At 31.7% G+C, this 72,089-nt stretch overlaps 2 protein-coding genes and 1 long non-coding RNA gene across 3 annotated transcripts in view; 2 read left to right on the plus strand and 1 right to left on the minus strand.

The window, feature by feature from the left end:
• The window catches only part of LOC132741639 (spindle assembly abnormal protein 6 homolog), a 17,642-nt gene extending 15,922 nt beyond the window's left edge, over positions 1-1,720 (plus strand). Inside the window, exon 17 of the mRNA XM_060729859.1 lies at positions 460-1,720. Coding sequence (XP_060585842.1) covers positions 460-682 — 223 coding nt within the window. The 3' untranslated portion in view covers positions 683-1,720. The remainder of the gene's footprint in view (positions 1-459) is intronic.
• A 9,469-nt stretch (positions 1,721-11,189) lies between these two features.
• On the minus strand, positions 11,190-12,490 carry LOC132741621 (uncharacterized). Its single transcript, XR_009627307.1, has 2 exons — positions 12,300-12,490; positions 11,190-12,135 (listed from the first exon to the last, which is right to left on the minus strand). It is a non-coding gene; the product is annotated as an uncharacterized LOC132741621 (long non-coding RNA).
• Positions 12,491-17,486: 4,996 nt separating this feature from the next.
• LOC132741640 (fatty acyl-CoA hydrolase precursor, medium chain-like) lies at positions 17,487-50,284 on the plus strand. Its single transcript, XM_060729860.1, has 11 exons — positions 17,487-18,095; positions 37,689-37,853; positions 38,269-38,416; positions 39,373-39,558; positions 40,669-40,871; positions 41,202-41,346; positions 44,562-44,669; positions 45,775-45,851; positions 46,980-47,100; positions 47,846-47,981; positions 48,532-50,284. Exons 1-11 carry the CDS (start codon positions 17,883-17,885, stop codon positions 48,920-48,922), a joined length of 1,893 nt encoding a protein of 630 aa, XP_060585843.1. The 5' UTR covers positions 17,487-17,882; the 3' UTR covers positions 48,923-50,284.
• The last annotated feature ends 21,805 nt before the right edge of the window (positions 50,285-72,089 follow it).

The raw sequence follows: 72,089 nt of genomic DNA on the forward strand, positions 1-72,089 counted from the left end.
TGTTTAAAACGGTACTTGAAAATGTTATTAAGATTTAACATGTAATTGTTGTCACCAAGTTTTTAGTTTAATCAAATGAATCTACACAGAAGATGCAGTTTATAATATTTTGTAAATTAATGCAAATTTGAAATAATCTAGCAGTCTCTATTGATAGTATAGAAACTACCTGAGACTGGAGATTTAGGATGAAGTGACAACCACGTCCTGTTGAATTTAGAGAGAATTGATGCAGTTGAATCGCATCACATTGCACTAACACGTAAAGTAAAACTAAGGGATGCAGAACGGGGATTTTATTTTTATGTTGTAATGATATTAACAATATTTAACAGGTATATATGTCACATTAGGATGTACAGCACTATTTACCAGATATTTACAATATATTATTGTACAATTTATGTCATTTCTACAACGATTGTTTCAATACTATATCTTTTATTTAATTTATTTCAGTGATCCACCTCTAGATCCAAAATATTTGACAAAACGGGAAGATGCAATACCATTAAGGGGCGTGTCATCGACAAGAAGTGCCTCCCCTCCTGTAATACACTCGGGGCTAGGTACGCACATAAACTCTCGACTCAGCCAGCAACAAGTGGTCGTACCAAAAGCAATGCATTCTCAGCCGCCACCACTTGCCTCCGCATATTTTCCTGGACAGAAAGGATCCTGATGGGCTTACAAAATGATTTAGCAAAAAAGTCTGTTTTATTTTATACAATTCAAGGCAATACCTGATGATGGAAGTTGCACCGTGTCAGTCTCATGATAAAGTTAGGTGAGGCAGCATGTCATGTCGAGTTAAAGCTTAAAGGTTCAGTACTCAGCAACTTTGTTAGATATAGAGTTATTGTTTCTGCTGATGTCAGCATTATTTATAAGAGAAACTTGCTTGAACGATATTTTTGTGCTGTGAAAGTGTCAAAAACATAAGCAATATTGTTAATGATTTGTTGACTGAGTAATTGACAATGTGCCGTCCTATTTAAGTGCAGTATACAGGTGTTCTGACATTTTAAATTTTTTTATCAAAATTAGTTGCAATCTCCTTATATATTAGTTATTATTCTATTTGAATTTTCATCTAATTGTTTATATGAGACACAGGTTAAAACAGCAGTGTCTCCTTTCTTCTGTAAGGTTTTATAGACAAAGTTTTTCAATCCAGCTTAATCTTGATGTGATGGTAATGTAATCTTAAAAAGAAATAGAGCACAACACACATCTTCTCCCCCACTACCTAGCACAAACACCATGATAAGTACCTTAAGTAGATCGACACCACAAAGATTGCTGAAGGTCTGTGGTTCTACCCAGATATGCAATGAAGAAGAAGAACTTTTATTTGTAGAAAAAATTCGGAAAATCACTTATATTCTTTGCAGTGTGCACTTCATAATTTCCTAAAGAGAAACCTAACTTACTTGATCTTCCTCAGGGAAATGGCTGTTACAGTGTTTGATACTGTTGTGTGTGACTTAACAAAATTATAAATATCAAATATTGCACGTAATCAGGTCAGCAGTTCTAGCTATGTCTCAATTTTACTACAGTTTTACTACAGAGATAACAATTATTAGATGCATTTGCGAATTTACGTGCCACTTAACTCATTTTTTATTTATTTAGACATAATTATGACCAATTTAACATTGTCTATTTCAGAGACTATTCTTGTTAATGGCTATTTAAACTGAATTGTTTTAAGAGATTAAATAAAGTAGATTCAATTAATATCAAATGTGGGATATTTTATAAGAAGTGAGTTTCCTTTTTCTATAAATGAGCAGTGAAATGGTCCTGTATTTATGTATTTAAATCAATATGTTAACATTATTGTTTTGTTGTCATTATGTTTTGTTGCCAATTATATCATGTGAAATGAAATTCTATATAAAAATTGATGTTAATATATAAAAGTTTTGGTTTTATTTTTCCTCTTTTTTGCTTTACTATTTTTAGAATATTTATGTTGGCATAATTCTATGTAAGGCCTATTAAACCCCTGCATGCTATCTTTTTATTTCTCAAAAACTTTTTGTTTTTGGTATCTTGTTACAGTTTCCAAAAAACGTTACTTCATTGGCCATTCAGATGAAATATTTTTCATATCAACTCCCATATATTAAGTAATAATATGACAAGACTCCTGACTTTAGCATCAATATTTCTTTAAAAATAGAAGTTTTTTGTTCAGTAACTTTTCAAAAATATGTTTATTGTCGAGACCTTTATCATATGTGATGATATTTATAAATAACTCTAGCTCCTGTTTTGACAGAATTATCTTATCATCTGTCTCATCAGTTTCCTTCAAATTTGACAGGGACACATCATAGGGAGATTTTTGACAGAGTTATGTCCCTTTTAACTTTCAAAAAAATATAATTTTCAGTTTCTGTTCATTATCTTCCCAACAGTTGTACACATTCAACTCAAATTTAATATATCGATTTGTCATAGGAATACGCAGGTCAAGTTCGAATTTAGTCATGGTTTCGATGAGTTTTGACGAGTTATCCATATAGGAGGCCTTGCCAAGTGATAATTCTGGTGGCAGCGTTAATGGGAGCATACACAAGTTCTAATAGGCTACACGTACAGAACTATTATCGCATCAACTTACCGCACTATGCTACTGTACAGGGGAAGTTATGGTAATTGCATTGAATTACTTTGAAAAAAAGAAGAAGAAATTTTCAGTTTCCGTTCATTATATCCCCCAACAGTTGTACTTATTCAACTGAAATATGACATATAGATACATCATAGGAATGCTCAGGTCAAGTTTGAATTTGGTCATGGTTCGATGATTTTGGACAGAGTTATTCCCCTTGAACGTTGGAAAAAAATTGAAATTTTCAGTTTCCGTGTTATTTTGTAGAAATGTATGTATAAGGTTGAAATCGCATTTGCAGGTATTCAACCAGAAAATACAAGTCGAGTTCGAATAAGGTTTTGGTCCGATGATTTTTGACAAAGTTATCCTTCTTTAACTTAGAAAAAAAAGAACTCCAACTTTTGTAGGAATGTTTGTCCGAGGTTGACATAGCATGTGCTGGTATTTTACCAGATAATACAAGTTAAGTTCTAATTTTGTCATGGCCAGATGATTTTTGACAGTTATTCCCCTGGAACTTGGAAAAGATTTAAAAATTCACAATGAGATGCCGCCGTTGGAATAATATAATAACCGAGACTGAACCAAGACATGTTACATCCTGATTTATGTCTATATAAACATATTGCACTGCCAAGACAATGCTGGTGGCAGCGTTAATCGCAGCATACACAAATGCAAGTAGTTCTAATAGGCCTACATTTACAGAACTATTTCCCCAGCATCAACTTACCGCGTTGTGCTACTGTACTGTACAGGGGAAGTAATGGGTTGCCGGGAGTTTGCTTAACTAGTGGACATTTGATAGGCTGGCTATTGCATTGTATTAATTTTGGAGTGTCATTATTTGTCACATTCTACGTCTCAGTCTTTTCAAAACATGGATATACCTTCCACGCAAATTGTTGAACTAAATTCTAGGTAAAAATGTATTTTGATCAAAGACATACTTACGTTAAATAATGTGTTGAAAATCACATAAAGTAACAGATAGCAAGCCCATCTGTACTGTCCATTTTGATATCTTCAACCTGTCCGTGTACATTGTATGAAGTTTGAACATGTCGCAAGTGCCTTGTATAGTTATTTAAGTTTCGTTTTAAAAAGTCATTTCTGGTGGCATGTTCTTGATTTGTACTGAATGTCTGAAAGTTTCTGGTGAAATGTTCTTGATGTGTACACAACAGTGTCTGAACGTTTGTAGTGACATGTTCTTGGTTTGCACTCAATAGTGCCATAACGTTTCTGGTGACATGTTATTGGTTTGCACTCAATAGTGCCATAACGTTTCTGGTGACATGTTATTGGTTTGCACTCAATAGTGCCAAAACGTTTCTGGTGACATGTTATTGGTTTGCACTCAATAGTGCCATAACGTTTCTGGTGACATGTTATTGGTTTGCACTCAATAGTGCCATTAACGTTTCTGGTGACATGTTATTGGTTTGCACTCATAGTGCCATAACGTTTCTGGTGACATGTTCTTGGTTTGCACTCAATAGTGCCATAACGTTTCTGGTGACATGTTATTGGTTTGCACTCAATAGTGCCATAACGTTTCTGGTGACATGTTATTGGTTTGCACTCAATAGTGCCATAACGTTTCTGGTGACATGTTCTTGGTTTGCACTCAATAGTGCCATAACGTTTCTGGTGACGTGTTCTTGGTTTGCACTCAATAGTGTCATAGTTTCTGGTGACATGTTCTTGGTTTGCATTCAGTAGTGTCATAAAGTTTCTGGTGACATGTTCTTGGTTTGCACTCAATAGTGTCATAGTTTCTGGTGACATGTTCTTGGTTTGCACTCAGTAGTGTCATAAAGTTTCTGGTGACATGTTCTTGGTTTGCACTCAGTAGTGTCATAAAGTTTCTAGTGACGTGTTCTTGGTTTATACTGAATACTGTCATAAAGTTTCTGGTGACGTGTTCTTGGTTTGCACTCAATAGTGTCATAAAGTTTCTGGTGACATGTTCTTGGTTTGCACTCAATAGTGCCATAAAGTTTCTGGTGACATGTTATTGGTTTGCACTCAATAGTGTCATAAAGTTTCTGGTGACGTGTTCTTGGTTTGCACTCAATAGTGCCATAAAGTTTCTGGTGACGTGTTCTTGGTTTGCACTCAATAGTGTCATAAAGTTTCTGGTGACATGTTCTTGGTTTGCACTCAATAGTGCCATAAAGTTTCTGGTGACGTGTTCTTGGTTTGCACTCAATAGTGTCATAAAGTTTCTGGTGACGTGTTCTTGGTTTGCACTCAATAGTGCCATAAAGTTTCTGGTGACATGTCTTGGTTTGTACTGAATAGTGTCTAAACGTTTCTGGTGACATGTTCTTGGTTTGCACTCAGTAGTGTCATAAAGTTTCTGGTGACATGTCTTGGTTTGTACTGAATAGTGTCTAAACGTTTCTGGTGACATGTTCTTGGTTTGCACTCAGTAGTGTCATAAAGTTTCTGGTGACATGTCTTGGTTTGTACTGAATACTGTCACAAAGTTTCTGGTGACATGTTTTTGGTTTGCACTCAGTAGTGTCATAAAGTTTCTGGTGACGTGTTCTTGGTTTGTACTGAATAGTGTCTAAACGTTTCTGGTGACATGTTTTTGGTTTGCACTCAGTAGTGTCATAAAGTTTCTGGTGACGTGTTCTTGGTTTATACTGAATAGTGTCTAAACGTTTCTGGTGACATGTTCTTGGTTTGCACTCAGTAGTGTCATAAAGTTTCTGGTGACATGTCTTGGTTTGTACTGAATAGTGTCTAAACGTTTCTGGTGACATGTTCTTGGTTTGCACTCAGTAGTGTCATAAAGTTTCTGGTGACGTGTTCTTGGTTTGTACTGAATAGTGTCTAAACGTTTCTGGTGACATGTTCTTGGTTTGCACTCAGTATTGTCATAAAGTTTCTGGTGACATGTCTTGGTTTGTACTGAATAGTGTCTAAACGTTTCTGGTGACATGTGTTACGTAGTGAGTAAATAAAGTACTAGCGTTGTGTTTTTAAACAGTTTATTTAAGTTTTAGTTCACTCTAGATTTCTAAGCCTTCTCTCCGCTAATGACCGTTCTGTCATGAGAGTATATATAGAGAGGTTAATTGACAAGTAGAAAAACCACATATCTCAGTAATTTCATACACCTGCATTTTGTTTATGCCATACGTTATTAATGATACAAATAAAATATTGAAATTTACAGTTATTGGTTATTTGTTGTGATATATTCGTGATGAAATATTCGAATCACTACAACATTTCAAGTGTTGAATGTAATATCAAATAAATTACAATGTAAGCCAACTTATACATGAACATTAAATACCAATCAAGTACAATAAACATCATACGATGCTTAGATAGACAATTCAAATGTCAAAATCTACTTGTTTCAGTTCCAATATAAACGACATATACCTTATCTGTATATACATGTATAACAACTCTTAAAATAGATAGTATATGTATGTATCTATAGAAGTTAAAATAATTGTAGCACATATGATTAAAAGTATCAACTAACTGATTAAAATAATTAATTAATTAATATACATGTAAAAGTGTGGTCTCCTAGTTGACTATGTGATTTGTACTCAAAAGTGTCTGAACGTTTCTGGTGAGGTGTTCTTGGTTTGTACTCAATAGTGTCTGAACGTTTCTGGTGACATGTTCTTGGTTTGTACTCAATAGTGTCTGAACGTTTCTGGTGACATGTTCTTGGTTTGTACTCAATAGTGTCAGAACGTTTCTGTTGACATGTTCTTGGTTTGTACTCAATAGTGTCAGAACGTTTCTGTTGACATGTTCTTGGTTTGTACTGAATATTGTCTGAACGTTTCTGGTGACATGTTCTTCGTTTGTACTAAATGATGTCTGAAAGTTTTAGTGACATTTTCTTTGTTTGTATGCAGTAGTGTCTGAAGGTCTTTAGTGACATGTTCTTGGTTTGTTCTCAATAATGTCTGAATGTTTCTGCTGACATGTTCTTGGTTTGTACTCAATAATGTCTGAATGTTTCTGCTGACATGTTCTTGGTTTGTTCTTAATAATGTCTGAATGTTTCTGCTGACATGTTCTTGGTTTGTACTAAATGTTGTCTGAAATTTCTGGTGACATGTTTTTGGTTTGTACTTAATAGTACCTAAAGGTTCTAGTGATACGTTCTTGGTTTGCACTCAGTAGTGTCAGAACGTTTCTGGTGACATGTTGTTGGTTTGCACTCAATGGTGTCAGAAAGTTGTGGATGACACGTTCTTTTTTTGCACTCAAAAGTGTCTGAAAGTTTCTGGTGACACATTCTTGGTTTGTCCTAAGAAAGTTTATGGTAACACAAGTTTCTTACGCTATTTAGTACGTACCAAGAACATGTCAACCAAGAAAGGGTGAATGTACACTTGGGTATAGAGGTTCATTAAACTATTTATAGCCATAACTTATTGTTTATTGACAAAAATGTGCTGTATTTGCGAAACACATTAAAGCAAAACATACAAAATAGTTCAAAATAAATAATTTGGCAAATTTCTTGGTAAAAAGAATATCAAAGTGAAAAAAAAACATAATCATGTGAAATCCTTTCTCAAATAAATGTATATGAAAGACACATTAATATTTAACATCAAATGAAAATGACCGCCAAACAAGTTTCAATTATAAAGAACGTGGCTGCATTTGATACATATATAGAAACAAATTGAACAAATTACCCAGAATTCATTTCACCGCAGTCGTTAAATGATGATATTTCTAACTTCATCGGTCATTTTCAAGAAAATTCTCGGGATCGCTAACCTAACACGTGTAACATAGTGTGGACACAATTAGTTAAATGGATCTGAGGTTTATAAAAGTTCATGCTTTAAAAGAAGGCATTATTTATCCTTCACCGCCTGTCCATAAAATGTACATGAAGAAATTACAAATGCATATCAAATAAGAAAAAAAGAGTTGCAACATGTATAATCATTCAGGGACATGGATCAAGTTACATGCCTTTCCCTCCTTAACATAAGAAAAAAATCATCATAACATAATATGACCTATGTGTATTTATAAAACAATTCTTCCACAATATTTCATTTTTCCCATATCCATTCATTTCACTTCGTGACTTTTATCTTGCTAACCTAATCGGTCCAACTTGATATTGCTATGTCCGTGATATGGCAAACAATCGCGTAACAAAAATCACTATTAACGTGTTTATTTTAACACCCACGTACCATTGACATTTCCCCTATCATGTAATATATCAATTTTCATTGATGACCTTTAATTAATCACATGGCTATCGGAAGCTATCTCTTTCCCATTGTATTTTCATACTTTGCTTAAAAGCCTGTAATGATATGATACATTCATTATTAAAACCGCAATATAAAATAATAATCTTCACTTTCATTTTAAATGTCACGTGAGAAGATGTGACTTTGTTGTTCAGTAATTTAAATGCATATAAAGTTCATTATCCGGAGGGAGGAAAAATGTATTTTTTTATTTTATTTATGAAGATAATATATCCATTATAAGCTGGTTAAACAATCGGCTTATTCCGACACTTTCCGTGAATGATAAATTTATGGTAAGTCTTATCAACTCACAGTTTTCCGAATCATACGGAAAGTGACGGAGTTCGCCGACTTCATACGTGCTATTGGTGTATATGTACCAAATAAGATAAGGTTACATGCGAAAAAAGTCATTCCTACTTAGACATGATATTTCAACAAATAGATATAATTTCTGTATTCAGACCCCGAAACTGTATCTCTTAGTAATATAAGAAATATCATACATTACTTTTTAACCTTTAAATCGAGAGACTTTTCAATTATGCTACATTAAGGCAAGACACCGTGAGGAAAGTACCAACGGCACGTTTAAGACAGGTGTTATTACAACTTACAGGCAAAGTACCAACCACAGGATTTAGGTAATTACCGTTTTCCACGTTACAGCACGTTTTATGCAGTTATATTCACTACGTGGGTACGACAGAAAGTACCAACAATCAACACCGTTCCTGTTGCAACACGTGAATGGCAAAATAATTGTCTGAGTTTTGAAAAGTTCGCACGGAACATATTTATAAGCACGCCCTATAATCAACCGTTCCGTCTCCTTGAAGGCTTCCGAGAAAGAGCAGTCGCGCAGGTATTGGCACTAAAGTGTAGGTTTATATTGTCGAGATATTCAAAACTTTTGTAACTCACATGGCGCGAGATTGAATTTGATTTACACTTTATGAGATAATGATATCCATCAGACCTAAATTTTGCTTACAAATTTTTGTAGAAAGGTGTCACCTTGTATTCTAAAACAAGTTGAAATATTTCGATTCCATTGAAAAAGGATAATCCCGTACAGAACCAAATTATAAACGGTATTTCATGATATTTTCACCTGTGCCAAGCATTTAATCGTCTTTTTATGGCTATTTATAGAGACTCTATTTGAGCCGTGTCATGACAAAACCAACATAATGGGTTTGCGACCAGCATGGATCCAGACCAGCCTGCGCATCCGCGCAGTCTGATCAGGATCCATGCTGTTCGCTTACCAAACCTATTACAAGTAGAGAAACTAATAGCGAACAGCATGGATCCTGGTCAGACTGCGCGGTCGCAAACCCATTATGTTGGTTTTGTCGTGACGCGGCTCATTTATTGATATAAGCCCATGTATGTTATCTACGTTTATTAGGGTCAGTCCGCCGTTTAGGCACAAACATAACTTTTACTATTGCGTACGGATGCCGGAAATGTCACTAGTCATGCCCTTAAAAGTTAATTATGAAGCATAATATGATGTTATTTCCAAAGAAATGAATTTTGAGCCGAAAGTAGGGCACTGTACAGCGGTCCATTAGCACCTTAACGTACAGAAACCTTGAAACAATAATGATAAGGTGAGGAAGACTTTATGAGGGTTGTCGTTGCCAAGCAAAAGGCCGTCAAGCCATCACTTCGTACTATAGACTCACGCACCTTCACCCTTCTTTGTCGTCCCTGCTCACTCCTCTCGGCACCATTCAGGACATCGATAGCTGGCCGCAACATACAAGTTTCGGTGTCCTAAAATTCTTCAAACTTTCTGCGGTTTTCCTGTGCCTCTCAACCACGTACACGTACTGAAGAAAAAAGGAAAAGGCATATAAAATAGAGAAAATAATAATCCCTAAAGAAAGTCCAAAACGGCAAAATTTAAAATGTTGCAGGCTCGGTTTGATTGAGTCTGTCAATGGACGGTACTGTCAAGTGCAAACTACCGTTCACGTCCCCTATCATCGGCTTAAGCAGAATTCAACATTTAAATATGGAATAGCAAAATTTTGAATTTAGAAACATCCGTAGATGTGTTCATACGGCGTTTATCATTGAACCTTCAATGTGACACTTCGTGCCATTCCATAAAAAACGGCCCACAGTATGGACCCCAGGTAATAGAAAGCGTGTACCCTAAACGAGAAAACAATGGGCAGAACTAAACAAAATGGAATTTTGAAAGTGGTTCAGAGGTTATCACAGAGAAGACGTCAAAAGACAAAGTTTAAAAGCAGGCAACATAGCCTACTATGAACATATGCACTTACTCTATTTATAAACTGACTATTTATAATTATATTAGTGCTGACTATTTTAAGATATACTAACACTGACACTTTTTATGTACCTCTAGAACTGATACATTATAATGTTTTAGAGTCATTAAATTTTTTTTTTCATAAAACTTATTTTTGTCAAAACTTATGATGTTTGGATGATGTTTTAAGGGTTTTGGCTTGTAGAGGGGGAACGGGGGTATAGTGTAAGTCATGGCAACGCGACGTTCACATTTGGTAAAAATTTCAAACTTGGCAGATCTATATAATTCAACATATTTATATAAATGTCACTATCCCACAGACACAAATGTATCAACACTTGTTTTTTTCACACTTTATTTATAAAAAAAATGCAGACCTTTTTACGGCTTTTTGCAACCTTTCAAACGACAATTGCATTTTTGTCAGTGTTGAAATCAGTATCCACCAGGTTTTGAAAAAAAATCTGTTCCGAAAAAAAACAAAACAAAAACAAACAAAATGTCAATGTTCTGATATAACTAAACTAATAAAAACAAGGAATATTATTTCGTACATTAACCAAAGTTAGACTAAGCAGAAATATGAAATATTTTGCAATATAATTGGACAAAAAATAATGTTGATCATTAATTATGCTTATTAAGACACACTGTATTGACAACACTGATAATCAGGTATATTCGCGTATATATATTCACGATATGTACGTATGAAAAGCACATTTTTAGAATAAAGCCAGATCTTTCGAAATCATTTAGATCTCTGTTCTCAAGCAAGGTTATAAAACTTTTATTATTACGTCCGCTCCAGAACTAGACAGTACGGTTATCGTACGAGGAAATGTGGTCGATTACTCACTATGTGATGAAAGACGGAAACGTTAAGCATCATTTTAAGAATTTCCTTATAGCAATGTCTAGAAGGATGTTGTGGTGTTTTCATCATCATCCTCATCATCAGCAGCAGCAGCAACAGCAACAACAACAACAACTAATAACAAGAGCACCGCTAGGCGGAGCATTATATGCCCGAAAGTGTTTTTTTTTTTAGTAAAGATGAAGCATTTGTAAGACATGGGACTAAAATAAAGTTTTACCTCCTTCAAATAACAATCCTCCTTTGAAGTTTCAATATTGTGGTCCAAATGGAACTTTAAGTTATGTCCCAGAAACTGTTTTCAATTCTAAGGTAAAAGTGACCTTGACCTTTGACCTTGTGACCCCAAAATCATTAGGGGTCTTTTACCCAATATGGACAATCATACTATGAAGTTTAAACACAGTAGGCCAAATGATACTTAAGTTATATTCCGAAAACTGTTTTCAGTTTTAAGGTAATAGTGACCTTGACCTTGTGACCCCAAAATCAATAGGGGTCTTCTACCCAATATGGACAATCATCCTATGAAGTTTGAATATTGTGGGCTAAATGAAACTAAAGTTATTCTCAAGAAACTGTTTTCAATTTCTAAGTAATAGTGACCTTGACCTTTGACCTTGTGACCCCAAAATCAATAGGGGTCTTCTACCCAATATGGACAATCATCCTATGAAGTTTGAACACTGTGGGCCAAATAGAACTTAAGTAATGCTCCGGAAACTGTTTTCAGTTCTAAGGTAATAATGACCTTGACCTTTGACCTTGTGACCCCAAAATCAATAGGGGTCTTCTACCCAATATCGTCAATCATCCTATGAAGTTTGAACACTGTGTGCCAAATGGAACTTAAGTTATGCTCCGGAAACTGTTTTTCAGTTTTAAGGTCATAGTGACCTTGACCTTTGACCTGTGACCCCAAAATCTAAAGGGGTCTTCTACCAAATATGGACAATCATCCTATGAAGTTTGAACACTGTAGGACAAATGGAACTTAAGTTATGCTCCGGAAACTGTTTTCAGTTTTAAGGTCATAGTGACCTTGACCTTTGACCTTATGACCCCAAAATCAATAGGGGTCTTCTACCCAATATGGACAATCATCCTATGAAGTTTGAATATTGTGGGCTAAATGGAACTTAAGTTATGCTCCGGAAACCAAATTGCTAACGTTTTCAGTTTTAAGGTCATAGTGACCTTGACCTTTGACATTATGACCCCAAAATCAATAGGGGTCTTCTACCCAATATGGACAACCATCCTATGAAGTTTGAATATTGTGGGCCAAATGGAACTTAAGTTATGCTCCGGAAACCAAATTGCTAACGGACGGACGGACGGACGGACGGACGGACGGACGCCAGGGGGTATAACATAATATGTCCGAAATTCTTTCGGGCATATAAAAAGGGTATGTAAGACAAGATCAGATGTTTCGTTAATGTCCTTGCGCTCTTGATAATCAATCAAAGACTACTTATACATTGCCACTACCTACACTACTTGTCACATTGAAGGTTCCATGATAACCGCCGTATGAACATGTCTGTGGATGTTTCTAAATTCAAAATGTTGCCATTTTGTGTTTAAATGTTGAATTCTGCTTAAGCCGGTGCCAGGGGGCGTGAACGGTAGTTTGCACTTGACAGTACCGTCCATGAACAGGTTTAATTAAACCGAGCCTGCAATATTTTGAATTTAGCCGTTTTGGACTTTCTTAAGGGATTCTTATTTTCTCTATTTGACAGTGCAGTTCTTCTCAAACAGAAATAAAGAGAACCAAATTTAGCCTGACTATTTGAAGTATGTAGAGAACTATCATCCTCGTCGCCTCCGAATTGCATAAGGGTTTTTTGTTTTGTTTATTTGGTTGATTTGTTGGTTGGTTTGGTTTAACCACAATTTAGGTCACATGGCTCCAAAACAGGAAAGATGATTCTGGCTAACCTCTGGTGTTACAAAATCCCATGTATAAATTGTATAAATTTAGTTTGCATTTTTATACCATTCATTTCTTACGATATTTTCTTGTTATTTTTTATGACAACCGGTGACTTGTAGTACTAACAATTTTGTTCAAATGGATCTGTTTTATTAAATATCAGTACCACAGAAGTTAAAAAGTGAAATAGATTTAAAAACGAAAGTGAAAAAAAGAAAATAAATAGATAAATAAATAAATAACAGCAAAACCTTCTTTTCCCAAACTACAAGGTCAAAAACTTAAAACATTTGGTACGTAGCTTTGTCTAGCAGACCTCATCCATGTTCGCGGGAATTATAAACAGGGATTTAAACTTGCCTTTGCTCGGGAGTCACTTGATTTCTTTTAAACCATCTTTTCCAAAACTGCAATGCCTATAGCTTATCTATTTGGTATGTAACACTGCATAGTAACTTCTATCAAGTTTAAAGGTCAAAATTGCCCTCGTTGTCTAGGGGACTTAATTTTACAATGTATTATAGAAAAAAACGTTATAAAACCTTATCGACAAAATTAATTCGGTATGAACTTACTTAATTTATAAACGTATAAACGAAAACGCATTTTTATAAACGTATAAACGAAAATGCATTTGAATCTACTTGTGTAAAATGTGATAAACAAGATCAACAAGGAAAGGCGACGTTCAATGAACGCAACCCCCAAACGACCTAGCAACAAGAACCAGCGACAAGGAGCCCTGGAGGATCCTAAACAAAAAAGAACAGGGCGCAAGGCAGAGCACACACAAATGATACTTAAAAAGAAAAACTGCATGGCTAAAGGGTTGACATGTTGCATACATCTATAGAAGTTATACAGGCCATGTACATGAGGTCCAAACCGAAATTGTGACGCACTGGTGTAATCTTTGTCATAATAACTTGCTTAATTTAAACACCCTCTCCTCAGAAACATCAGTATTGAGCAATCTAGGGCCATCATGTCTATCTCTTGATGGGTACTAAAAGTGGAATTAATATGTATCTAAAAATTCAAAATTCGTATGTCTATTTAATGATATCTGATAATTGATATGAACCTTTTCCCGTACATCGGAATGATTGAAACACAAATATAAATGTTACGCTACCAATTTTGACATTTGATATTGTAATCACGTGGCCGTCCATGCCAGATATACTGATTATGTATATAAAGCACGTGAAAATTGACATTCAAATAACATCGGATAATAGTACAACAGAAAATGAATTTACAAAAAAAAATGTTTTCTCGGACATGCAGCTTTAAGTAAAATAATTTCACCCATTATACATTAATATCAAACCAAATTTGATTGGTTAAGTTACGGTCCAAACGTCTGAAACCATGATGATAATTGGCTGAGCTGAAGTCTGTTAGAATGTTTTTGATTGGCTGAAGAACGATAAAAAGTAAGGACCAGCAATAGCGATTGGTTTACATTGATTTACATTGATTGGCGTCCGCGCCGAAGCGCGGCGCCTATTGGAATGAAATGAGATTTTGTGAAAGGGCGACAGCAACTTCTCGAGCCTTTTATAGTTGCCAATAATAAAAGCCGATCATTCCGATCGGTATGAGGGTGCTTGATTGTTAATTAGTCGCGATATGTACAATGAATGGCGAACTGGAGAATTTCGCAATGCAAACATTTTCAAATGAAATAACCTTTTCCGTCAATAAATCGCGCTCTTCGGGGTATTTTTGCTTATCATTTTGTAGTACACAGTGGGTTATTATGGTATGTTATTCCGAAAGCTGTTAATAGAATGATGAGTTGATGACCTTAATATTCCGAAAATCTATTTATAGAGGGATGTACTCCTAGGTAATTCCCGGTCTCTCCCGGAATTTACTAATTGACCGGCGAATAGTACCACACGTTTATTGTCCGGTCTCTCCCGGTTTTTTGGAGTAGATATCGTTACAGAACAGAACAAATATTTTACAGATAAATAAGCTTTTTTTCAAAATGAATGTTTGTCACTTAGTTTGGTTACAATAATTAATAAACACAGATCAACTCTCGAATTGATTGATTATTATTATACATAAACATACAATTCGAAAAAAAAAACCAACAACACAAATCGCATGTTATATTTTATCTATATGAGATAAAAACAATAAATATGTACAATAATATTGAGAAAAAATGTACATTTTGATGGCATTAATATGACACTATCAACTTTAAAACATTTTATATAATTTGTTATTCGTGTTTAGTAAAGATTCCGAGGAATTATTCAAAGTTACCAATCAGATTTTATGAATTATTCAATTGATTGATAATTTAAAAAATGATAAAGAAAAATACAAATGTACATGTATATGGTTTAAGAATAAACAATATTATAAATTGAAAGATTAACCATGATTTACTGACTTTTTCCAGTTAAGTTTTGACTTATAATCGTCGATCATTATGACAATTGAATTCTTAAAATAGTAGTAAACGTAAAAACTCAGTATTAAAATAGCGCATAAAACACACACAAAAAAAGAAAAAAAACAATATTCATAAAATCTGTATTTTTGTTTTATTAAAATAGAAATTACATTTATTGTATAATAAACAATTATGCTCAACATGATCAACATGGTAATATAACAAGTGTCATATTGTTACTTAGTGTGAACAGATACCTTAAGAGGGGGTCCTCGTTAATAGCAATAACATAATAAGGGACAATTACACAAGTATGGTGTTGAATCATGCGTTACACATATGGATTATAAATGATTGTATACATGTATATCCGTTGCTATTAATAACCACGATCATAAAGAAATAACAAGTAATATTCTAATTTCTAGCATGCCGATCAAAGTTATAAATAATGAACAATGTCTTTCGTCCGTTCATTCAAAAGTGATATACAATTCTGGTAAAAACCAATGAACCATTGAAAAGTTTATAAGAATATCTTGTCATCATATATCTACTAGTTCATCTGCACCTACTGTTTGGACGCCCTTTGATGCTTTGCATCAATGCTTTTCTTGTTAATTATTGTGGTATATATAGAATATATACGAAATTAAATATGGTGTGACAATATAACAACCCGAACTCCCTTCTCTTTCTTTTCGGAAATCGTTTCAGGTACACTCATGAAATAGAAATATTGTTTTTAAACTCATTTTCACAAATCTTTTATACTTCAGTTTAAAATAAACTATTTCGTTGCATAACGGTCATTTTCTTCTTCCTTTTACATTCAAATACATGTATTTGTTATTTAAAACAAGTATTTCATTCATGTCGTAACTTAAGACTTTGTATAAAAACTTTAATTCCGTAATCATCGTGCTACAATCATATCAGTGTTGTTGTAGTGAGTCTCCGTTAAGCCAACTTTTATCTCCTATCAAATGTAACATAGAGCAAACTTTGATAAACTTAAGCCAAACTTGGCCTTTATTACAACGTAAATTTTAAACTGTTTAAAAAGAATGTAAACCGATACAAATTTGAGACCGATAAAATTTTCAACATCAAAGATATGAAAAATTTTGGTTTGAAATTATTTCTGACCTAAATGCCGATAAAAATGTAATTTTGTTAACGTATATTTGAGGACTGGAAACATTTGTTGAGATTTATGTTTCAGGTCTGGGCTACTAACCTTTATGCAAATTTTCAGATCATCCGTTTGTTCTAGAATTCCAGAAAATTTATTTTCATTGTGCCCCAAAAATGAAAAACTCAAACGAGCTAAGAATCGCACAAAGACCTTAGCAATAAGCGAATTTTCAATATTATTCCGAGTATGTTTATTTATTTTTTTTTCTTTTGCACATCTTTCCATGATCTATACAAAAAATTGAAATTTTATGTTTATGTCAACTCTGACGAATAAGCCACATAAGAAAATGGCCAACAGTTAGAAAGGTCCTATCCGTAACAATCATGCCATACCACACGTTTACATCTCTTGTACATGCTGAGAGATAATACAATAAAGAACTACATAACATAAAATATTTTAGATATTAGATATCAAAATATATCTCGTAAATTGGCCATATTGCTTGTTAGCGTAAATTGCAATTTTCACGTATTCTTCAATAAAATCTTTTATATGAATAATTTTATTTATTATTTTTTCCCCAAATAATTATTTATTTACCCTTTTATTTAATCAAATAACATTGATCTATACAAATAAAAACAGCACAAAATAGATTACATTATTATCGTCGTACAACGACAGAATGTCAAAACATACAAGTACTACATTTTACCGATGAAAATTATTACAATTTAACACCAATGTATCAAAGCGAACGCCTTAACCGTTTAAAGATAATTTTGATTTAGAAAAATATCGAAAACTTTATTCCCAATATCTTAAACCAAAGAAAATTGTATCAATTTTACAGCAATTTACTCCTCCCAAAGCGTTTTAGTATTATTGAGGAATTCCTACAGTTCAGCACATTCCTAATGAATAGAGAAGACAGAACCTTTCGATGCTACTTCGTGATTGGAAACTAGTAAAGTTGATGAGGGAAATGTAACGTAACTCTCTACAGCATCTGCTGAAAACATCTCTATTGTAAAAGCCGGGGGTGAGCTCAGGTCTCAACTTCTCAATATAATAGCGATAACCGGTTAATACACGTGGAAGTATATATATATATTACATATATATATTTAAACAGCTTAGTCTTGTTTGAGCGTTTATTCCTTCCGTATATCTATACGGTTCTCAACTATAGTTAACTGTTAGAGTGTATACGAGTTACTGAAGTGTCAAATAATTCAAATAGTAAAAGGTGACGAAAATAATTGTGAGAGAATAGGAAATATTAATAATATAATAATGAAATTTAAGACGAGTTTAGTTTGTACCTTTGAGTATATTATATATTTTTGTTATGTGATAAAATTTGTCAACAGTGTGGAATACTCGGTTAGAGTTACGGACTATGGTAAAGTTAAAGGAGTCGTTGAATATGTGCATGGTCAAAAAATTGTGGAAAAATTCTTCGGGATTCCTTATGCGAGTCCCCCAATCGGCAATCTTCGACTAGAGGTATGTTTCATTTTCATAGTTTAATATCCCGGTGCATGAGATAGCTGCTAGGTTTTTTGTTCAATTTTTTATGCGTGATTCGCATAGTATTCCTTCGGTTTTACAACTTGTGTGATTTTATCTGTATCTAAGTGCAGATGTTTTGTTACATTTTCAATGAAGTGTTTTACATTTTATTATGATTTTTATGATATTTTAGACGATAGTTTGATATCAAATCTGTTACGGATGCAGATGTCACTTGGCCATGAGAATGAAAATTTTAATATTCGAAAGTTTTTTTCATAAGCCTATTTAAGTAATATAATCACTATGTTTTACTATAACATTACAAAGCGTAATTAAGAAAGAGCGTAAGTTTACATGTATGTGAATTTGCTTTTCTTTTTCTTAAATCATTTTTATATTTTTAACTAATTAACTTTTGATTTTTGCACCAACTATTAGATAGTGATATAGTACTTTAAAGTCTTCTTTTTCTAAATATGCTAGCCAATACTATTGTGTGCTATAAGTAAAACGTAACCCTGTTTTAATCACTTAAAAAACACCAACTTTCTGCTGCCCTTTTCATATTCAAGGTAAAAAACAAAACATTACTCTTAAAGTTCTTGAAAAAATAAAAAAAAGTTGGAATTGTTTGTATTAAAACCCCTTCAAATTGTCTTGAGATAAAGGTGTTTTTATATAAACACATTAAAATGTTTCTTTTACACAGTGATTTTATAATCATGATCTGAAAAAGGCATTATCGAAATGCGTGCATTAAGTCATTTGTTTAGATTAATTTAAAAATTGAGCCTCATCACGACAAAACCAATGCGCAGGCTGGTCTGGATCCATGCTGGTCGCAAACCCATTATGTTGGTTTTGTCGTGACGCGGCTCAATTGTTTAAATGTTTCGCTAATGGATTCGAATAAGATAGTAATAGAATGATCACTGTTACATAATCTATCATATTGTACCGTCTTTTTATTTATACAGGTGATTTCTTAACGTATTAATTCAAACCATACCCTGTTAGATTTGTCTAGCTGCCTTTTCTTTTATTTGTCTGTCATATTATTGAGGGATCTAAATATGACAATAAAGAAGTTGGCCAGCCAACAAGATAGAGACCGTTCAGACAAAGCGGATATACAGGTTGACCGGGCTCTATGCTAGTGACAAAGACTGATCACTTTCAATTGCAGCAGCTTTAATGGTTACCATTACCTTAATTGTTATCACGAAACAAATATATTGTTTATTTAGATTTATTTTGTCCGATTTAAATGAATAAATAATTTCCACCACTTACCGTTATAAGCAGCATCTCAATATGTATTCAAGAATATCTTACAACATGTAGCAAAAAAATGACTGAAGTATAGACCCGTGAATTAATATCATTTCCAAATTCTCTTAAAAAGAATCTGAAATAAAAACATATAACGAAATCTCTTCGAATCTACTACGGGATTCAAACACTTAAACAACCGTTAAATTTAATTACTGAAATAAAACTGCAAACTGTCTGCAAGCAGATCAGCATTTTTTCACATGACTTAGGAAGCACACCTTATGTAACAGGAGGGAGATGTGCATTGTAAAACTATTCAAAAGATTAACTCTTGCATTGGATGTTTCCATGCACAAGCTCACTTCATTTCCACATAAACCGGTATTAAATGCCTGTTTACTGTGGATCTTGTAACACAGAAATCCGTTTTTTATGTATCAGATTACAAATAGATGAAAAAAACAACACATTTCTTGTTTATCATAACTCATATGAAATCAATGTTCCGATGATAGTTTTTAACTTATTTGTAGTGGGCGATTCAAACATAATTTCTTAATACCTTCTGAATGTCTTTTAATAAATTATTTATTGGTGATTTTAATGCATTTTTAATAATTGAAATAAATGACCGTTGAAATGATGTTCATTTTCCCTATTAAGTTTACTCATTTTAAAAGAATGTTTATTACAGAATTTGATTTTTCATACTTAATTGTGAACAACTGCAGTTTATCAGTTTCAATTATTTTTTTAATTTCCAGCAAAGAAAAATAAACGTAATACGATGATTTTAAAAACAACTAAGATTGTTCTAAATATGTTTATTCTATACTTATTAAAATATTTCATAATTTTATATCTCTTTTTTAAGCATGAAACCTTTTAAATAACAGTACAACTGCTCAACTGTTTATCAAATCGTAGGGTGACCCAAAAGACACAGCCAAAGTTTCAAGTATTTTAACAAAATATTTTTGTTTTTCGATTTCTATGTTCTAAGGACTTGGTGTAAAAACCTAATGTACCAATTTAAAGAAATGATAAAGAAGCGGTTTGCACTAAGCCATTAAATATTTTAGGCAGCTTATATAAATAATTGGTGTATTAATTTACAAATAAACTGCGGTTCAATTTTTGATCTGCCAAATTGACTTCATCCACTTTAAAACCAGCTACACCAGTGTCTCTTTGTTTAGATACGTCTATCAAATTTGAACAAGAAAATACTTAACAAAAGGCCTGACTAGACTATTTTCACATTCATTTTCTTCTTTTGTAGTTAGGTTTCAAGTTAATTGAATCTAAACTTGTTCATATGTATTTTATTACACTGAATTCCACAGACGCGTACTTATTACATGTGTAATTGAGATTAAAAAACAATCAACTAATTAAGATGAGATTTAGCCGTGCTCACGACATCACGTGATTTACATAAGATCACGGTCTTTCAGTCTCGGTAATGATCTGAAAGAAATGAGTAATTGGCCATTTTTGTTACTTAGAAGAATGAGCTAAATGATCTGACACATGTTGTTGTAATATTACTGTCTCGAATATTTAATCCACCAAACCAGTAATTCACATTTTTAATGATAATGTTAGGTTAAAGGTTTTTAATTTTTCAGTATATCATAACTTTATCACAAGTTAAGATGATAAAATAATAAATGATTGCTCGGTTATGGGATTCAACATTAGAGACCTGTTCACATTTTGATTTTAAATTGTTTCATAAGCGCTTAAACAGTCAGACTTTATACAGATAACAATTCTTTTTTTAGCTTTGATTTCTTTGAAAATTTATTTAAAATGTTTTTCCCCGGAAGATTACATTAGTGAAGCAACATATAGTGACGTGTAAAAATGTTTATATCATTGTTAAACATGCAAATATATATATAGTAATGGTTTCTAAAATAGCTTATATTGAACAATTGAATTAGAAATCATGATGTGTAATAAACGTAGCTGGTCCATTACTAATAAAAAAAGCGCGGGAAAATCTCGTCTGCAGCATGATCACGTTTCCGTAATTACTTCCTCATGACTTGCATGATGCCGTTTGTGTTGGCAGTTATTTCAAAGGTTATTGTTATGCTATTTATTGGGACCAGGCCAACCTCAATTAGATCAGATGCTATGTCTAGTCTTTTTTTAAAGATATTTATGTCCTCAGCGCTCTGTGTCATTAAAAAGACCGTTGGAATAGGCTGAAATCGTGTGGTCTTCATCATTTGAGTGTCCGTTCTAAAAATGATTTGTCATTAGATTTATAAACAAACATTTGTAACATTATACCTTAATCATAATACGAAAAAATACGACTTTAATCTTATTAAATTTACGAACAATTTATCTTTGTTTATTTCATAATCATACCGAAATACATGAATATTTCACGGACAGCACTTAAATTGAATAAAGTTTCCACGACCGTATAATTATGCGATTGAAAATGTTATAGCCGATGTGGTGTGAATTCACGACTTCGTCATATCTTGACGTTATAATATTTATTTTGAGAATTATCTCCATTTGGAGACAAATTGCGTAAGTAAGTGCGACGACAGTGAAATAACCATTTTGATAATTTTATTGACAAGTTATTTACAGTAGGTTATTACTGGGAAGTATACTATAAATATGATATAATTTGATAGTTCCGCATTTAACTAAGATTGAAATAAACTTCAAATGCTAATGTCTTCACAACTTACACAACTTTTTACACTCAGTTGTAAATGCGTTACAATAGTATTATATATGTAATAAATGATAAGTAGCGGTAATTTGATAATAAAGTAGCGATTGCGCACCGGTCGAACGTTTAACTAGTACCGTTCAAATTTTTAGTAACAGGAAGTGTAGCTACTAAGGGAGCGGTCACTTGTCCCTGCAAGGGGTGTCAGCAAACCATGTCAAACAGCAGCGAACTATTTTTCTGCAGAGTAAAAATAAATATATACACAATATTATTGACTACAATGTATTTTAGTGGATTAAAGCTGTATATGTCCTTTTGCATGATACTGTGACTTTGTTCAAACAGAAGTTCTTTACTCTTGTTCCTGACTTATGTTTGATACTTTCTCTTGAACTAGTCAAAATTGTGCAATCATAAAAAATGCAACAATTTTTACAAATGTGTTTTGTTCTCAAAGTTATAACTGTTTAAAGAATGATATATATACATATACATTGTATATACAACAGGTATAAGTAAACCAGACTGAAAACATTGTAAATGAAATTGACAAAATAACACATGGCACTGAAGCCATTACAAAGATACTAAATGTGTTCTAATGGCGGGAAAATATGACTCCTCGAGCACGTGTTTTGATAGCGTCTGATACGACAATTTGGTAGCAGACGACAATCAGAAAAAACGCGGTAATATATCAGACAGCACTAATTGGTACTGATTACTACTGTTTCCGTTCTTGTACAAGAATAGATAATATCAGATGTATTTTCGATCATATATATATCGTGTTTTGATATAGTTTATTACATAAAGCCGACAGACTTTGAATAATTGTGTTCTATATGAGGATACTTTTTTCGTATAATGATATTTGCTTGATATTTTTAGAGAGAAGTAATGAGTTAAGGATACTTTTATGACGTGGCTTTTATACTAATGAAACTTTTATGTACCATTAACTTCTTTTTTGTTGTCAGCTTTGAATTTTTTGAAAACTTTTAACAGTACAACTAATAGATGGTTATGTTCCCATCTCTATTTTATGATAAATGACAAGACTTTTGTGAAGTCTTTGATAATATCTGAAGTACAATAGTATTTTCCAGTTCAATATTGCATAAACAAAAAAAATTGAACATCATTTGCAATAGGAAAAAACAATGATGAAAATGAATGAAAGAAAGTTGAATAAACGTGTCCAATAACTAGCTCATTGATATTAAACAATTTTTTTTTGATATATGTAAATTTGGCCAATTGTCTGTCATTATCTTCAAAATATATTTTAATCGCTTCTTGTTTAATACAAACTTTTAAACCTCTGAAATATCGAAAAAGCAAAAGGAGCAAAAGTGAAATAGATAAAATGAAACAAATAAACAAATGAAACATTACAAAAGAAAGACAGAAAAAAGCCATAGACACGGCAGCACTTGCAGAGAGATAAGGTGCACACCTCTGACAATTATGGTTCAATTCTAACCTGATATTCGTCTGCTGCAAAGCCACACGTCTACATTCTTTGATAACACTTAAAAGAAGTATCGATACGGTTCACGATTATCGTTGTTATGCAACGATAATACCAAACTGATCATACTGCCAATAGGTCATTGTTTGTCCCGCCTCTTATTCTTTCCCCCTTTTTGTTTTCTGTACAGAGCATTTTTTTTCTTCACATAAAAACTTCAATCTGACTTAATCTATGTTAGTCTATCTTCAAACAAGGCGGCTATCTGGTATTAAAATGCCGCAAAGTTCCCGATGTTGTGTTGAGCCGGATTTAACCTTTATCTCTTTTCTTGCGTATGTTAAGGTTGTTGTAATGCCATCTGCAATGTTTTGTGGTTTTTCTATTATCAAAACCATTGTTTTGACTGAGGAAAACTTGAGAAGCCTAGGAAATCATTTTGAACCTGATATACGCATATTTCCAATGGTATGAATAATTGCAGTGGGATAAATATCTGGAGGGTACCTTTTTACCAGTTGTATTTAGTATTTTATGAAAGCAATTTTGTGCACTACTCTTTAAGTTCCCTTTTGCTTGTTCTCATACCACATATGTTTTTTCTTGTCAATTAAGACTGTGATATTTTTTGTCGATTTCATATGGGGAAAAACAATCGTATATGATGATTCAATATGCGGATCATTGCCACCTTATGACTGATGCGATATGTTTTTTTAAATTAGTAAAGATGTAGAAAAACATCTTTTAATTCCTAGATCTGCACAATGTATCATTATGATAATACCCAATATACACACAGACCTTCCACTTGGAATGTCATACGTCGACAATGTATAATACTGACGTCATTGCTTATAATTTATTACTTTTTTAAAATTCTTTTTTACATTGTTTTACTGAATCCGTTTTCTTACGGACATTAAATGGTATTAAGTAAAAACATTTTATCGTTCAAGTTTCAACATTTTATCGTCCAAGTTTCACCATTTTATCGTCCAAGTTTCACAAGCTTCTTTAACGACTTTACAGCTTCATCAGGCTACTATTATCCAACTATCAATCTTCTATTGGTAATTATGACTATCCACATTATTACGTCACACATTGCCCTCTCAAGTAATTATTATTACTCAGGAAAAAGATTTACTATTTCAAGATAAAAAAAAAATCTTAAGGTCTCATGCCTAACACCTCTTCCAATGTACAAATCATAAACTGGACTGTTGCTCCAACATACACAGAAAATTATTATAAAGAGGAACTATTTATTGTACAAGATATGTTTATATGAGAAAAACAATTTGTGTAGTATGCTATAACTTTATAACATATTCAATGCTAAAATACTTTTATTTTATGCAATTGTCATTTTAACAAATTAAACGTTTTTGGTGTTTGTGTTCTTTATATTTCCCTGGTGCTATTGAATCCTATATTTTCTAATCTTAAAGTGAGGACAAAGACAGGTGCTAGAGTATATGGTTGATCGTGCTGATGATTTGGTTGTATCATGTGTGCTATTTCGTCTGCCATCGAACACTGCATAGTGCATTCTAAACATACGTTTCTTTCTTCGTTTATTTTCTGTCCAGAGACACAGTCATGCCATATTTTTCATACCAGTACCTTGTTACACCGATGTTCTGAATGTAATAGTTTTAATGAAACATCGCCTTTGTTGCCACCCTGATACTTAACGAATGATAAATGTGTATTGTTTAATTGCCACGAGCAATCTTGTAACCCGAGCCCTCTTAAACCATATGAAATTGCTTCTTCCGTGTCTCCAGTTAGTAATGATTCATTTGTTAAATCCATTATATTCACAAATAGGTATATTAATTATATGACTAAGTAAATCACCAATCAATGTTTACGAAATATCCCTATAATGTGGTTATTATATTCTACATCAATTACATGTTTTGTCGGCGCGTCTGTCGTTAAATAAGGGTGGCAGCCGGTTTAGCATGTTTGATATTAAAACCAACTTGAAAAGAAAATTACTTTGCAGTTCGACATGTTATACTGTTGAAGATGTGAAGAAGATGAAATAATAAGGGTAAATGCATAACCTTTAATGAAAAACAAATAATATGTAGATACGCTGTCAAAACGGATACCGTACAGCAGTTGGTACGGGCGTATTTTCATATGCATATCGTGTCGCAAATGCAATTTGTTAAAACAACATTTCTTTATTATTCTCAGAGATAATTTGAAACGGGATAACATTCGATTATTTCAACATTCTATTTTGTTTTGACAAGTATTTATTTTTATAGTATTTTCTCAATATCATGTTTCTTTTGTGTGGTGATATTTAAACTATAATCAGTGTTATTTCAAACGAATCCTACCGAAATGTGAGACGTCTCAGAAAAAAGGCTTACTTCAGTCGCAAGTCATTTTAGTAGATACATATTCAATGCTATAGAAAATTGTTAAAACTATCGTTTAAATGCGGACATGCTGTAACGGCCACACTTAATCTGCTTTCCGTACCAAATTATTTTGCCAAAGAATTCTAACTTATCTTTAATCAAAGAAATGTGTGGATTTCAACTAAATGAATGTAACACTTTCAAATATAATACAAAAGGTCAGTAGTATATTAACTTTAATCACAACTTGAGCAATCATGTGTCATGGACTTAGATTATTTCTGTTCAATAAGCAAAATAAAAAGTAAAACAAGTATTGACTACAAGTATACCGGAGAAAAAATAATCAGAGTATTATTTAAGCATCTTTAACAAATTGATGTAACGTTTTTAAAATAGCTGTAAAATATTTGGCTGTGCAGTTTTGAAGCGTTGTATAAACATTTCCTCATGATAAATGATTTGATATTATATTTGTTCAATGATTTTCTTAAACTTGAGTTTACATAACCGCAACAAATTACAAATCAGAATTAATGTAAATGCAACGGCGAACAGGAGAACGTGGTTGAAGGATATCTATGCACCCCTTGGTTAATCTTTGACCATGAATAATCGGAATTTCATATAAAACACGCTTCTGAAATTGTATCTTTATTGAAAAGTGTTTGAAACTTACATTTTGATATTCATAATTTGTCGCTTGATTAAATTTATGCTCTTCATCCCAGTGAATATGTTCGCTTGATTGTACACCGTGCGTTATTCGATTAGCCACCAACAATTGCTGACATTCCTTAGTGTACTTAAGCGGGTGATGCATGGTTAGGAGGACATATGGGCGTTACAGCTGACCTCAGTGACCCACAGTGTCCATCCGCCCATCGAAACATGACACGAAATGAAATTCGAGCACAACGCTCGCGTGACAGGCCAGCATTTACAAACATGTTCAGAAGTATAAAGACTTTATAATAAGCTTCCGTTCACTTCCAATATAGAATGCGATTGTTCTTTTAATTGAATTTTGCATAGATAGCGATTTTGCGGCTGAGCTATCTTTAAAATTAATTGAACACTAATTTCTAGCTTTTACCCCATGTCACGCCTTTATTTAAGAATTCCGGCGCTTGTTTGTGATTTTCAAAAAGGAGTTTATTCTTCATTGAAACCATTAATTATTTCATTTAGAAAGGACATGAATAAAAAGTCATTGAAATGGTGAATTGGTGAAGGGTTAAATCGGAAGACATGTTTTATATATATTAACCGTGGTAAAATATTGACAGTGATTCAATAGTTGATGAAATAGTATCGTATTCTCATTGAATATACCTTGTGATATTTAATGTCAATGTAATGTAAAATCGTGTTATTATAAATTATATCTTGTTTTATTTTATTCTACTGTCCTTACACCGGCTGCCGGTACACACCGGAATATCTAGCTTCAGGGTAATTGTTTCTGCTAACGAGGCTCTGTCGAGTCATAGTCAAACAGATACCCGAAAGCTAGATAGTCCCGTATGTGACCAAAGCCAGTGTTTGATTCTTTTTCTTGCACATAACATACAAATAGTATTTCGAAGAGAAATTACGAAAAGTAGATTAATATTAATGTTTAGCTTTTTTATAGTATCAAATGAATTTACAACTTGATTCATTACCGTAAAATGACGTCATCCTAAGCACGCAATTCATACAAAAAATGCGTCGAAATGACGTGATCATAAAGCAAGCGACTTGCCGGTGCTAGGGGGCGTGAGAGATGTTGCACTTTTGAATTATCTCTCATGAACAGACTCAATGTACATGAGTCTGCAATTCTTATATGCTATTGTTGCTTCCATTACTTCCGAGGTTTTTTTTACCTCACAACAGCAGGTGTCTGTGGCAGCTATATAAAGTTACACCGTTTTTACGTCAGTGTTGTTGTATTTTTCTGGTCTTTCTGGATTAATGATTCCAGCAAGTTAGTGTTAGAGATTGAATACCCATTGCCGGTGCTGGGGGCATATGAGATGTCACATTTTACAAAATCATTCTACAACACACCAAATCAAGCGGTGTTTTAATTGCTTTCGAGGGATCTCCTCTTTTTGTTTTACACGTGATGTAAGATGATTTTTCTAGCACTGTGTATACAGCCGAAAATCCTGTTTGATATGCAATAAAATACAAATAAAATATTTCATATATCATTTCATTTCACTGTTCTATAATTTTGTATCATTATTAATAAAGACTTGTATCATTTCATATATATAACATTGTACCATCATTAATGGAAAGGTTTTTGGTGCCCCTCAGCTCATATCTGAAGTAATGCATGGAGGGTCATCTGAGGCCCTTCTTTGCCAATAAAGCTGAAAGGTCACCAAATGACCTTTACAATGTCTGTGTAACGTTTAAGTTTAACCCGTTAAAACAAATAATAAGACAGAAAAAAAACATTACATTTCAGTATCTTATGATGTTTTATTACCAAGATTTGATTTACCTACAGCATATCTAACTACATATGATTTGCCTTTCATAGCACTTCTCTTAAGTTTATAATAATATTTCATTTCTCTGTCACATCTTTGACAAGACACACAACTCAGCAATGCATATTTTCCCGCCGCTAACATAGTTGGAGGAAATGCCATTTTAAGAATTGGATATTTTCAAAATAACTTTGTTTCCATGCTCCCATCAGGCTTAACCTGGCTTGCACCAGAGAGTGCGCCCCATGACGCCGTGGCGTTTTCCTGCTGAAAAATTCAAATTCGTGTGTTTGCATTGCATCGTTCGAGTATCACTCGTTGAGAATTGTTAAAAAAGAATGCATTGGTAGGCCTATGTCAAAACAGATCATCAATATTCTTAATTTTATATCTTTATCTTGACAACGTTATCGTTTAAAAGTATTCAACGACCGTGTTAAAACTTTGAGATGGATTTTATACAATCCAATTTCTACAAATTACAATTCGTTTTAAAATAATTAATGTACCCGAAAAGAACGGAACATGAATTTTATGTCGGCGCAGTTGTTATAAATTTATTTCAATAAATTAGTGCCAGATACATCGATATGTTGCAGGTCGAATTCATATATCAACCATCATAGATGAATTCGAATACCTTTAAATACGAACCATTCTTTTAGTTTGCTATGTCATCGTGATTATCTAATTTATTTTTTAATAAATGCTTAATAAATGTATTAACCGTTAACTCTTCTCAAAATAATTGTTAATATCAAGATAGAAGGTTAAGAGGGTAAAAGGAACATGCTCATTTCATAACGCTTATAACGACTTTAGGAATAACGGTTATACTTGGATATCAAATGCAATGTTTTAAAAAAGAAAATAACACTGAAACTATTTCAATTTACCCCTGTCTGTGTCTTATTAGAAGGTTTTGGGAAATGCGCTATTTTCCCTCTGGTATCACATACTCTTGCAAAGCAAATGTTTAGATATATTGTAAGTGTAGATATTTTACAATTGCTTTTTGATAACATAAAATACGCACACGATTGTTGCATGTGATCGTCTATAGTTGCAAACTAAACTAAAGGTGTGTTCCCCACCTGAAGTGCCACTCTTAGTTTGTCAGCCACCTACTTCATTAGTGTAGCATCAAATTGTACATCTCCTTACAGATACCTTTATAATTGTCATTTTTGCAGAAATAAAATATACGAACAAAATTTTCGCACCAAAGTATGTACATGTATTTATTTATAAGATAGGTTCATAGTGAGGATCCCACCCGATAGACGCATCATATCTGTCAGAGAGCCACTTCACTGTCAAGCTATAACTGTAAAATACAAGTAAGGTACTTGACTCGTTTTTAATTTTCTTTCACATTGGGCGGCCTAATCAAACAAAACACAACAAATAAATTACGTGCTCTCTAGAACTTCTTATCAATTACAAAAAAAAAAATGCTGCACGAACCTAGCAGTGCGATATGTTAACATTTACAAGTCGAACGTGAAAGTATTCCGAAACGTTTTTATCATCTATGTGCTTTTTATCATTCTATAATACTTACTACAATGTACTGAACATGGAGAAGGTATAACAACCTTTGTAAGTGAAAATTTATGTTTATTAAGATTGTTGGCCTAACCAGGTACTAATTACTTTGGAGGCATAACACTCAAGACCCAAACGAAATTAATCTATTTATTTTATTAACAGTGAGCAAAGCAGAAAAATATAATGAAAAATTGTATTTACTTTCTGAATTCGATGTAAGGCATTTCATTTCAGTCGACAACAGTGCAAAATTCACATAGTTATAGTCTCACAACTGGAGTATTGTAAAAAGGGAGATCATTCATATTGCTTTTCCCAAATAACTTTATTTGGTATTTGGTTACATTTTGTAAAATATCATCCAATTTAGGTAGCATTTACTTGATACTTTTTTCAATGCGCAAAATAATCAGTATTGATAATTGATAGAAATCTTTTAACAGGTAAGAAATACTTATATATTAACTTTATTGAGAGAAGTTTCATGAGGCCGTGGTACTAAGAGGTCACGTGGGCTGACCACACTTTTTAACCAGTAGACATATTATGAGAAATAAATTTGATATTAAAAGGTACGGAAAGCTATAAAGTCAATAGAAATCCTACATATCAAGATGGGGCGTAAGAAGTTATGTTTAGTATATTTTTATTTCGCTCATTATTAAAGATAACTCTGAACCCTGTACTACAATAAACCTTTGACGAAAACCCTACTTTTAATATGTAACAGTTCAACATGTGAAGCTGTGTCAAGTATTTAGTAAGCTCGAAAGCACGAACAGTGTCTTTGTTGCTTTCTGTTTTTATTCTTTACAAAATCATATCAGGAAATATTTATCTGATGCAAAGTGATTTATAGTTTTCTTCTCCGTAAGAACACTTCATAAAACCACACTGAATGTGTAATGAAAGTTATCACTATAATCTAAAAGTATTACGTGTGCATCATTAAACACCAATTAAAACCCTTCAAATATGAATCCGAAATAAAACCCGTCATAAATTTGAGAATATCTGAGAACGATATAAAAACAGCCACTGTTTTTAAAATGTGTACGACACGTGAATATCAAAATAGAGAAAAACGGAATCCCGAAAGAACGTCCAAAACGACAAAATTGAAAATGTTGCAGGCTCGGTTTGATTTAGCCTGTTCATGGACGGTACTGGGAAGTGCATGTTAGCGTCTACTCCCCCTTGCACCGGCTTAAGCAGAATTCAACAATTCATCATGGTGATGGTGAAATTTTGAATTTAGAAACATCCGCAGATGTGTTTATACGGCGGTTATCATGGAACCTTCAATGTGACACGTTAGTGCCATTCCATGAACAGCGACCTATTTTGCCAAACATTAAAAAATTTGTATCTGAACATTGAGCGGAACTAAATAAAATGGGATTTTGAAAGGGGATCTGAGGTTATGAAGACGCTTTATCAAGACGCTTCTTGGTGATTCCTCGTTTTTCAGAATTATACATTGAAATAAATACTTTGAAACACTTAATATTTTCCATTGTTGATTATTTATTTATTGGATATGTTGAAGGATAGAAAAAATTATATAAAGATAGGAAAACAGAATGTTTAAGCTGAATGTAGCCGACCAAATTTCTTTCTCATAACATATATTGTTTCTTTCTGATAGTATTGCGTGCTTCAAGAAACATAATCAATTTTTGTTAAGATGTACCTGTTTGGTTAAAAGTGTTTTTGTTTTTTAAGTGGAACACTTTTTTGCCAACATCCAACAGAAATGGCGGAAATTAGTATGAATGACAGCATGAAATCAAAGTAGTACAATCAGAAACATAGAGAAATGACATGTTTTGTTAACATTATGTTGATATGATTTTTGTGTTATTAAATCATTATCCATTTAAAACCTAGAGTTCTCTTTACAATGGAGATAATTGAGTAAAGAAAAACGTTGGGTTTCCTGACTTCAGAGAAACCAATTTCCATGCAGCAGTTTTCTATGAAATCGTCCGTTATTGATAAAGTTTTTGATTTTTCATGCCTTTCCTATTTCTTATTTTGTTTCTATCATTTAAAAAAACGCGGGAAAATCATGAACGGTTAGATAGTTCTTATTTTCGTATCAGTGAAGGTTGTATTAAATCTACTTCTCCTGTCAAACTTATTGGCACTGATAGCCTTTTAGCTTCTTTTTCAAAAAAGTTTTCACTTCCTGTTTTCTCGTATTGCACTGCCGCTTTTTTCTTAAGGTTAGATTTATGTAAAGAAATTATGCAATGATCTTGTAGAATAGTATTGTTGCAAGATTTCAAGAAGTTCTTTATTGATATTCGATTTTAGAAATATAACCACTCTAATTAGAGATAAGCCTTTTCCTGGTGGAAATAGAGAGATGGTTCAAACACTGCATCTCTTGTCTAATTAAGTGTATTGGTTGTAGTTTTTCCATGTAAGTCATGTGTGTTTGAAGGTCTTTTGAGTACTTTTGCCTATTTTTGTTTAAAAAGAAACAAAATTTAAAATAATTACCCTACTTAATAGGAAAAATAGAGAGAGAAATAGAATCCCTAAAGAAAGTCCAAAACGGCAAAAATTGAAAATGTTGAAGGCTCGGTTTGATTGAGCCTGTTCAAAGACAGTACTGGAAAGTGCAATCTACTGTCCACGCCCCTAGCACCGACTTAAGCAGAATTCAACATTTAAACATGCAATGGTAAAATTTTGAATTTAAAAATTTAGAAATTTAGGATTATTTGCTTTTAAAGAAATTTGGTTTAATACTGAATATATATATTGTTAAAAATTTGAACAAACTTATGTTTACATATTTTATCTTTGTTGATAAGGAGTATTGTGACAGAAATTTGCACGTTTTCACGAGGAAGAGATATCTTACCTAATTCCGTTTACATGAGTGGAGTTAAAGTTTATTCATTTATGTCCTCAAAATGATGTCAATTTTGTCAAGGGAGCTATATATTAAAAGAAATCGAAAAAATATCTATACATTAACATACATCACGAATATTTTGAATTTGTATGTTGAAACGAAATCTTTTAATAGCCTTTAATGTTTATTTTACTTTTTATATAAAGTAGGCTTTATATCTTAAAAAGTAATTAGATCGATTTTAAATTGATGTCAAAAATCAGTTTTATTTTGTAATTATTTCGTAACACAATACTTTTCAATTGAGAGATGCGGCGGGTTGGTGGAGTGTATTAAAAATTTAACAATACAATTAGATTAAGAAATTAAATGATGACATTTTTAAAACGAGCAGAATTGAATTCCGTTGGTCGAAATGACTTTAGATGTTTCCACATTACTCTCTTGGGGGAACATGGTTATGAAGCGAGACAATAAGTGTCAAAATGATTGAAATATTTACCCCCCACTCAAAGTTATCCTCTTGTGAGAAAAAAATAGATTTCATTTGCCGTTCGATATTAAGTGAAACTGACGGTGAATAGTCGATATGTTTCGTTATAGATACAGGTACATTAGAATTTGGGTCAGCTTTACCAATGACGAATGTTAATCCGTTTTCTTGATTTAAGTTTTAAATTATGTATTGAACAGTTTGAAAAAAATATTTCATTCAAATTTTTTATAATAATTTTTCTCTTTAATACCGAAACACTAATTTTGAGTTTACAAAAGGATATCAAACGTTTCAGGTGATATCGCTTTATACTGATCTTAGTTACGGTTTGCCTGTATAAACAACAATAAAATGTCCAAATATTTTATACACGTTTTAAAAAACACATATTTTAAAAAAAACATATGCCATATTGTTTATAAAACAGTATAAAACAGTATGAAATGTTGTTTTCTTTCGAAATCACGCAAACAAAATCAATGGACAATATAGTCGACCCTGTTTGGAGTGATAATGAATCGTGTAATATCTCTCCCCCCAGCACCGGCTTGAGAGGCATTTAGTCATTAGAATTAAAATTTTATTGGAACCATTTCAATAGAATATAATGTATTAGAGGATTTACTAGTAATACCAAGTTTTTTATTATTTATCTTTCAAGCGTTTTATGTTGTGGAAGAATATAGAACTTACTTATCACACACATCATGGTTTTCAGAAGCATGTATGGCGCGTTAACATACACGTGTAAACAGTTGATAAATATAGTTTTTATTAATTACTTAGTGAATAAATTGATAAGTATGTTTACTTTAATGCATCAGCTTCAAGTATATCTTACATCAGTAGAGCCAACACGCATTCTGTAGATTGTTGAAACATTTAATAGAAATTAACCTCTTTTATATCATGATATAAAAAAAAAAAAAAAAAAAAAAAAACAAAGGCTTAAATATAAGCTCATCATTTTTGTCTTTCCCTTTCTATTAACTTTCTTACATTTTATACGACAATCTTTGAGTCTTTTTTAAAAACGTAACAAAAAGTACTTATTTCAGTCTGATGTTTATACTGCAAAATGTGTCTAACTAATAAAATGAGGGAGCAAAATAATTTGAGCACATAGTTTCAGAAAAGAAATATGTAAGTTATAATGATAATAAAAAACACATCTTGTTAATTTCATGCTTTACATCAATATAAACGAGTTTTCACTGACTGTCTAAATCGAAAAATGTGAAATAGTCCAAAATTACATTTGCCAACCACTGTGAACAGAATAAAATTACAAAATGACTATAATTTCAATTACAAGATTATCCTGCTGGGAAAATAATTTTATGAAAATATTTATCTTATTTTTCGATGATGGGTCATACCCGTTGAAATTTTGACAGATGTTCAAAATAAATCTTCAACGTACGTGGGTCACAGCATCGGGGAAGAGGTTAATCAATGTTGTGACAAAACTACTAATTATGTGGTTTACCTTCAAGAACCGCAAGGGATCTTTCAATCTCTGCCACCAGTAAAGAGCCAGGCCAATCTGCACTCACTGTTGGTGTCTGAACTTTTATAGTTTGATACTAATTTCTCATAAATCTTTAACTGACTTTTCCAAATTTAAAGGAGGATTAATCCATTTCAAAAATTCAACAAGTAACCACAAATACCACACACTTTTTTCTTTCAAAACGTAGCAATTTAAGTGAAATATTCGCATTCGTTCTACTTACTACGCTTACGTGCTCGAAGAAGATCCGATCCGAATTCCAGTTAACAAGACACGAATCATTAAAATAGAAAATATAAGAATCCAAAACGGCAAAATTGAAAATGCTGCAGGCTCGGTTTGATTGCGCTTGCTCATGGACGGTAGTGTCAAATGTCAAACTTCCGCCCACGCCCCCCAGCACCGGCTTAAGCAGAATTCAATATGAAAATGGTGAAAGTTTGAATTTATATATAATTGTACTACTTTTAAATTTATGTCAATATATTATGCATCGAATTTAAATTCCCTTGTGTTGCCATGTTTAACCCGAGTTCTTGTTAGTAACTAAATGCGTTTATCTTTCAAGTATGCCAAGTATATAAGTACATATTAGTTTGTTGAACGTATATGCAGGAAAAATATACACTAACAATATGACTTTAAAATGTAAAAAAAAAATGACTTTAATTAATTTTGTATTACATTCCAAATTCAAATGTTTCAATAAAATTTTCAGAGATGTTGATACTTACTCCTAATTATGTTTACGTTCAATCGAATTTCTTTTATGATGTTTAGACGTATTTTATAACATGACGTCATATATGATTGTACAGCGTCTGTTAAAGAGGAAGGCTAATATCTGTTGCAAAAAAATCTTTCTAATCGTTAACATGAATAACGAAGTAGCTTTGAAGGAGATTTCATATAATAACAGGTTTTAATGAGATTTCTTAACATTATCTGAAATTTTAAACAACATTTTGTTACAAATTATTGCACATTGTTAAATACTTTTAGTACATGTATAGCTTACAGGTGCGTAGATAAAGATCATCCTCTATGTAGAATATGTAAAAAAATAATGTTCTTCATCTGATTATTTCTTTTACATTAACAGATCCGGTTAAATCTAGCACCATGATTAAAGTAGAACTACAAAATTACAAATCAATGTGATTAAAACCAAACAATAAAAAAAATCAACAACAACATAACCAAAAACAACAACACATAAATAACTCCCCCCTCCACCAAAAATAAAACAGAACAAATAACAAATCAATCTTTGATTAAAATCAAACAATAAGAAATTCCACAACAACATAACCCAAAACAACAACAGATAAATGACCACCCATCAATATAAATAAATGAATAAATAAATAAATAAAATAAATAAATAATATTGAATTTATTTTTTATGTTTTTTACTCTGAAGATTGACTGTTTGGTCTTTACTCGGTGCCAGGAACACAAAAGATGGTGCACTATTTATTGTCTACCATTATCATGCAAATTAGTCCATGTCTTCAAGTTTTTATACTTTCATTCTGTTGTCATTGCATGAACATTCTCTTTAATTTTGAAATAAATTCTAAGTAACCTTATTTTCTACTTTAAGTTAATCTTTAGTCTAGTCTTCGTGTTCTTTTTCTACCTTTTTACTCATTCCTGATATTCTTATGATTTACAAACCAAAGAACCTTCGTATCGTTTATACATCTAATAAAGGATTTGACGAAAAAGACAGAGGGGATACAAATGTCCTTAAAATAGCAAAACATTTATGTAAGAAATCAGATCATAAATCAACCATTATTTGTATCTCTCTCAAATCAAGAACATATCTGACTAAATTGCACCACACGCTATTCTAATGTTATTTTAATGACCGAATCCCATTATATGCATACTTTACTTGATATGTTGTTTTTATACCGCCTTTGATTTAAAGTTGAGATTAGACAATTTCTTGTACCATCATAAATACTGTTTCTGTTTTAGTTAAAGTTGCGATTTCATCGTTCAAAGAAGTATTGTGCATATTTAAATTACAGAGCGGATTATTTCAGATCTTATCGGATGTCTCTAGTTTGCCTTTTATTAATACGATATTAAGTTTAATGTATTTTATTCGACTCTTGATCGATTTATAATAGCTGCCTAATTATGCCACCCGCATATTTTACAAACTAAAAACGACTTTATCTTAATCTGTACAGTTATGATGTATGCATCTAAGTGCAAACTCATAAAATATGAATAATGAATAAATCTGTAACTAAAATCGCATTATGTATCGTTCAAAAATATGTCTGAAATCACTTAATGAAAAGAAACAAGCTAAATCTTAATTTTTTTTAATTCAATAGTTAAAAATCTATTGCCGTATCAGCTATACATGTATAAATGTCCTTTCATATGACTTTTATAAAAATGTAGAGTTAGTGACCCTGATATGACGGATGTTTGTCTGTATATAGGACCCAGAGTTCTCTTTTTTTATGAAAATGAATGTTGATGAATATCATTGAAATATCATAGGCTAAGAAATGGTCTCTTTCCTTGGAATTAATTTGCAAACAGACGTTTGAAAACATATAAAACATGCAAGAAAATGCATATCTGTGAGGCATGGAAAATAACTTTGGTCTACATATTGCGTTGAATATGTTCATTATTAAAGTACTTAATTAATCATGAATAAAAAACAGTGTTTTGAAAGAAGCTTTTTGTTTAAAAATCCAAACACAAAGCAGCTATTTTCAATTCAAGTCCAAACATTCTAATCTTGAAAAAATATCTTTTACAACGTGTCAGTTTTATATATTACAGGCGCCTGTACCACCGAGATCGTGGGGAGATTCTATTAGGAACGCCAATGTTTTAGCTCCAGCGTGTCCGCAAGCATCGGAAGGCGTGGCTTACATAGAATACCATGTTCCTGGATTCAATAAGACAAGCGAGGATTGTCTTTATCTGAATATATATGTTCCAAGAGTAAGTTCAATACAAAAATATAATTATGTTCATTGTGCCCCTTTCTATTTAACATGTACTAAATAGGTTCTGGCCAACTGATTGAGGAAACGTTACAGCCACCTTGCAGTAGTACAAGTAAATTTATAATGTGTTTTGTGCGAAAGTCCCTATGATCGAGAATTATTTTAACAACCAGATTTTATACACTTCATTACTTTTATATTACAGAGTTCTCAGAATTGTAATAATTTCCTTATTCTATAAAATCCATTATACGTATTATATCAGTTTTGAATATAACTGTAAACAATGCTATAGAGTTTGCAAGATGTTGCCCAAATAATATATTCAACAACCGGACTGTGCTCTTTTGTATATGTAAATAATTTGATTGCAAATGTTTGTTATGATAAAGTACTATTAATATTTATAGGGTTCTCACCATCATCGATCGATGCCGGTACTTGTGTTCATCCATGGAGGCTCATACCAGAACGGCATGGGTGCGATGTTTGATGGAAGCGTTCTAGCAACCCATGGCATTGTGGTCGTCACATTCAATTACAGATTGGGACCTTTAGGTTAGCGATATTTTTATAAAATGTTTTTGTTTATAATCATGTTTAATATTCATTCCGAATTTCTATACATTTTCAAACGGAGATCTATAAAATCTCTTCTGAAAGCATATTGAATGATTTTTTTAAAACGATCAAACTGTTTTTTTGCTTATTCAATTATAATAAGAAATCGTATTTTGCCTAGACATTTTGATATTATGGCTTTGTTAGTAAAAATTGAAACGTCCTATTTATTTAAGATTACGTGATTTCCATTAAACTAATTTGTATTTATCATGAGCAATTGTGTTAAATGTGTACTATTTTTATTATAGCCATTTTAAAGGCATGGTATATGATAGTTATACTTGTGTTTTATATAGTTAAACAGCTGCAATTTAATTCATAATGCTCTTTCAATGGTAATTTACTGTATGATGACTCCTTAACTTTATATTTTCTGAACATTACCGGCAAATAAAAAAAGATTAGCTCTTATAAAATAATGCTAATCCCACACGTTAGATATACATAACTTTGAGATTAATGAACATTCGCAAAAATGAAATGGTCGCTTTTGAAACCTCGTAAAACAAATTGAGCTCTTGTATCAATAGTTTGTCTTAAGTTCCTTTAGGGGGTGCCTATTTGGAAGAAAAGTGAAAAGGCGGAATTATGTCTGAAAGATAAACATGAAAACATATTTATGTAGACTCTTATTGTAGGGGATTAAAAACTTATTGCATTCGGGGAAAAATGTAAAGTAGCAACAAGAAAAATGCGCAATTGCCCCGTATCAGCCGTTCAATTGCCTTGGAGACAATTTTTAAGTAAAAGTTTTTAATAAATATCAAAATAGGCATTTACAAAATTCATTTAAATTTTTAAATAAATACCAGATTTTTCGGTTGAGCGTTTACACAGCAAATGAAATGCTTCGTTCTTTCTATGGAGTAGTTGTTTACACTATTTTTTAGGTTTCATGAATTCTGCAGACGGTGTTATACGGGGTAATTATGGGATGTTAGATATGATCGCAGCCCTTCAATGGATACAAGGCAATATTGCCAATTTCAATGGTGATCCAAACAGTGTCACAATAGACGGCCATAGTGCTGGTGGTTGCAGTGTTGGACTTCTGCTGATGTCACCTCTTGCTAAAGGCAGGTAACCATTTTTTAATTTGAAATAAAAAGAACCTTTCAAGTATGGTTAGTGTTAAGCCCCACTTTTCCTGTATGATTTACGAATTGTAGCCTGTGATCCACTTTGGCTTGATAATGTAGCGGTATTGGCTGCATTCCGTAACTTTTTCTTTCCGTCTCTCTCTCTCTTGTCGATTTTTCCTCTCATATTATATGTTTTACATTTTTCAAATTTATGTGCACCTTATTGTTAAAAAACAATATAAATTAATTAAATAAGGTTAATTTCATTTCCTATTCTCAAAATAAAAAACTTTAAAGTATAGCACACGGAGTGGATAAGAAATTGTCGAAAACAAGAACAGCACAAATAAGTATTATGTTTGGTCGATTTGTTCTTTTCTCATGCTCCTCCTTGAACTAAATATTACCTCATACAATAAAATGTTACACGATTACACATATAATACATACACTTCACATATGAAACGTTTTATGTTCATTACGAATTCTAAGTGAATAATAATGTTCTCATTAAAAAGAAGTGCTATATCCTTCGTCTTCGTACATGTCAGTACGACCGAAGCAGTAAAACGTGTTTTTATTACACAACTTTAAGAGTTATCATATATTGCACTGTTTCCATTGCCCTCAAGATACTTTTCTGTTCATGAATGTATGCACTCAAAACATTGGAAATTGTATGGGGGTGCTGTGTGGCAACCATTAAAATTTATGTTGCCATGTACTTCATCTTAGTGATGTTCTATTTTTGGTTCTTTTTGAACATTGATTCCAATCTCTTCTTTTATGACGACTTGGAATATTTTAAGCAGGTGTTATGAAACATGTTTTTTACACTCAACTGTACAGCTCATGATCAAATTACATCAAACTGAATATGTGGCTTTCTTTATTGTAATCTATGTTTTTGCTGTCAAGTGATAGTTTTTTTTAAATATTGGTAAAGAAATCAATGATCGGCATAATTTTCCAAAATAGTTGTTATAGCAAATATAATGTTGTTGTTTAAATCAGTAAAAATATATGTTATATTTTGGCGTTGGAAACAATGTTATGTAAAGCTATTTAAGAACATTATATTAACAATCACATGTTTTGTTTCAGGCTTGTTCAAAAGAGTTATACAACAAAGCGGTTCACCACTGGCACACTGGTCAGTGTCTAGATATGAGACAAAACCTAATTTTGTGTATAAAATCTTCTCGTCTTCTGTGAAATGTTACAGTAATAATTCAGCAGAAGTCAAGAAATGCATAAAGAACCTTGACACCGAAACTCTTCAAAGAGTTATCACTGAAGAATCTGAAGTAAGAACCAGTTATAAGTATATTTGTATATATATAAAGATTTTTTCAAATGATATTGAAATAAATACTGCTTATGTATTTTTTGTATTATGTAATCTTATTAATTTTGTAACAATCTTATTCCTTAATAAGTGGTATTTTCTAAATGCGAATGATTGCATGTGGAACGTAAGTTGTTAGAAAATACTGTACAAATGAAGTTTATGTGTGCTATTAGAGATGTTATGATAATGAAACCAACAGATGTTTTATAATTAGTTATAGAAACAATTACTCTTTATCACTTAAAATCATACATTTTTTTGTATTTTATTTTTCTTTTGCACTCAGTGGACCACATCATTGACACCACAATATCGCCCGGTAGTTGACGGGTACTTTTTGCCATACACTCCGGAAGTTATGGTGGAAAGAGAACCACTAAATGCTGTCCATTTTCTGACTGGGGCTACACAAGATGAAGGCCTTATTGCAGGTACATTTAATTACTATATATATATATATATGACAAAGTGTTTATAAAAAAATAAATTGAAACAATTTGTCAAAATCAAACATTTTAATGTATACCTGGTTGAATATGACATTCACATGTTGTGCACTTTGCTTAATGAAATTGGTGCAATATAAGGGCATGATCCAAAAATATATAAATTGAAAAAACAAACAAAATTTTAACCAAAAATACAAAAAAAAAAAAATACACAGAGCTGCAAATAGCACCCAATTAATCCTCCCCAACAAGACTTCAACAGAAATTTAAAACAAGAAAACTTTTGTTACTATATATGTATTCATACATATATAACTATTTGGCAAAAGGGTTGACTTAAGCAAATCGATAGAAGTGTAAATTTTGATCCTTAGTATAAAATATGTAGATTTCATTTAACCTTTTTTTTCAATTCATAGGTCTGTGTTTTGTTCTGTTAATGTTTTGTAACTGATCTACATCCTGAAAACGTAGTTATTCTTTCCATCATTTTCTTCTCTAAAGACGTGCATACATTGTCTCGTAAGTTTACTTTATATGCTTTTGTACTTATATAGCACGTAATTTGTAATGATTGCACGATTAACGGATGGTTTTGACACATGTTTGATTATTTTTATTTGCTATGATAATTCTTTAACGATAGTCTATCATCATTTTACATAAAAGTGATAGCTTGTGCACCATGATCAGTTTACCGTTATTTTCATGTATATTATTTTCTCGTATGCTAAGTTTTTATCACTAAATGAAAAAAGTACTTTATATTAAATTTCTTAGTCTGAAGTTAGTTTCTAAAGGCTTTATCTCCAACCTGAATGTTATGAATACGTCGATAATTTTAGGCACTGGCTTTTTCATGTTAAAAGTTGAATTCTGCTTAAGTCGGTGCTAGGGGGAGTGGACGGTAACTTACACATTCCAGTACCGTTCATGAACAGGCCTAATCAAACCGAACCTGCAACATTTTCAGTTTTACCGTTTTGTGCGTTCTTTAGGTATTCTGTTTTATTCCTATTCTATTTATTTCTTGATTTGTGTTCGTGTGTTTGCTCATAACACATGTGTCAACATTTTGGCTGATTTTTTTTCATAGCGTTTTTTTATTTATAGACTTGTTTATTGTTTATGATTATATGTTTTAATTTAGAAAGTGCCTGTTAAAAATTGAAAACACCTTTGTACGCCAAAGACATAAAAGTAGCTACTTTAAACATGTTTGTTAATCGAAAAGAATATTTCATATGCTTTGATTTGTATAATTGTACATATGAAAATGAATGGACGCTAGTCAGGCCTGGGTCCTGGGAAAGCAAACAGCCAATGTATGTTTCACTTATGGCTTCATTACGAGATATCATAGGGAGAATAATGCAAAAGAATGCCATGTTTTGTATTATCTTACGTAATGTCGAAAGATTTTCACGATTTGTTGTGCCATACAAAATTTTTAATTTGTTCCACGATTGCGTCTGATAGCAACAAGAAAGTGTCAAAGTACATGTATCTTCTTACAAAATATGGAATTTGATTCCTTTCTTTTTCATCCAGCAATAAATGCCAAGATAAGTTAAGATCGCTAATTCAAACCACTTGTCTCTCGACGCAGTTGGTTCAAATTCCGCCAGAAACTTTGAATTCTTTTATGAGAGGATGCCGTCCAGTTAAACGACGGTGGCTGTACGCATAGAGGGACACACGAGGTCTTTCTCCATCAGTCCATCAGTTAAACTGGAAAGTCGCAAAATTATGACTTTGACGGAGTTGGTGCAACATTAAATTTAAAACTAATAAAAACATTTAATGAAGACTATAAAGCTTATTGAAAGAAAAATATTAAGTTAAAACTAACAGTTCATGAAACTATCTCATTTGTAATTTTCGTCATCGCGTCACGACAATTTATGAACGCAAACCGTTTATTCCAGCAGCACCAGTTTCTAAAATAACTTTTAACAATTATTTATTTCCTGGTTACGACACGTTTGCGTGACGTGTTCATATTTGAAAACGTGTAATAAATAAAATTTACTAACATCGTTTATAAACGAACTGTACAAAAAAGACAAAACAGACATAAATGCGTCAGACTTCCTCATTGCACCTGACTTTGAGATATTTATGTCACCATACCTCAAAAATAGCGTTAAACCATTAAATGCTATTTGTATTTATGAGAATTCTTTACAGCTATGTTCATTAATATATGACTTGTATGCACTTAATCTTTAATTAAAAAAGATTAAAGTTTGTTATTACGTTTCCAAAATAAATGTCAAGCAAACACGCGATTTCTGATTATTATTGGAGTCCATCCATTATCTTTTTCACTCGTTATTATAAGTAGTTTCATAACTAATATTTGAAATAATCTATTTGTTGAAATATTTGGAATTTATCAATAAATGTCATAAATGAAATTATATAAGCCATGCTACAAAGTAAAGGTACACGGGACCTCTCATATTGTACATTTGTATGTTTACTGGAGAATACATAGCGAGCTCAACTCAAGAACTTATCTCTATTCAACAAGTATTATTTTTAACATTATTTTTCGTTTTAATTGTTTCTCTTATAGACTAAATTCGTCGTTTTAATTACTTGCCTTTTAAATCTATTTTTTTCATTATAAGATAAAAGAAGAAAAAGACATAAATGTACTTTATACACGATATTACAGACTCAGACCATTTTTGAGTTTTGCTAAAATACCCCAAAATTGTGCTTGACTGAACGAACGCTACATCAAGCTACATCAAATTCAAATATATCTGTAATGTCCCTTTCTTCAATATCCTACAAAATTAAATATATTACATAGAGTGTATCCCAAACTACAATTATAGAATCTGTAACCTTCATTCTAGTGGTTCCACTATAGATTGTTTTAATCAACACACTAGTTATTGTTATACGCTTGTTTTGTGTCGTATCGACAGGATATCTCTTAACATGTATCCTCACTTGACAAAAACTGTCAAAAGGTCTATACTTAAATAGAGGTATTTGAGCTCAGGTGTCATTTATTTTGAGACCCATGAACACCAACGTTATCTTGTTGAGCGTGTAGATCTGGTAGAGTCTGGTAGAGTCTTGTTGTGAGAATCAGCAATATTTTGTTGGACTGGTTAGTAAAGGACAATACACGAGGGCTATTCCAGATTTTCTTTGACATTTTCTTTTATATTTTTCAGCAATACCTCTAATAAAATTATACGGCGTTGGAACAACCGGTTTCCGGAAGTTGCTTACCTTAATGAGCTGCTTTAGAGGTGAACTACCGGAAATACCCGATATTGTATGTAAGTCAATTGAATAATCGAAGAATGTTTCTTCAGTGCTTTCAAGTTTACTGTTTTGACACTGTATATCGATGTCATCTTATAACCTATGATGCGTATACACTACTATTGAGATATTAGCCTTTTAAGGAGAAGTACACTTTGCTGAAAAAAGAATGTTTTAATGTTGATTTCCACCATTGTCTTTTATGATCAACAAAATAATTTATGAATTGAATCATTTAAAAGCAGGGTACCTCCAACTGTTTTCATACTGACAGCTATACATTTATAATAAAATACTTTTCAATAATTCTATGATCAACTTTACAAAATATAATGGTAAATTACTTATCAATATCTTTGCCATTAAATGATAACTTGACGGCAAAATTGTTATTTAACTGATCAACCTTTTTTTGATAAACTACGTTGTATGAGCGTCCAAGAAAGAATGGTTATTTGCTAATTTTCGCCCTGAAAAGTCTAAGAACATTCCTCGCAAAACCAACAATCAGTGGATAATGTACGAGATATTGTAATCAATAAACGTATAACATTGTTTTATGCATCAACTGTTCAAATCAACAACTTTGTTTAAGAACCTCTTTGAGTTATTTAGTGCTTTTCTTTAAAACAAACAATATCGTAGTCTAAGAACTAGGTCATATAGAAAATGAGTTCAAATTATCAGCGTTCATCTTTAAATTTTCTGTATTAGCAGACGACACTTAGGGTGTAATTTTGTTCTCATTTAACGTCTTATCATCAACATTATCTACAACCATCGTCTGATAGCTTTAAGGACTCTACTACGACTTCTTTTTTACTATCGAGATTTACTACGAGCTGGGTTGTTCAAAAAGTGCTCGTCAAAATTATGGTCTATTTACTGCTCTGATTGCGTCACCAGATTTTTGCGTCACCAGATATCATGCCTCAAGAGGTCATATGGCAATACCAGTAAAAGAGAGTCTTGATATGAAATTAATTTGTTGTTCAATTGTTTAGAATGATTTAACTATTTTATAAAATAGAATAACTCTCAATTATAGTTTGTCAAATGCATTTTCATATTTTTGTTAATGATCAGCTGTAAGGTATACATTATTTTGTATATCCTCAGATTCAGTATTAGAAAAGTATGTCAAGTTTGAATCGTCGGACATCTCTGAACAAGAAATAGAGAGGAGTTTCTCAGAGGTATTTAGAAAATTTTCCTTTTTGTTACATAACAGGTATCTAGTTTTACATTATTATTCATTTTTTTCTCAGTATCAGCAAAATAAGATCCAAATTGTCAAATTTAGAATTTATGGCAATATTCATATGTATTTGAATTTTATTATCAAAATTTGAATAGAAACAATAACAGAACATTTGATATCTCATAGATTGTGTTAGGCATACTTTCATAAAATACCACGAAGATAAGATATTATTGATGCATTTGCACGAAACATCAATAACTTATTTGATTTTTGGACTAACATGCTTCAAAAATTAAAAAAAAATCCACACCCAAATGTTAGACAACAAACAAGAAATAGAATAAAGAATATCGAATGTTTGAGTAAAAAGAAAAGAAAACGTATAGAAATATTTGATATTTGAATTTACAAAACTGATTAGCTAGCCCTCTCCGTGGGAGAAATTCAAGATATAAATCAAGAATCCTTCTAGCGGTATCGTCTTGTAGTAGATGTCGTAGTTTTACTTTAATTTCCGTATCTACCCTAATTACTTCTAATGGATGGAGATAATTATGAGTGCTGTCAATTATCATCATATTAACACGGTTTGACAGAGAATTTTCTTAAGTACATTTATGGCGCTTCACTAGTTAACACAGACGGAGATAAATCTAATAAATTGCAGAAACTAATTCCTCTCTAGGTAATGTCTCACAAATCGGAAAAGTGAACATAGTGTTTTTAAATGTCATATCGCTGGCTGTTTGTCAACATATAATGCACGTTGGCGTTAACAAACTGACACTTTGATGGCTTCATCATCAAACCTATAAGCATTAATCAAACCTAATTTAGCAACGTTAAAACATAAAAAGTCAAATCTGAACATTTTATATGCTAAATATGCATGCAACAAAAGCGATATATAATACGGTAATTTAGTACTAAAAGATCAGATATAGTTGGTTGTACTCATTTGTTTCTCATGATCTGACACAATCAAACTGAGTTTGCAGTTTTCGTAGTGACAGTAGTACACATTTCTTCCATTATAGAACAAAACAATATTGCTGTGACCATCTGTTTAGTCTTAGAATGAATGTTTGTTATCTTATTTTGATGAAATTTCTTGTTTCAGATTGTAGGTGATTACTTCATTACGGCACCCACTCATCGATTTGCTGACAGTCTATCACGACGAAATGTTTCTGTTTACCTGTATAATTACGAGTACAAGTCTCTTTTAGATCAATGGGACGGTATGTGAATTTATTAATTATAACTCAATTCATTTCTGAAGTCATAAATTTGTAAATAGAATTTGGGTCTTGTTCGCTTGTATTTATTGGCATGTTCCCTTAACACCATTTGTGTCTCCCCTGTTGTTTTATTTTCCGTCCACAACTTTCAACCGTTGCTGTGACCATATTTGGCTTGATTTTGAAATGTCTGCTTTTTGTGATGTTCGCACGGTTTTTTCAAATGTTTTGAACATCACTGTTCGTTACATGTCATTGAGATTTTGTGTGGCACATAGATCTATTCATGATTTTTTTTACAAACACTACACTAACCATTTTAGAATAAAATCATTTATAAATCAGAGTAAATTCTATTGCGATATCATTAATAATGTTTTCAGTTAGATGCAGACGACAGTAAAGTATGATTTAATATACCGTATGATGACAAAGGTTTATGACAAAACAAAGCTTATCTCTATATTTAAAGGTTTATTATACTCGCTCAAATTTGATATTTGAAACTACTGGTAATGTCTACAGTCCCTTTTTAAATGTAAAAACAAAGAATAACATATGTTACATTAAACAAAACATTATCATTATCTAAATTTATTATTATCTAAATATTTCTATTGTTAAAAAATTATATGTGTAATCTTAGGAAGTAATATACATTGTAAGTGATAATATGAATGTAATTGTTATACATTTTTACATATTGATAAATTATGAATTCAAAATAAATATTTTGATATTTCAGGTGTCATACATGGAGCTGAGCTGTTTTACCTCTCCGGTTGTCCATTTACAGGGCATAAAAACTTTCGATATGATCATGTAGACAAGGAAATGGCAAATATGTTAATACATATCTGGTCAAATTTCATAAAACATGGGTAAATTTTAACATTTGTATCTATTAATATATAGTATAATATTTTTGTAATGAATTGTAAATTAAAAGAAAATTTTATTTTCATCTTTTAAAAGATTGGTCAAAAACGAACATGTGAAAATTATTATAAAAATTATATTTTTCCTTGCCAGTTTAATTTTTGTCACAAAAAGGACAAATTCTGTGTGTGTGCATGAACAAAATTACAAATAGGATTTGGCATAAAATATTGATACTTTATTTCTTTTCGTATTTTTTCAAGGTAAGCGAACAACAAAATTAATATAAATAAAAAAACAGGAGGTGTGTATTTAAAAAAAAACCAGAAAATTTAATATAAAACAAGTGACGTCATGTAACAATGACGTCACGTGATAAAACACATTAAAGCAGTCTTTAAAGAGATTCACCAGAGCGGTCGTATTAGGAGTTAACACGCATGTATCTTAATTTTAATTACAAAGAAACATATTACAGTGTTGTTTGACGTTTTCAATTTATTTATTAAATACAATAAGTTTCATAATTGGAATTAATATTATTTATTTCAGTATACCATCACTACATCCACTCAACGAAATAGATCTACCTCTTTTCAATCCCCGTCGAAAATCGTACACAAAAATATTTTCCTCCCAAAGAGAACCTGCTGTGTCATTTATGACAAATCTAAGACAATCAAAAATGACTTTTTGGAATCAAGAAGTGTCAGACATGTACTCTAACAGATATTCCAAAGAAAATAATTTGACTCATAAAACAACATATTCCCATGTAAATGGTAAAAACACATGGATTTTAGCGTCCGTGTGCATAGGGCTATCGGTTGTAACACTCATTTTGACTGTGCAATACTTCAAAGTACGGAAAGAAATCACATCACTCTTGCGTCAAAACAGTATCTCGAGTGGAGAACGGATGCTGAACGGGACACAGATTTGAATATTGTAGAAAAGTCCAAACATTTCACATACAATCAGACATTTAGTGAACGTGAATATTAAGTCCACGTTTCAGAATAAATGAAATTCATTGGGACGTCTTTGACGAGAATTTAATCTGGTTGCCGTTCGATGTTGCACGGACTTGTTTACAGGAATTGACTGGTGTTAAATTATAAAGTGATGACGCCGAATGAAACTATCGATCTCAAGTGATCAATTCTATTAATATACTGGAATCTGTAAATAAATCTGAGATTATTTATTGATATGTTATGAACTTTTTTTTGTATACGATTGTACATATTGTTGACTCAGTATAACTGTTTAGTTCTAGAAAGAGATAAACAGTATAGAATAGGGCATGAAATAGACCCTTGTCACCATTCCATCTGGCATATGATTTATCCAAGATACGGGTGCATTTTGACGCACATTCTATCACAGTCACACTCACTGCTATGTGATTTGTTATAATACTGTGCTTTATAAACATGTAACATTTTTTCAATCTCAGCATTGATTTCATGTATTGATTATGTATATAACTTCAATCGGTTGTGATTTATTGACATTCCCTTTTTAATGTTAAGTATTTAGTTACCAAGTCTCTCTTGAAACTGTAAAAATTACATTGACAAAATGTCGATAATATTCATGTTTTTCTTTTTATTAATGATCATATATATTTAGAGTAGCCGGCAATTTTTATTTTTCATTTTTTGAACAAAATCATGTATTACAGCAACTTGTTTTTACGACCATGGTCTTGCACCTTTTCATTATCCCTCATGTACAGACTCTGCAATTTTCATGAACACATCTGCGGATGTTTCTAAATTCAAAATTTCACCATTTTCATGTTTAAATGTTGAATTACTATACCAAATTTCTTTCAAAGCAAATATTCCTAAATTTCTAAATTTTTAAATTCAAAATTTTACCATTGCATGTTTAAATGTTGAATTCTGCTTAAGCCGGTGCTAGGGGGCGTGGACGGGAGCATGCACTTTGAAGTAACGTACATGAAAAAAGCTCAACCAAACCTAGCCTGCAACATTTGATATTTTTGTCGTTTTCGGCGTTCTTTACGGATTCTGTTTTTTATATTTTAAGATTCTCAGCTAGCTTACCGTTGAAGAAGCACCTGAGGTCTACCTCCTCACTAAAGCTGAAAAGCCTAAAGCTTGTTGCATGACCTTATTAGTGTCGGTGTGACGTACTGCGAAGACCAAAAACACATGTTTTTATATATGATTGATTCATGATGATGTATGATTTTAATGTAACCGTAATTGTTATATCTGTGTTTGTTTTTTTCCTTTCTTTTTTTACAAATCTCGAAATAAATTTATGAAAATAGTTTTTGTTATTATGTCATACTTTATATTTAATTTCCTACAAATTGCCTTTTCATTTTCGATTGAATTCTTTTTATTTTTTTTTACTTTGGGGACCATTCGCCAATTATCATGGAATGAAAAGAAAGTGTCATATTAAAAGTTCCATGACCACTGCCGCATGAACATAATGTGCGGATGTTTCTAAATACTTTTTTAAAGTCCATTATAATGTTTCAATGCTGAGTTTTTCTTAAGCCGGTGCTAGAGGGATTCAATGGCAGCTTACATTTAACTATCAATAAACAGGCTTAATTTTGGGGGTTTGGGTTTTAAGTCGTTCCAAAACAGTATAGGTCATATGACGACTTTCCAGCTTTACTGGTGGAAGAATACCTCAGTTACCCTTCCGTACTTTATTTCAGTGACGAACGGTACCTGAGTAGAACCACAGGCTCTCCATAAGCAGCCTAGATAGCTTCCTGAAAAATAATCTAAAGTTCCTGTCTGGACTAGGTGAGGTGGTGGTGGTTTAAAGTCAATATACTAAACCACTCGGCCATGGACGCTCCGACAGGCTTAACATTGAAGGTTCCATTATAACCGCCGTATGAACACATCTACGGATGCTTCTCAATTCAAAATTTCACCATTTTCGTGTTTAAATGTTGAATTCTGCTTAAGCAAGTACTAGGGGCGTGGACGGTAACTTTCACTTTCCGGTACCGTCCATGAACAGGCTCAATCAAACCGAGCCTGCAAATTTTCAATTTTGAAGTGTTTGGGCTTTCTTTAGGGATTCTGTTTTTCTCTATCTTAATAAAACTTAACCTGCAACATTTTCAACTGTACCGTGTTGGACGACATCTAAGGTTTCATTTGCTTATTTCATTAGAAATGAAACAAATCAATAGACGACAACATGTTAAATGTGCCCTATAGTGTTTGCTTTATGACATAAGACCTTTGAAAACATATCTTTCACATTAAGACCGTTGTAATGAAATACTCATATTCTCGATATAAAAGTATCCAATGATTAAAAAACCAGGAAAAACAATAAAACTGAAGGGAAATATTGGAAGGTCTCTTTACAGCAGCCATACAGCTGTTATGAGATCATACATTATAAACTGATGAATTTCTTTGTTATAATGAAAATAATGTCACAGTTGAAAATTGATCCCCCGTTTCTATGACTTAGTTTCATAATAACTATGCATGTAAAGGTCATAAACACGCTCCTTGATAATTTAAATAGATAAAAAGGGTCAATTTTTGGCATAATCCAAAGAAATTTATTTATTTATATTATTAAGATGCTTTTTTCCGGATAGTTTGTAAACACTGAGGCCCGGCATGCAAGTTATGTTTAAATGAAATATAAATAATGAATAGGTGATGAAATGGGAATGATATAAGATAGTGGTTTGTATATCGGATTGTAAAGAAACATTACACACAAATAACGAAACAATTACACAAGATATACTCGTACAAATACGAGGACAAAATGATACATTAAACGATATTCGACACGTGACCTAACCAGTGGGTGTAATCCTTTAAAATGTCATATTTTCCATTTTGTTATATCTAATTACTTATTTCTTTTTCGGAATTATGTTTAACTAATTGTTATTTCCTAACAATTACAGATTTGCTGTCGGCAAATAATAATTACACTGGAAGGTGTTTAATATATGGATCTACTTAACAAGAACTTTCATAATTACAAAGAGCTTTGAACGGTCAAATGTTTTTTATCCCACACATTTTTTTCCTACTTTGTTGTATCACGTGGCTTGTAATAAAAGATGAATAACTGATTAGAAGGGTTTTAGTTGTTACTATTTATAAGATATGGCACGCAAATGTCACATTGAAGATAGTGTGACAACGATCTTAGGAAAACACAAAGATTGTAATTACATGTATTATAATTTTCAATAATTTTTTATCTATCTTTATATTATTGATATCCTCTTAAATGCTATAGATGTTCTTGTAAAAGGTGTAATACATTTCACTGTTTAGTTAACTCCGACAATAGACTTTGAATCGATCATTAGTCGTTTCAGAGGATTAAATAAATGGAAATCAATGCTATTATTGCATTTACAAATGATTTGGTCCATAAGCTAAGTTAACTGTATCTGATGAAATATTTTATATCAAATTAAAAACAGAAGAAATATATTGTTTGTTGTCATAACCTAATGGTCATTTCTTAACAAATCTGTTGCATATGTTTGTTTTGCCTTGTTTAGTTTTGCGGCACACCAAAACAATTTAGGTAGTATGGCGCCGAAACAGGAGAGATGGTTTTGGCTAACCTAAGGTGTTTACAAATTAGAAAAACCAAGTGTCAAAGCCATATTACTTGCTGGAGCTAAGAGATGCAAAGACTCCTGTAATTCAAACCCATTTAGTCGCCTCTTACGAACACGCAGAGATAAGCTGTGGCTACAATTCTGATGTCTCAACCTGTAAAGAAAATACCTAAGCAACAAGGAGTATATACACTCGTACATTTTCAAGGTAATTAAATGTAAATTAACGTTTTACGTGAACAGAATAAAATGTTCCGGAACAAAATATATTCAGCTACTGTTTTAGTAGGTTTAGTGACGGTTTCACGCATGCCGTACTTGCCTTCAATAAAGTATACTAACACGTTTCTTTCATTTCAATCAAAATATCAAACATTTTACAATCAACAGACGATGGCTTTATGTACTTCAAATATATGTTCCGACTTATCGTATCTTGATAAACATATTATTTTCATGTGGTCGATATTCGTGTTTCGTTATTAGTTACGAATATCGTTTTTATGTATCTTTTTGTCCTTGTATCTGTATATATATATCTTGTGTATTTGTCTGTTATCTATGTTTCTCTACAGTATATACAATCCATTATCCCATATCATTCCTATGTTATTCCATTTCATCATCTTTTCATCATAATAACAAATTACTTATTTTTCATTTCGACATAATTTGCATGCCTGGCCACAGTTTTTACAAACTTCCCGGAAAAACCATTTCACGCATGCGCACGTTGATATAAATTTTAATGATGATATATTTACGATTAATAAAAACTAAGGTGTAAGGTAAAATATCCTCGTTCAACAGAATTATAACTTAAAGTACAATATAAAATTATTTTCGAGCTTAAATGACCGAAATAATATCTGTATCCCATGGGTAGAGACATGTTTCATAACTTTTTACCTAATTAATATTTGCCTAATTGAGTTCTTGGGGCATTTTAAATACGAATTTATGAATATTTTGTTTGCCTTTTCATTAATTTGACACTTCCTTAAAGCACGACATTTAAGCCATATATCCTCTTGGAATATAAAAGTAAATAAATGGATATATATAATTACAACAATGTTTTCAAACTATGCTCTTAAACAAAGTTCAGCCAAATTAAAAGTGTTTTATGTTTATTTCGTAAAGGGTAATTTAGTTTGATACATGTTTTGGACAGAAGAAATTTACATCTCTAGATTATGAAACGTATTCTTATGTTGTATAAAATATCCAGAAATATTTCTCAGAAAATGTCAATTATAAAATTTATAACATATACAGCGTATGAAAATTAAGCTAAAATCTCATCCTTATTGATTTTCACCCTTGACTGTTTTAAAACACAACATTTATAATTCGAGATTTCAAGTACACTCATTAGATGCTTAAATGGAGACAGAATGGTATACAGGTTTGTGAAAAAATGTTTAAGGTATTAGTAACATGTCTATCGTATTTTGTAAACACCTGTTGCAAAGGAATTTTATCTTTTGCACAACAGAGTTATAGGCAACAGATGTGACAGGCAACATATTTTCAGGTATTTAACGTTGACCCAGCACCAATCAGGATTTTTGCAAGTATTCAGTCAGAGTCTGTAATTTTCATGTAATTTTGTTCGGGTTAATGATTCCGAGGGATCACGTTTCCCAGATTTTGAAAAAGTTCATTATAGCAATGTCTGTCTTATTTAGATCGGGATGTTAACCTTTCAAATACAACTATATTCAAATTGATTGTAAATTTAAAGATAAAACTATTAAATATTGCGCATTAATATTACCTTTAAGTTGATATATGAATGCTTCCTTTTCCATAAAATGACATGGACCTTTGATCTAAATATTGCAATATGTAATGACTTATAAAAAATGATTTTTGGCAATTCAAAATTACATAAATATCTGAAATATTTGTTGAACTGATTTTTGTTATATTAAAAATGTCCTATGACCATGTGTAAATAGTGTTGCGGGACCATGTGGCATATAATATAAGTTAAATAATAAATTCATAGTTATGTTATAAGTGTAGGTCACAAGATTTTAATACTCACAACAAGTGTCAAATTCGGTGTGGCAACTGTAAAAATCCCCCGAACTTCACTTCTGTGTTGTTATTCTGGTCCTTCTGAATCATTGATTTCAGAACAGTCAGTGTTGATGATTAAATACCGCTTAAACCGGTGCAGAGGCATAAGAGATGTTGCAATTTTTCAAACTGAATTTTAGCCTTTCGCACGGAAGCGCCATTAGTACTACTAATTAGTGAATTCAAACTGTAATTGCAACATGGCTATCTCTTAACTTAAAGTTATCGCGTCTACGTTTAAAAACCGAAATAGACTATATATTTCTGTCGGAATGGAGTGCAACAGTTATTGCTCATTTTTTGCGTCTGATTTCCTCCCAAGGATAGTAAATATATGTTAAAGTTCGTTTTATTAATCGTATTGATAATTTAAGAGAAAAGCACGGTATGACGACAATGCATCCCTCGATTACTGTTAAATATACCTACCCAATATTAAAATAATAGTGTCGAACAATCATCAAATCTGAAATCAATATCTCTAGAAATGATTGATATGCAGACAATGATGATTTCTTTTATTAACTCAATCCGCTGAAAATGTCAGACTTATACAATCATTCCACTCATTATACGATTCCGTAAAAGAAGAAATTTTATTACCATGTGCTATTTTAAATGTTTCCATGTCAAATACACCGTTCCTTGTCACAAAAATGAATGATGGGTTGAACAGACAGCTTTTCAATATTGAATATGTTCTGTTGCCATGTCTAAGTACTGTTGCTGAAGCTGATTTCCATTTTACAAAATATATAGCAAAATAATGTCTGGTAAATAAGATACTTATTAAGATGAAGTGTAAGTTGAAAAAAATGATGTAATATATAATTATGTAAACAATAGCAACAACAACAACAACAAAAGAAAAACATAACTAAAAATCGTTCATTGTTCAAACAAAGTTTCTTACTAATGATTAAGTTAAATTATCTGGTAACCGTAATGTTTATAATTTATTATAAAATATTAAAGAGGAAAGAGCACACTTACAAATGCAATGGAGAATTTTGTTCTTCATTTTCAATAGATGCATGTAATTAAAAGGATAAGAATTTATAAATGTCGTATTCTACATTCAAAAGTGTAATAAATAACATATTGTATGGCTTTAAATCATTATGTAAATTTCATATATTTAACGTTGCAAATTAACATATAAGAAAAATGGCACGGTATATTTATGAGTTTGTATTTATAATTATTTATCGTTAAGTTCATTTCTTTGTAAATTAATGGGAAAATGTAGATCTAATATAAAATGACTAGACGTAGAATATGTTTTTGTACTAGAGTGTCTATGAGCTTAAAATATGTCATAGAAAACGTCAATTAAAGAATTTCTGATATCTTAATTGTCATAATCATGATTTATGTGTCTTAGTTAAATAACAAAGTGCTCAACGACCAACGTCATTAACGAAACAAAATATACTGTTATAGTTTTCCAAGTCTAAGGACCTTGTTAATGTAATATTCATCGAAACCGAAGGCCGAGGTGAATATTAACCTTAACTTTTGAGGTCCAAAGAATTGGATATTCACCGGATCTTCATGCAGTTACTATATATTATGTGACCCGAATAAAATTCTTAATTAGGGACAATTTTCAAACGTATCTGATTATTCTTTGTTCACGACAATATGTATATTGCCTTTGCCTTCTATGCTCTATTAAATGCATATGGTGGAGAAGTTTTAAGTTATGTGCAGAAAAAGTCAGGTTCGTAACAATTCACTGTGATTACAAATTTTCTTTGAATTAAAACATGCAAACCGTAGAAAATTAAAATATCACAGACACAACAATTTTGTCATGCTGAACAACCACTAAGAAACGGAATATAACAACTACGACTGCATGTTCGGGCGGCATTTTACGGCCACCAAACGACACTGACAATGCTGATGTCACAAAAACGGAATCTCTTAAAAATACCCCGCGCGACACAAATAAAAATGTTGCAGGCTTATGCTGACTAGGCCTATTCATGAACGAAAGTGGAAAGTACAAGCTTCAGTCAACATCCCTTTTGACTTTACTTAACCAAAAATAAAAACAGTCCTGCAAAATGAAAACTTCAGAAAAACTGCTCTAAATTTCCTTAAATAAAATGTCCACCTATTGGTATACAAATATTTCATAATGATATCACGTCACTAGCGTCATGTACAGACATTAGTAATCAATTTGATGATAGACTGTCATAACTTGAAATGTCATTCTCCTCAAATGTCGTGTCCAGAATTAATGGTTATATAAAATCAGGTACTTTAAAATTGGTTGATGTGGCATTTACAAGATGCATCGATCCGACGTTTTCCTGTTTAAACAACTTCTTTACCTTAAAACTAATTGAACCGAAAGTGAATTTTGCCACGTTACAAGTAAAAGAGCTAAGCTAGCCTTGCACACCCGCACAGACTGTCAAGGCTCTATTCGTATGGTAGCTCATTCTGTTGTACAATGTTATTTGATACTGAATGTCCCATCCGTTGGCCGTCTTATTTTATTGCAGGGAGAATTTATAAACATATTCTGATAAAGGATTAAGGTTGTGTTAGACAAATATTTATTTTTAAAATTCTGAAAATTTCCTAAAATTGGTCACGCCAGCATAAACGGCATTTAACTTTTTATCCATCAACATGGCACATATCTGGTTCGGAGAATATTACGTCGCTTATGTGGTACATGTGTATTCTAAATTTGTAGATAAAATTATTTTCAACGAACAAAGAAACAATGCCTATGATTTCAATTTACCAGAAAAAATGCATGCAATTTAAAAGTAAATCGATGTATAATTAAAACAAAAATGAATGAATTGAAGATATCTCATAGATGTAAACTATGTTAAACGTTATTAACTAGAAAATTAAAATAATCTTATAGGAACAAAAATGAGATATTTTTTGCTAAATGTTATAGTGTTAACTAGTAATGATAAGAAGTGTAAGTAACATGTTTGTCATATGGAGTTAACACTTGAAATGAAAGAACTTCAAATTTCGTGCAAAAGTGCTATCACTGTTGAAATGTTTTCAGTGCCACTATATAAACTAATCGCGTATACTTTTACATTAAGTTAACACAGAAATAGACTCAATGTTTCTGCCGAAAAAAAAGAGTGCAACTGTTATTGTTATTGGTCTTTTTGCGTATGAATTCCTCCTGCTGGGGGTAGGGGTGGCGTAGACAAACCAACTCTGCAATATGTTGTTTCGGGCGGTCTTTTGAGAGTCTGTTTTTCTTTATTTTTGTACTATTTCCTGTGCGAAAGTACGTTCGGTTTTTTATGAATCGTATTCACAAAATAAGAGATGGAAACTATATAATGTTAATGTTTATCAATAATTTCTGTTGATATCAGCGCACTAGAAGATAAAAATGAGTGTCGAACAGTCATCAAATCTTAAATTTATTTCTCTGAAAATTATTTATATTAGACAATTAAGATTTTCTTAACACTTCACACAAACAGCTAAAATGCTAGACGTGCATATTTACTGCATTATGAATAATACAATACTGTATTACAGTGCGTTATTGTTTTTATACCAAATACACTACTTAACATAACATTACTGAAATATGTGTTGAACAGAATTTTACAATATTGAAAATGTCCTATTGCCATGTCTAAGTATTATTGGGTGTGTAAGTATTGTTGGGAAAAAATGTGGCATGTAAGTTAATATGATAGTATTGTATTGTTAATAAGTGTTGGTAACATGGTTGTCATATGATCTTTACACCTGTAACGAAGGATTTTCGCCTTTCGTGCAGAAGCGCTATTATTTTTACTATTTAGTTAATTACAACATGGCTATCTTACAAATAAATTAATCGCGTGTAAGTTTTACTTAAAGGAAAAAAGAAAATAGACTATATATTTCTGTCGGAATTGAGTGCAACTGTTATTGCTTCTGATTTTTGCGTCTGATTTCCTCCCGAGGATGCTAAAGTTCGTTTTATTAATCACACATGACGACAATGCATCTCTTGATTATTGTTAAATTTGCCCAATATTGAAATAATAATGTTTGTCGAACAATCATCAAATCTGAAATCAATATCTCTAGAAATGATTAATATGCCGACAAAGTTGCTTTTAATTAACTAAATCAGCTGTAAATGTCAGACTTATTCACTCATTTAACTCATTTTTCGATTCCGTAAAGAAGTTTTATTACAATGTGCTATTTTAAACGTTTCCATATCAAATACACCGTTCCTTGTCACAAAAATGACTGATGTGTTGAACAGACAGCTTTTCAATATTGAAAATGTTCTGTTGCCATGTCTAAGAACTGTTGCTGATGTTTCTTGCGTGCGGCTGATTTCTATTTTATAAAATATAAGGCAAAATACTCTCTGGTAAATGAGATACTTACTTAAGAGAGAAATGCCGAAGGAAGTGTAAGTTGAAAAAATGATGAAATATATAATTATATAAACAATAGTAACAACAACAACAACAACAACAGCAAAAGAAAAACTAAATTTTTAAAAACTAAAAATTATTCATTGTTAAAACAGAGTTTCTTCATAATGATTAAGTTAATGTATCTGGTAACCGCAATGTTTGTAATTTATGATGAAATATTAAAGAGGAAAGAGCACACTTACACATGCAATAGAGTATTTTGTTCTTTATAACATTTTCAATAGCTGCATGTGATAAAAAAGATAAGAATTTATAATCGTCGTATTCTACATTCAAAGGTGTAGTAGATCAATGTATTTTATGGCTCTTAATCATTATTTGACATTATTTGCTATGTATATTTCATATATTTAACGTTGCAAATTAACGGAATAAAGAACAAATTTAAAAGGTAGAACAGAAAAATGGCACGGTATATTTATGAGTTTGTGTTTGTAATTATTTATCTTTCATTTAATTTCTTTGTTAATTAATGGGAAAATGTAGATCTAGACGCAGAATATGTCATTGTACTAGAGTGTCTATAAGCTTAAAATATGTCATAGAAAACGTCAATTAAAATATTCCTGATATCTTAAATGTTATAATCATGATTTATTTGTCTTAGTTAAATAACATAGTGCTCAACGACCAACGTCATTAACGAGACAAAATATACTGTTATAGTTTGATGAGGTAAATATCCAAGTCTAAGGACCTGGTAAATGTAATATTTACCGAAACCGAAGGCCGAGGTGAATAACACCATAATTTTTGAAGTCCACAGACTATAGAATATTCACCGGATCTTCATGTAGTTACAATGACCCGAATTGAATTCTTAATTAGGGGCATTTTCAAAAGTATCTGATTTTCCTTTTTCACGACAATATGTCTATTGCCTTTGTCTTTTATGCTCTTTTATATGCATATGGTGGAGAGGTTTTAAGTTTTGTGTGGAAAATAGTCAAGTCATACACTGTCAAAAAATATGCGCACCGATCTAAAACTAAAATTTATGTTAAAAGTGATACAAGTCAAATCTACAAATTAACAAAAGAATTGAATAAAAATTAATGAAAGCCTTTAAATTTCTCATTAGTTAATCAGCATGAATTAAAACATAAGTGAATACTCACTCTAACATAATGTTTTATTAATGTAAATGTTAATCCCTTGGATTTTGAATGTTGAGTTCACCTTAATCACAAAGTATTTTTACCATAATATTTTTCTTTCCTTATATAAATAGATAGGGGTCAAAAGCAGGAATATTGCTTCGATTTCGGCATTTGAATTCCTTTGTAAAGGTGTAGATATTCCTAGGTTCATGATAATGCGAAGGAAAGCACCTTGATCATTGTTTTTTTAAAAGAATGTACATACGATATTTATTTTAGTGCATCGTATTTTATTGCTCGGTTTATACCCTTTATCCCGAAAATTACACATTATAGACAATAGAAGCGTTACGTTGTGCGCATTAATGACGTAGATTTGTTAAATAGAATATCACCTTTAATCGAGGTCATTATCACTGTTGGCTGGCACGTGACCGCCTCTCGTCAAATTGCAACAAAGGGAGATTGTTGTTAGTCATATAACAATGTGGTATGTAATACAACAAAATTACCCACTTCCTACAAATAGTTCTGAGCTTATACTTTTCATATGATGCTTAATATAAAGCAATATACTAAACAGCAGGCACCTAACAATGTTAGAAATATGTACTCAAATACAAGCACAATTTCACAATATAAAAATTCTTATGGAGCCATGGATTTTTGATATAACTCAACTCCTTGGTGTTGTGTTTTATTTTATCAGTTTGACTACTTTTTTTAATTTGTACCAAAAGAAAAATGTTTAGCCCTGAACTTTGCATATATATGTTTAATGAAAATACGATATTTATAAAGTTATAATACATGGCGGTCATGTTTAAGTAATTCAAAATACAGTGACAACATGTTCTTCATAGCTAATCAATGTTAAATACGATGTAATAAGTTTTTTCAGAATCGATAAAGTCTGAACACGCCGACATTCTCTTTTTCTTAGCTTAATTTGTTTTTTTTATTAGAAAGTATAGCATTTTGACCCAATGACCGACCTAACTTCATGGTAAAATCTATAGTAAATATTTTATGCCCAATACAAGGACAATGCGACATTTCTAATGACAAGACATAAAATTAAATTACTTTCTGACAATTAATCTGTCGTCTCTAACGAAGATAAAAGTATTAGAAAGTGTCGAGGTTGGCATTTTCTTTCATTTACTTCCTGCTCTTTTGTGCTACTTTTACAGTTCTGGCTCTCGACAAATGAATAAACACAAAGCGGTATGTTAACACATTAAGGAACTCCAATCCTGTGACGTCATAAAGGCATCAGTACAGGTCCTTTCAAAGTATTTTTAGGATAACATGGCCAAATGTTAAGTATGTATAATGACACTAATCAAGAAAGCAAATAAGATAGATGGGTATTTCTTTCTGATTGCATTTTATAAATATAACTTAATGGCCATTTTGAATGTTGAATTTATTTGTTTCATAATATCTTTCATTCAAGTGCCTTATCTAATCAATAGTAAACAATCTATGCAAGGACCAGTTTATATATTATGACGATAATCTAGTGGAAGTTATGAAGTTTTAAATTTACAAACATATGCAGATGTGTTCACATAGCGGTTATCATGGAACTTTCATTGTGACACATTGTGCCATCCCAAAGAAAAGCAACGTATTGTAAAAGTATACCAAATATGTTTTGCCCTAAACGAAACTAAACAGTAGGCGAAACTAAATAAAATTGAATTTTGAGTTATGGTAAATATATATCAGAGACATTTGCAACATATCCTGAGAGGTGATTTTACATTTTCTTGGAGGAATACTGAAACCACCAAACTAAAACCATGCAAACAGAAGAAAATTAAAATAGTACAGACACAGCAATTCTAACGAAATAAAAGTTCTTCAAGTAGCGGAAATATATAAATTATGATTGAATGTTCGGGGCGACGTTTTACGGCCTCAAACGGCACAACAATGCTGTTGTCACGAAAACGGAATCTCTCTAAAATGGCCCAGGCGACACAATTAAAATTGTTACAGGCTTAGGCTGGCTTTATTGCAGGCTTTGTTGAAGACTTTGTTGCATGGACAGTACTGGAAAGTACAAAGTATTGTCAACATTTATATTGACTTTTCAAAACTAAAGCAAGCCCTGCAAAATGAAAATTTCTGAAAAACTGCTCAAAATTTCCTGAAATAAAATGTCAACCTATTGGTATACAATTATTTCTTATTGATATCACGTCACTAGCGTCATGTGCAGACATTGTTAATCAATTTGGTAATTGACTGTAATAACCTGAAATGTCATTCTTCTCAAATGTCGTGTCCAGAATTAATGGTAACATAAAATCAGGTACTTTAATATTTCTTGATGTGGCATTTACAAGAAGCATCGATCCGAAGTTTTCCTGTTGTTTAAACAGCTTCTTTACCTTTAAACTAATTGAACCGAAAATGAATTTTACCACGGTACCAGTGAAGGAACCAAGCTAGCCTTGCACACCCGTTAAGACTATCAAGGCTTTATTAGTATGGTAGCTCACTTTGTTGTACAATGTATTTTGATACGAAATGCCCTATCCTTTGGTCGTCTTATTTTATTGCAGGGAAACTTTATTGCACATATTCTGGTAATATAAGGGATTAAGGTTTTCATGGTATAGCATTAATTCCGGAAATATTGATAAAATAGAAAGATCAGCAACATTTGCCATGTATATTAATGATTCGAGAACATTTAACAAATGATTTTGACACTTTGTTTTTTTTAAACACACCATTCATTAGGTTTAGTTCTCGAATACACTCATAAGATTCTGAAATGGAGATGGAGTTGTACGAGGTTCCTGAAATAAAATCACATTAAATGAGGTGTGAGGAACATGTTTGTCTATTTTGTTAACATCTGGTGCTAAGGCGTTTCAACTTTCACTTACTGGAGCAATAGACTGAATTAAGGCCAAAGGATGTGACAGGCAACATATTTTGAGGTTTTTATTGTTGACATACCAACAAACCAAAAAACAGCATTTTTGTAAGCACATTTGTTGTATTTAAGTATTTTATTTTTACTTTTTAGCAATATGTGCCTGTTAGTGTTTTTGGATTGTGTTGATAACCTTTCATGTACAACTTCTTTCATTATATTTCGTGCTAGGAAATAATTATATTATAATACGCTACAAAGTTTTTATTCATCATTTCCGTCTTGTCCATTGTTAATGATAAGAATATTGACTATTTATAATATTTTAAAAGCTAGATTCAAAAATGGTATAAGGTATCTCAACTCTAAGTCTTTACTTGCCTTTCTTTTTGTTGTATCTTGGTATCTTATCTGGCAACTATTTATTTTTAATTTTATTTGGAAATCTTTCATTAAAATTAGTCACGACAGCATAAACAGCGTTTAACCTTTTTTATGTCGGTTCGCAAATTGCTGGAGAAAAAAGAAGCAGCGTTTAACCTTTTTTATGTTGGTTCGTAAATTGCTGGAGAAAAAATTATGTCTCTTTTTAAGTATTATAAACTTATAAAGTTGAAATTCTTTAGAACAAATAAGCAATAGCTATAGTTTCAATTTACCAGAAAAATGCATGAATAGTGAATTGAATTTTTAAAGATTCAATAAATCTTCACAGTACAAAAATTATCAACAAAATGAGATATTTTTCCGCTAAATGTTTGAGTGTTAACCGATTTTTCTCTTTCTAAAATATTCCCATTATATACTAGAAAATTGTAAATAATATAATGTATTGTTAGTAATAATAACAAGTGTTGGTAACATGTTTGTCATATGGTGTTAACACTTGTAATGGAGGAATTTCACCTTTCGTGCAAAAGCGTTATTACTGTTGAAATGTTTTCTGTAAAGTGCCACAACATAAACTTATCGTGTTTAAGTTTGACTTAAATTGAACACAGAAATAGACTGAATGTTTCTGTCGGACAATTGAGTGCAATTGGTACTGATATTGATCCTTTTGTGGCTGAATTCCTACCGCTAGTGGAGGCGAACTAACTTGCACTTTCCAGAACCGTCCATAAACAGGCTCAATCAAACCGGGTCTGCAATATTTTCATTTTCATTATTTCGAGCTGTCCTTTGACATTTCGGTTTTCTTCATTTTTGTTCTATATCGCATGCGAAAGTAGGTTTTATCGATTGCATTGTGACAATATAAGAGATAAATACTATATAATGCCATAAGTTTCTCAATAATTTTTGTTGATATCAGAGCACCAGAAGATAATGCGCGTTGGACAGTCATAAAAATAATTTACATGTGAACATAAATACATTTATTTTTAATTTCACACTAACAGCTGAAAACGTTCGACGCGCATATTTACCGCATTTCGAATTATACGATTCTGTAAATAGATTTTAAATTTCAGTGTATTTCCATACATATTGAAGATGTCCTATTATCTTGTCAAAGTACTGTTGAGAAAGCATGTGGCATGTCGGTTATTAGGATAAATCCTTAGTATTGTAATGTTCTAATAGGTGTTAGTAACATGTTTGTCATGTGATCTATACACCTTTAACGAAGGAATTTTGCCTTTCGTGCAGAAGCGCTATTAGTATTACTATTCAATTAAGTACAACATGGCCATCTTTCAACATGAACTTATCGCGAGTACGTTTTACTTATATATATATATAAGTAAAACGTACTCGCGATAAGTTCATATATATGTAGTGCAACTGTTATTGCTACGGTTTTTCTGATTTTCTCCCGAAGACTTGATAACCGTATGCTAAAGTACCTTTTATTATGAATTGAAGATATACACACTGTATGACGACAATGCATCTCTTGATAATTGTTAAGTATTCCTAAAAATACAATATTAATATTTGTCTAACAATCTTCAAATATGAAATAATATGTCTACAAATGATGGATATGCGGGCAATATTGTTTTGTTTTTTAATTTACTCAGCTGTAAATGTTTGCCTTGTATATTAACTTATTATAGTCATAATACGATACTGCAATGTGCTCATACCAAATACACTGTTCCACGTTACATTCTTGTAATTGCAATGGTGATATAAAATTAAATATTTTATAAAATCAATTTAAGCATTATTTAAATGAAATCATTTAAAAATGTGTCTATTAAGATAACTGTAAAGTATTAAATGTTTGTTAAGATATACAACGAATTGTATTTGTTAAAATATTAAAAGAATTATAATTGTTAAAATATAAAAAGAATTATATTTGCGCTAATATGCTATCCAGAACAGAATAGTTTTGTTACATTTTACATTTACGGTTTTTAATAGTGATACACTTTAAATATTTCAAAAATATCGTTGGATAAAGGACAAATTAAAATGATAGTACAGACTCGTGTAAGAAAATGGACCGGAATATTTATGAGTTTGTATTTGTAATTATTTTATCTTATATTTCATATCTTTATAAATTGATGGGAAAATGTAGATCTAATATAAAATGACTAGACGAAGAATATATTATTGTTCTAAAGTGTCTACGGACTTTAAAATGTCATAGAAAACGTCAATTACAGAATTCCTGATGTTTTAATTGTCATATTCATGATTTATTTGTCTTAGTTAGATAACATAGTAACAAGCAACGTCACTAACGATATAACGTTACAGGGTTATAGTATGATGAGGCGAATATCCAAGTCTAGAGACCAAAGGCCGAGGTGAATATCACCTTAAATTTTGAGCTCTATAGACTTGGATATTTACCGAATCTTCATACAGTTACTATATATTCTATGACCCGAATTAAGTTCTTAATTTGGGGCATTTTCAAAAGTATATGATTTAACTTTTTCAAGACAATAATCAAAGATGTCCTTTATATTTTTATGCTCTCTTACATGCATATGGTGGAAAAAAAATTAGTTTTGTGCAGGAAATAGTCAAGTTCGTAATAATACACTGTCAAGATAATATGCGCACCGATTTAAAACTCAAATTATGTTTAACCCATTACTGCATGAGCATTTTGTGAAAAAATGGCGGCTTTCATTGAAAAGCCTTCTGTTACAAGTTCAAATTGCTATGAAATTATTAAAGATGTTTCAATATTTATAAGACTTGGCACAAATCTTGACTGGACCATAGTCTTTGTAACGGCATACTCAATCTAAAATTTCCTGTTACCATGGCAACGAGGGGACATCTCAAAATTACCCAAAATCTCTACTTAGCGTTATTTTTTTCCCATCAAAACTGATTTCAAAGTGCTGCAACTTTCCAATGGATTTAGATTCAGCATTGGTTACACGTTAACTTCTGATCGACCCGAGGCCAATTTTAACTTCTCACAAGTCAAAAATCGTCTTGGCTGCTGCACCCTTTAAACCCCTAAGCAGAAGGGGGCCACATACCCCCTCACGCAACCCTGATGTATCTTTTTGATAGGGGACGGCGCCGAAAAAGTGATCTCTTTTTAACAACAATTCTCAAAAGAAAACAAGTGTTTGGGTTCTAAATATGTTTTTTTTCCACCATTTGAGGCCTCAAAAAGCGGAGGGGTGAACAGGCGTGAAAAGACGTCTATATGATGTAATGGGTTAAAGTGATGCAAAACAAATATAAATAAAATAATCAAATAAAATTAGTAAAAGCCTTTAAATTTCTTAATTAATTAATCAGTTTACTGGCATAAAAATCATATTAAAAACAAAACATAGGTGAGTACTTTTGCTGTTTTATTAATGTAAATGTTCATCCCTTGGAATTTGAATTGCTCATTAGTTAATCAGTAAACTAGCATAAAATCATACTTACAATAAAACATTAGTGAGTAATATTCCTCAATAAGCAGCCGACAAAAGCAGAAATATTGCTACTTTACCTGCGTTTGAATCCCTTTGTGAAGCGTGTAAATATTCAAAGCATCTTGACAGAATACATAATTTTCATTGACTGTTTAATTTCTTTAATGTTAATCCCTGGATTTTGAATGCTGAGTTCACCTTGATCAGTAGTGATTGTTCCATAGTAATTGTTTTCCTTACATAAATGATTCCTAAATAGGCAGACGTCAAACGCAGTAATATTGCTTCGTTTTCGGCCTTTGTAAAGGATGTAAATGTTCATAAGAATGCGAAGCAAAGCACCTTGATTATTGTTATTATTTTTTCAGAATTCATTATGTACATAGGATAATCGTATTTTTATTGGTAAGTTTGTTACCTTAATCCCGAAAAACTTTCAACGATTGGTTACTGGTGCTATGTCCAATGTTGAAGAATATAAACTCCTTATGAAGCCATGGGTTATAACATGAATATCATTCAGAATATTGGTGTTGTGTTGTGTTTTTGATCCATTTTACTTCTTTGTTTATTTATTTTTATTTTTTTATCTATTTTACTTCCGTTTTTATTACGGAACCAGGGCATTTTGACCGAATGACCGACATAGCTTCATGACAAGAATCTATACCAGGCACAAGGAATATGCGAAATTACTAATGACAAGACATACAATTCAATTACTTTCTGACAATTAATCTATCGTCTTTAACGTAGATAATAAAATCAAAAAGTGTCAAGGTTGGTATTTTCTTTTCTTTACTTCCTGTTCTTCTGCTTTAGAAATAAATTCTGACTCTCGACAAATGAATCAACATATACGGTAAGGATACACCTTAAAGAGCCCAACTGAAGCACACAAGCAGTCAAAACTAAATTTAATTCGATTCTTGGCATGATTGGAGTTAAAGCGTTTGAACACATTTCATTTTTTAAGCGGATGTTCCACTATGAAAATGATCATTCTGGAAAAACGGTGGCATCAAATGGCTGGAAATTTGCACAGAAGTTATTGGTAAAAAGTGTGAAATTCTATTTCTAGTCCTGTCACATAATAAAAACCTTAGTGGACTCCCTTTCAGGACATTTTAAGGATAACATGATCAAATGTTAAAGTAAGCAAATAAGATAGATGTGTATTTGTCTCTAGCATTTTATTAATATTACTTAATGGTCATTTTGAATGTTGAATTTAATCGTTCTATAATGCCTCTCGTTCAAATACGTAATCAATACTAAAAAAATGAGTAAAGTAAAGTTCATATACTACAACAAATATCTAATTTTGAATTTACAAACATATGCAGATCTGTTCACACAGCGGTTTTTGTTGAACTTTCATTGTGAAACGGTCGTCCCATTCCAAGAAAATCAACGTATGATAAAAGTAAATATAAATATTTAAATAAATTGAATTTTGAATCATGAAATCTATATATTACAAACAAGTCGTACAAAGTCAAATTTGATAAGTATGCAACATATCCTTCGAAGTGATTATTCATTATTCTTGTAGAAATACTGGAACCACCAAACAAAAAAAACATGCAAACAGTAGAAAGTTATAGTTGTACAGGCACAATAACTCTGTCGTGCTGAACAGTTTTCAAGGAACGGAAATATAACAACTACGATTGAATATCCTGGGCGACATTTTACGGCCTAAAAACGACACAAGCAATACTGGTGTCACGCAATCGTAATGTCTAAAAAATGCCAAAGCGGCAAAATTGAAGATGTTGCAAGCATAGGTTGTCTTGGCCGGTTTGTGGATGGAAGTGGAAAGTACATGCTAAGTCAATATCCCTTTTGACTTTTCATCACTAAAACAGTCCCTGCAAAATGAAAACTTCAGAAAAACAGTTCTAATTTTTTTAAATGAAACGTCATTATATACAAACATGTATTAATGATATCACGTCAGTATCGTCAAGTGCAGACTTTGCTAATCAATTTGATGATAGACTGTAATAACTTGAAATGTCATTCTTCTCATATGTCGTGTCCAGAATTAATGGGAATCATAAAACCAGGTTCTTTAAGATTGGTTAATGTGGCATTTACAAGAAGCATCGATTGGAAGTTTCATATTGTTGAAACAGCTTGTTTATCCGAAAGTGACTTTTGCCACGTCACCAATGAAGGAGCCAAGCCAGACGAGCATGCCCGTACAGTCTGCCAAGGCTCAATTCGTATGGTATTTCAGTTTTTGCACAATGTTTTTTGATACTGGATATCCATTGGCCGTCTTCTTTTATTGCAGGGAAAATGTATTACGTACAATCCGGTAAAGGAATAAGGTTTTAATGGTATATAAATCATTACATTTGTTGATGACATCTGATCCGGAAAATTTGATAAAATAGAAAGATCGGCAACATGTTCCATGCATATTAATGATAAGAGAACCTTATTTATCATTTTAGTGATTAGTCTGTCCGTGCTCTGCCTTGTGCCCTGTCTTGTTTTTGTTTTGGGTCCGCCTGGGCTCCTTGCCACTTGTTCTTGTTGCTGGGTCGTGTGGGGGCTGCGTTCATTGAACGCTGCCTTTCCTTGTTGATATTGTTTATCATATTTGATGAATTGATTTTGACCCTTGACTTTTTTTAAAACACACATCATACATAGCTTTAGTTCTCAACTATACTCATTAGATACTGAAATAGTGTTGAAAGAGGCTTGTGAAAAAAACATTAAGGTGTGAGGAACATGTTTGTCGTATATTATAAACATCTGATGCAAAGGAATTTTAACTTTCGACCAAAATAAGGCCTATAGATGTGATAATAAAACATATTTTGAGGGTTTTCAAGTTGACCTATAAACAAACAACATTTTTGTAAGCACGATTGTTGTATTTAAAGTTTCATTTTCACTTTTTAGCAATGTGTGTCTGATTTGGAATGGTATGATAAATGTTCATGTACAATATTATTTATTTGTTTTACATACATGCTAAGAAGTTATGTTATATTTATACGCTATAAAGTTCTTATTGACCATTTCCGTTGAGTGCATATCTAAAAATAAGAATGTCAATTATGAACAGGCATAATATCATAAAATCTAGATTCAAAGACGGTAGATGGTTTCTTCCATATAAGTCTTTGCCCTACTTGTTTGTAAAAATTATCTAAGTATCTTTTATCTAAGTAGCTTTACTTATGTGTTGGACAAATATCTTATTTCTTAGATTTGAAAGTATTTCTTTAAATTAAGTAACGCCGGCATGAGCAGTATTTAACCTTCTTTATATCAGTTCATCCATCAACATGGCAAAAAGCTGGTTAGAAAAGAAAATTATATCGCTTATTTGGTATTATAAACAATTCTTTACAAAGAACTTTTTAAAGATATCGTATATCTTAAACGTTATCAATATGAAATTTTATTAAATCTTTACAAAACAATAAATATCAACAAATTGAGATATGTTTCGCTAAATGTTAGAGTATTAACCGCATTTTGAATATTTCTCTTTTCTTTCCAAAATATTCCCATCATACGCTAGAAAATTGTAAATAAGTTGATACACTAGTAATATATTCATAGTAATGATAAGAAGTATGGGTAACATATTTGTCATATGGTGTTAACACTTGTAATGAAGGAGTTTAACCTTTCGTGCAAAGCGTTATTACTGTTGAAATGTTTTCTGTAAAGTGCCACAACATAGCTAACAGCGTGTAAGTTTTACTTAAAGTAACAACGGAAATAGACTATAATTATGTTTCTGCCGGCAAAGAGTGCAACTGTTATTGCTACTGTTATGCTTGTGATTTCCTCCTGAGGACTTGATAAACGTATGCTTCAGTGCGTCTTATGTTTAATTGCATAAAAAATTAAAGATATACACACTGTATGACGATAATACATCCCTTGATTACTTAAAAAATATCATTAAATACAATAATACTATTTTTAGACCAATCATCAAATCTGACATTTATATTTCTTCAAATGATAAATATGCGGGCAATATTTTTTTTTAATTTACTCAAACAACTGTAAATGTGTGACTTGTATATTAACTTATTTTACTCATTATACGATACTACAAATGTACATTTTCTTTGCAATACTGATGTAAGATTGAATATTATATTATGAAATCAGTTTAAGCATTCAAATGAAATTATTTCAAATTCTGACTTTTAAGATAACTCTAATGTTTTAAATAGTTTTTAAAATTTAAGAGAATCATATTTGTTACAATATAAAAAGAATTATATTTGCCCAGATTTTTGATAGCAGCATATATTCTGTGAAACAGATTTTGCAATTTGAATGGCGTCTAAATTAAGTAACTTACGGTTTTTAATCGTGATTTTATTTGAATATTTCATATGTCTATCGTTTCAAATTAACGGAATAAAGCACAAATTAAAATGACAGTATATATAAGAATATCGTTCGGTATAATTATGAGTTTGTATTTGTTATTTTAGTGTTTCTTTATATCGTAACTTTACAAATTAATGGAAAAATGTAGATCTACGACTAACACAAAATGACTAGACAAAGAACATATTATTGTACTTAAGTGTCTATGAAGTTTAATATTTCATAGGAAACGTCAATTAAAGTATAACTGATTTCTAAAATGTTATTATCATGATTTATTTGTCTTAGTTAGATAACGTAGTGCTCAACAACCAACGTCATTAACGAGACAAAATATACTGTTATAGTTTGATGAGATAAATATCCATTTCTTTAGACCATGGCTAATGTAATATTCGCCGAAACCGAAGGCCGAGGTAAATATCACCTTGAATTCTGAGGTCTATAGTCTTGAATATTCACCAAATCTACTTTTTCATATGACCAGAATAAAATTATTTAGTTTGTTGATATTGAAAATTGTCTGAAAATCCCTTTTGACGCAAATAATTTTTAAACAAGCAGTTTAAACATATTTTATTTCGAACATTTTGCACATAAAGATTTACATACAATCGTGAAATAATACAATACAATGCTGAAATAGGATCAGATCCGACAGCATAAAATGCTAATAAAGGTCTTTCCTGACATAGGATTAATTACCATAAATATGATGTGTTT

Source organism: Ruditapes philippinarum, unplaced genomic scaffold (genome assembly GCF_026571515.1).
Source record: "Ruditapes philippinarum isolate M1 unplaced genomic scaffold, ASM2657151v2 ctg592_1_1_1_1, whole genome shotgun sequence".
Lineage (NCBI taxonomy): Eukaryota > Metazoa > Mollusca > Bivalvia > Venerida > Veneridae > Ruditapes > Ruditapes philippinarum.

Excerpts from the sequence above, each read along its gene's own strand:
- LOC132741640 (XM_060729860.1), top strand. The coding sequence starts at position 17,883 with ATGAAATTTAAGACGAGTTTAGTTTGTACCTTTGAGTATATTATATAT. Across the intron at positions 38,417-39,372 it reads TTACAGATTGGGACCTTTAG|GTTTCATGAATTCTGCAGAC; the intron begins GTTAGCGATATT and ends ACTATTTTTTAG. Across the intron at positions 41,347-44,561 it reads AGATGAAGGCCTTATTGCAG|CAATACCTCTAATAAAATTA; the intron begins GTACATTTAATT and ends TATATTTTTCAG.